The 60948-nt window shown below is 38.8% G+C and overlaps 1 protein-coding gene across 3 annotated transcripts; it reads left to right on the top strand.

Annotated features, from left to right (window-relative positions):
- The first annotated feature begins 3589 nt into the window (after nucleotides 1-3589).
- Nucleotides 3590-35308, top strand: GPBP1 (GC-rich promoter binding protein 1). 3 transcript variants are annotated; one of them, XM_070938869.1, is made up of 13 exons: nucleotides 3590-3687; nucleotides 5464-5733; nucleotides 6994-7056; nucleotides 20813-20929; nucleotides 21894-22017; nucleotides 22642-22865; nucleotides 23640-23706; nucleotides 24604-24791; nucleotides 28621-28758; nucleotides 28903-29061; nucleotides 30874-31040; nucleotides 32886-32988; nucleotides 34451-35308. In XM_070938869.1, exons 4-13 carry the CDS (start codon nucleotides 20867-20869, stop codon nucleotides 34604-34606), a joined length of 1389 nt encoding a protein of 462 aa, XP_070794970.1. In that variant the 5' UTR covers nucleotides 3590-3687; nucleotides 5464-5733; nucleotides 6994-7056; nucleotides 20813-20866; the 3' UTR covers nucleotides 34607-35308. The 3 variants fall into 3 exon arrangements, with proteins under 3 accessions (XP_070794970.1, XP_070794968.1, XP_070794969.1); XM_070938867.1 differs by having other exon boundaries at nucleotides 4824-5733; XM_070938868.1 differs by lacking the exon at nucleotides 3590-3687 and adding an exon at nucleotides 4032-4123 and having other exon boundaries at nucleotides 4824-5733.
- The last annotated feature ends 25640 nt before the right edge of the window (nucleotides 35309-60948 follow it).

Raw genomic sequence — 60948 nt, 5'->3', positions numbered from 1 at the left:
GGCTTACTGCAACAATGTATCCAGATTCAACATTCCCTGGGAATGTTTTGTCTTCCTGGGGCTTTTTAAAAGTATTCTTCACACTCCATTCCCACCTGTTCCAATTTACAGAGTGGGTTTATGCATCATGCTATGTTTTATTGGATTAATCACAACTGGTTAGGTATTCATATAGCATCATTTTCATTTCATTTTTTCATTTCATTTTATTAGATTTCTATACCGCTCTACTCCCGAAGGACTCAGGGCGGTGCACAGCCAAACAATAAAAACACATACAATACAAAATTTAAAAATAGAATAAAATCAAATTAAATAACTTTGGCCCCGACAAATTTAAAACCCCAAACTTTTAAAACCAATTTAAAATTGAATATATAAATACTAAAAGATATTTAAAATTTTAAAAATCTTTTATAAAAGAGGGGGAAATTTAGGCCAGTCCGGCTTGGTGAAATAGTAAGGTCTTTAAGACGCGGCGGAAGGTGCGCATCATATTTAGTGTTAGCACTGAATATTTTAAATATTTTTAGATACCATTTCTTACACTGAAATGTTATTTATATACTTAAAGCTTTTTTTTTGGGAAAGCAGTAAATTGCATGGTAAACAATATGTTAAAAATATAAAAAACAATACAGGTAGTCCTTGACCTACAACTATTTAGTAACAATATTTGTAACTTTGAAGTTACAACAGCATTAAAAAAAATGACTTACAACTGATCCGCATATTTATAACCATTGCAGTATTCCCTCCCCCACCCCTGCCCGTCATATAATCAAAATTCAGGTGCTTGGCAACTGGCAGGTTATTTATGATAGTTACAACATTCTGTGCAGTGGTGAAATCCAAATTTTTTTTACTACTGGTTCTGTGGGCGTGGCTTGGTGGGAGTGGCAGGGGAAGGATATTGCAAACTCTCCATTCCCACCCCACTCCAGGGGAAGGATACTGCAAAATCCCCATTCCCACCCCACTCTGGGGCTAGCCAGAGGTGGTATTTGCTGGTTCTCTGAACTATTCAAAATTTATGCTACCGGTTCTCCAGAACCTGTCAGAACCTGCTGGATTTCATCCCTGCTCCTGCGGTCATGTGATCACCGTTTGTAGCTTTTCAGCCAGTTACCAACAAAGTCAATCAGGGGAGCTGCAGTGATTCACATTAACAGCTGTGGCAAAAAAGGTGATAAAATCAGGCACAACTCATTTAACTGCTTTGTTAGCAATGGGATGTCTGGTTCCAGTTATGGTTATAAATAAAGAACTACCTGTATTAAATAAAACATTCATTAAAAGGGGGTAGAGAAAACATTTGACCAACATCCATACCGGAAAGGCCTGATGTACAGGTGAGTTTTCAGCTGGTGTCTACAGCAAGTGATGGTAGGTGCTTCCTGAGTTTAAGGTGTGGTTGAAAGAATTCCAGAGTTCCACTATCACTACAAAGGTGGCTGCTGATGTGCAGCTGTTAGAGGGCATTCAGTGGGTTGGTGGTGTTGATGTTTTTTTTGGATACACAGTTGGACTTCCTGCTTGTGTTCTTACAGGTGGATCTATTATGGCAAAAGCAAGTGCATAACTATGATCTATAATGTTAAAACACAACATGATTTAGATACCACAGCTGCTGGATTAACAATATGCAAAGTCCAAACTAAATATTCCACATTTTTCCTCTATATGCTCACATACTTTAAGTGCTTTTGCTTTTGTTTTTAAAATGCAATGTTTAACAGCTAGTCCTTGCTTATCAACTGATTATTCAACAACAGTTCAAAATTACACCCATGCAGAAAGAGGTGATTTATGACCGGTCCTAGTAACAGAGTTGCCAGTCCCAATTGTGGTTAATAAACGAGGACCACCTCTAGTGGTTAAGAGTAAGACTAAGATGAAGACAATACAGGCTTAAGTCCATCTTAACTTTGCAAAGCAACTCTGGGTGGCTTATACATTTAAAGTTAGAGGAAGAAATGCTATCTTGAACTCCTGGAAATAGGGATGCAAATATAGACAGTAGCTCCCAGTATCAAGAGCATCTACTGCAGTAGTGGAATTTGTATTTTTAAAATGCTGATTTGTTTTATTTTATTTTTTATTTATTTTATTTGGTCAAGCATGTATTTTATGATAGATACAAGTGTAAACATAATTATAAATACATGAAAAGGATACGAATAGAAGAAAACATTAGGACAGTGATGGTAGGCACGCTGGTGCGCTTATGCACGCCCCTTACAGACCTCTTAGGAATGGGGTGAGGTCTACAGTAGACAGTCTAAGGTTAAAGTTTTGGGGATTTGGGGAAGAAACCAGGAAGAAGTCAGGTAGTGCATCATTTGATGGCTGCTTAGCTTAAGTTTTGGAGTTCCTTGATTTTTTGGTCTTTGTCATGTACACCTCTTACAATTACACAAAATACAAATCCACGATTTACTAGAATAATCCAATTTATTTGTTACATTTATTTGCTACCTATCTTGCCATGGGGCTACTCTAGTGGCTTACAACAATAAAAAGAAATGAAAAGTGTGTGAACAAGTACATAGAACAATAAGCAATGAAAGATAAAACAAGAATACATTAATACGGTAACAAAGGTGGATGTTTGTAGAGCAGAGAGCACGGTAAGGGAGAGGTGGAGTCTGCCATCAATCCCAGAACTGGATGGTAGACAATTGATGAATTAAAACGAAGAAATAAAAATAAATCGGCACAATTTGCTGAGAAACAAACTAGCCAGCCACATTTAAGCTCGGCCTATTATTTGAACCCCACAAAGAATGCTTATGCTCAACGAATCAATCTCATCTGCACAGGATGCTGCGGACCAGGAGCGCCCGTCCAGGAATTTAACGCTACAGTATTTTTTTCCCCCTCTGCGTTGATATGCTCCAGCTAGATGCGCTTCTTAAGCTGCAGGTAGGTATCATTTTGGGAAAGGATGGGTCGTTTATCTTTGAGATCGCAGCGTTCTCGAGGCATCGGCCGATGACAAGTTGCTTTTGGCTGCTGTTTTCAGATCACAGCTGATCGCTGGTTCTCCGGAGAACAATTACGGTTGCGGGATTTAATATTAAGCAGAGCTATTGCGAGAAGCAATCCAGGACAAACGTATCCCGCGCAGGCAGAAGATGAGCGCATGGTTAAGGTTGGCTTCGTTGGTGGCATGGACTGGGGGGGGGGGAGGGGAAGCGGGGATTCCCTCTTCCAGCTGGAGTAGGCAGGAAAAGGGGATTCCCCCTTTCAGAATGCTCGGAAGTTCGGGATTGTTCCGAGTGACGTCACAGGAGGGTTGGAAGAATGAGGCGTTAGAAGCGCAGGGAAGGTCCGCGAAATTTCGTTCCGGGCCTTTTGAAGCCAGCGGGCATCCCTGCTTATCCCTCTCTGGGGCGACGCCCCCCGCCTCCCGCTAGGCCGCTCTCGGACGGGAACCCTCCAAAACGGTCCGCCTTCGCCCCTTCCCGTCGTCTCTCCGGCTCGTGGCGGCGGCGGCGGCGGCTGTAGTTACTGAACTCTCGCGAGGTTTCAGCGCAGACCATCGCTTGCTGCGGCTCGGAGCGGCGCCATTTTGGGCTGGACTGACTGGTGCGAGGAGAGCTGTGCGCGCGGCGGGCGAGAAGAGGCGGCGGCAAAAGGAGCTTTCAAATTCGGGGGTCCCGCTTTTGTCTGGGAACTTTGCCGGTAGGTGGGAGCCACGCGGCCACCTCTCTCTCTCCTTGCTCGGCAGGCCGAGGGAAAAAGTAGCGTTGAAATGATGTTTGCGTCGGGGAGATGGGGGGGGGGCGGCGGCGGCGGCGCTGGCGCTGGCAAGCGGGTGAGGGGAAGGAAGAAGGCAGGCAGGTCCCCAGGGAAGGCGGGGGCGGAGAGCTGGGTCAAAGTCCACCGTGGAGGCCCGAGCTTTCCTCCTGGGAGCTGTTGCCGTCCCGAAGGCTTCCTCTCCGCCCGCCCAAAGCCGGAGCGTGTGGCCTTTTTTCGCCCCTGTCCTCTTCCTTCCGGGGCCCTCTGAAACCCGAGGCGCGGCTCTCTTTGGCCTTTACTTTAGCCTCCTTCAACGTCCGAAAAGGGCTCGGAAAAGAAAGGGGCTAGAAACCCCTCTTCGTGAAATTGAGGGAGCCAGGTGAGGAAACGAGGACTTATTTGTGCCCTACTTTACCGGAGTCCAAATTTGGGGGGGTAGGGGTGGAAAGGCGAAGGGAAGAAGAGGAGGCAAACTGCGCGCTTTCCTGGGAGGGTTCAAGCAAACGAAAGCGGCGGGCCCTGGACGGTTTTTTTCCCCCGACCTTTCTTCCTCCTGTCCGGCATTTTAACTTTCTTTGGCTTCGTGAAGTTGCAAGACGAGCCTTTTGGACTTTTCTCACGAAAAGTAATCTGGCGGAGGAAGGGTCTCGGGCAAGCGTGCATCCTCCCCTCTCCAATCCCGAGATCTTGCTACTTATTGTTCGCTCCGGTTCTGTACTTTATTGGGTAAAAGAACTTGGATACAAAAGCCAAACACCCCCCCCCCCCAAAAAAAAGATCCCTTCCGGTTCTCCCGTGGCCTTCCTCCTCCCGTGGCGGTGCTGCGTCTGTAGCCACGACTCTCACCGTGTGGGGGAGATCCTCCCACCAAACCTCCTTGGCTGCTGAATCCAGCACGCATTGGATCCGTCGTCGCCTGCCTAGTAGAGCTATCTTGTTCGCGGGGTGGGGGTGGGGGAAAGGGAAATTGTTTGGATGTATTTTAATAACGCATCACTTCTCGATGTTATTTAGAGAGGAAAACTGACTGACGACGTGTTTTGTCTCTCTCTCTTTTTTTTGTGCCTCTTCCATTTTAGGTAATTCTCTAGTTTTGAACGTCGGGGTTATTTTTCATTGCTTCCGATTAAATGAGGAAAAGCTTTTTCAATTGAAAAGGACAATATTTTTTCCACCATGGAATCGATCTGTTCCGTCACTTTCTACTTCGTGTTTTTCTGAAAACTTCAGAACTTAAAGCTTACAAACTTTTGAAATTTTGTTCCCCTTTTCATTGAAGACGCCTTGGACTAATTTTTGTCCCTATGGAATGGATAATTATATAAACTTCTTAGGCTCTGCATATTTGTTTGAAAACTCTTATTTTTCAGTTCAGAGAATTCAGGAAAAATTGAGATTGACTTATTTTGCCAATTATATTTAGAAATTATATTAGCTGTGGCTTCTAATTCTTCTGTTTTGGTTATAGTTGATGGCAACTCCTATTTAAATTTTTAGGAGGATTAATACTGCTGCTTTCAGTGAACCCTGTTTCCTACATGAAGGCAATGGACTTTATTTTTCATTTGCATTTGCTTTTTATATAAAGGAGCATTATGGAAATATTGAGATAGCTGCTGTGTGCTCATGCCTGAATTAACTCTTAGAAATGCACCTCATTTTGGATGTGGAATTTGTTCTGTTCTTTATGTCTTAAAAAGGGTATTTATTTTTTTATAGAGCTGATGCTCATTATCGTGCAAAATACATGGAATAGGAAAGTGAAGAAAACTTTCTTTCAGAAAACAAGCTACTAAAATCAGACTTGTTTGCTTCAAGAAATAACTTGGCAGAGTCCTTATATGTGAACAATGGGTAGCTGATTTTGGAGAGTCAGCTGTTTGCTACAGATGTAGTATCATTAGGGAGCTCAGGATATTTCAAGGGAAGCAAAACTGGAAAACAAATTTTGGGAAGTCGATGCCAATCTCTGCAGTACTCTTGGATTTTGTAAGTATTCATCCAAATACTATTTCTGTAGAATTTGCTTGTGCTATTACAGCAACTTTTCTTTCTTAGAGGAATAACAATATTTGATATTAAATTGAATATTTAAATATGCAGCTTGATTAATGCATGAATGTTTGAAATCACACTGAATTCAGGCTGAATTTCTTATATTTTAAATTTAAATAATGTTCTGAAATAAGGTGTTCATATTCACATGTTCTGATCCTGATCCTTGTCAACTTTTTTCAAATAGGAAACAGTTTATTCTTTTTGTTCCCTGTTTCCAACTTTTCCTTACACATGCATTTATATTGTGGCATATTAAAGCATATTATAGTGTCCTATAATGTCTAACCTGAGAAACAGGTTTAATAAAGCAAGTTATTGACATTGAAACCGGATGTTTGAAAGAGTGCAGCTTTTTAAAAAACTCAATTAAGTGTGGCTGTTAAGGAAGTTATATTCCTAAACTTTGTGTGTGCCAAGACTGTCACTGAGATGTAATAGTAATATTAGCATAGAAACTATTTTTATTAATCTGAAAAATTGAAGCAATTGTTCGGAAGTTTTCTGTTGCTATAACAGCTTTTGCCATTGCACTTGATCCACTAGCCTTTTCTACACTAATCTAGATGTATGTCTGAATTGTAGAAAAGTTTGTAGAGATCTGGAATCTTGAGAAGATGTTCGTGACTATATATAAACGTGACTGAAATATGTGTTCAGGACATAGTTGCTTAACAACTGTAAACGCAGAGAAAAGAACCATCTTCTTGTTTATAGATTAGCTACTATTTGTTGCAATGCATTACAGTATTTTCTAGCATGTTGTGTGAGTGGTAAGACTTTACTCAACAAAGATTTGATATTAAAGCCTATTTTTGCTACCTATTTTAGACAGCATTGCTGATGCGGAAACTTGGTTGCCTCCATAATGTTAGTATTTCATAGTCTCTTCCCTATCTGGATTATATTAGTGATGGTTTCCAGAATCTGGCAATAAGGTTAATAATTGGTGTTGCAAAGGACCAAAGACAAGGTGTGGAATCTTGTACAAAATAGAATTAGAATTAGTTTTAATTAGAAATATAATTTTTTCTTAGATTTTAACTGGGCTTTCAAAACATCAGTAGATTAATTTGACGTCGCTGAGAACTGATTAATAGTGATGGATAAATTTGTATTTGGTTTATATTTCTATTTAACAAAAACTCAATTAGGACAGATTATTTAATGCTTCAATATTTTTAAATCTTGCAGGTTTATTTTCAACAGAATCCAGTGCTACCTCATATAAAATGGACAAAGCAATCTAATTCAGAAGTAAGTACCATTTATTGCAGTTTGTATGGTTTTTCCTGTTTCTCAGTTTAAATTACATATACTTAATAAATAAAACATACTTTGGGCTACTTAAACAGTAGTTTTAAATAATTTCTTATAGTTGCCAATTTAATTACTTTAAAGTCTTTAATCATATTAAATGTCTCTAGCAAATAACTTTGTTTAGTGAGTACATAACATTTTTACATTAAAAGATAAATGGAATTTAAATTGGAATTTCCTTTTTACAATTTTCTATTTTTATGTATCTGTGTTGCTCAAAGCATACTTTCCCCTATATTTCTACTTCCTGACAAATAGACAATCTAATTGTGAATTGGGGTATTATGTAGGCTTTATTAAAAGGTTAGAAGGAAGGACATGTATTCATAATACACTGCTCAAAAAAATAAAGGGAACACAAGCAGAAGATATCCGAGATCTGAATGAATGAAATAGCCTTATTAAATACTTTGTTCGTTACATACAGTAGTTTTGTGTTCCCTTTAGTTGTTTGAGCAGTGTATAAACTATGTAAAGAACAAAGTATTTAATAAGGCTATTTCATTCATTCAGATCTCGGATGTCTTCTGCTTGTGTTCCCTTTATTTTTTTGAGCAGTATAATTAAAATGACTATGCACTCAATGCTTTGGATTTGATTCCAAGGAAGCATTTCAGAGTATTCATGTAATGCTCTGAAACATTTAAAGCAGCTGTGTCTTTTCCCAGAGTCATGAAATAGCTTTGATGGGTAGCTGTGCAATCTAGAAAAAAGAGTAGTTGCTGGGTTGTTGGAGAAAGGTATATTCATGCTTCTGAAGCCTGTTTTTGAGATTGAATTTAAAGAACCAAGTGACCTTATTTTTAATTAGAAGAAAATGACATGCATTTAGTTTTATGTGCAACTTAATAAATTAACCAAGTATATTTGGGGCCATGATTCAAAGATATATGTATGTCATTTTACTCTCGATGCACATTTGAAAATGCATCTCAAAATTTGAAACTGCATATTACATTTAAAAAAAAAATCAGAAATTCTTAGTGGGGCATTCAGAGGAAAAATATTTGTGATAGCATTATGACAAATTGTGGTCGTATTTCCAAGTTCTGTTTTTCATTGTTCTAGAACCGCCACATTTGTATGTAAAATTTGTGGCATGCTATTATTAATTGCAGACAGTCTTTGCTTAACAATGTTAATTGGGACCAGAAACTGGCATTAAGCAATGCAGTCATAAATTGAAAATTCACATGATTGTGACTTGCAACTTCCTGCTAGCTTCCCCATTGACTTTGCTTGTGGGAAGCCAGCCGGGAAGGTTGCAAATCGTATTCACATGATTACATGCAACAACAATACAAGAAATGATTGTAACTATCATTGGTTCAGCGCTATTATAGGTTTGAATGGTTGCTGAGTGAGTGAGTGATAAATGAGGACCACCTGTATCTGTCTCACAATTTCAGCAAATGTAAACAAAAATGTATACAAATGTATATAAAATCTTATCAGGGTCTTTTTAGTTCAGTTCTGTTAGGATTCATGTTTATAAAGTTTTGTGGTAGCTGAAGCAAGAAGTTGAGGGTAAGACAGAACAGCAGAACATACGAGAACACTAGTTTTTCAGATATATATATGCAAATTCTTTCTAGCCAGGTTTTACCTACGTAAGCTAAGATGTTCTTCAGCCCTAGTTCTGTGAAATCTCATTCACAAGTTTCTGGGATGAAATGAGATTTCACAGAACTAGGGCTGAAGAACATCTTAGCTTATGTAGGTAAAACCTAGCTAGAAAGAATTTGCACATAAAAGCCTACGAAAAAGGAAAAAAGATATATATATATATATATATATATATATATATATATATATATATATATATGCATGCATGCATGCATGCATGCTGTTGCAATTAAGAGTAGAGAAATGACAGAAATGAGTTGCAGTTCTTGTCAGTTGCAAACACAGTAACTTTTAATTCCATTAAAAAGATTATGTACACATTTTCCAGACCAAATCCTTTCTTGTTCATGAATTCATTGTATAACCTTATGCAAACTATCCATTCTGCCATCCCATCTGCAGTACTAGGGATAAGTCTCATTATTTTTTCTAAAATGGCTGTGAGGATTATTAAGATAAATACTTTAAAAAGGCAGAAAAACTTCAAAAATCCAATATTTAACATTTTTATGACATTTGTATTCTATATTTTCTCCAGAATTCTCCAGAGTAACAGCTCTGTTGAGTAGGAAACATGTTTTATTTGAAGTTTTATATACTAAGCTTAATTGCTTAGTAAGGATTTCAACTTGAGCTGCTTGTCCCAAAGTGGATTGTTACTACTTTGTTGTTGGGTGTTTAGGTGACTTATGTCTCTATTGAAGTTTGTCTGTAGGCAATATAGCCACTTTTAAAGGAGGCTTGGTATGTGTAGGAGTGGGGATTGGATTGAGAAGGACTAATTAGACATCAAGAAAAGAAGATTCTTTTATTTTTTTTAACAGCAGTAAGAATAAACTGATTTCAACAGATGGAGTTTTTTGTACTTTTGAGTGACAATCTGCATTTATGAAACTATTCAAAAGCATGGGCATCTAAATTAATGAAGAGGAAAAATGGTCCCCTGATGTCCCAAGGCTCTGTGAAGCACATTTTTTGTAATTTACATTATCACAATTGCCAAAAATGGTTTTTTAAAATTATGAAGTGAAAAACATGAAAATATAGTCCCTAGATAGTCTTCATGTAGTTAGTTATAAGATTAACAAATCCTCCAGTTTAGGAAATGGATGGAGGAAATCTGCATTCAACCCTTTATTTTTTCAAGTTCTGTTAAGTGCAAGTCTTGGCTACCACAAAAAAATGTGTGCTTTTACTTAGGTGATAAAACACATGTTTTCAGTGTGTTATTTATTTATTTATTAAATTTATTTGCCACCTTGGGGGTTATTCTGTATATATGCAAACACAGCTGTAAACAGATAATATCAATAATAAAACCTTACCTAATCCTAAATGAGTTTAACATGAAATAAATATTACTTTGGTGCTGTTAATTGTGCAAAAAACAAAATATATTGACAATTAGGTTGCTCTGGACAACATCTGGGCAGTAATTGCACGATCCAATCTGGGTCGATCACTGGGACCAGAGGTTTAGTCTTCCAAACTTTTGGACTTATGTGGAGTCTATTGTCAGGGGAACTTCTACGTGCTTTGGGTTTGCATCATATTTATGTGTGGCTGTCCTATTGTGTTGATGTCTGGCTGTTTTTATTTATTATTATTTATTAATTCAATTTGTATGCCGTCCCTCTCCGAAGACTCAGGGCGGCATACAAATTCGTGCTTCCAAGTCATCAGGCTCCTAAATACCTGATAAGATGATAGGAAATCACTCCTGTTGTCTGGCAATTGGCCTGCTTCTCAGGTTTCAATCATTTCCCTGGCTGTTTTTTTATCTACATGACCAACAACTTTAGAAGCTGTGAAATTGAATACATGTCCTTATTCATTGCAATGAGAGGCTGAGTTTGGGTCTTCTCGTCTGACTGCTCCCTTGTATTCTTGCAATCTGGTGGTTAACTTCCTCCCTGTCTCCCTACATAGTGACGGGCAATCCATGCAAGGGATCAGGTAGATTACATTAGCAGTAACTTCCACCTCCAAGTGATCTTTGCAGTGCATGATTTGCCTCGTATGGTACCTCTGGACAGTGTGCAATGCCCATTTGCAGATGTCGGAAACTGTATTGCACTGCTTCCTAAATGTTTTTGATGTATGGCAGGACGTGTCATATAGTTGGTCTTATACCTTCTTCATTTCTCTTCCTTGCATGTTGCACAGGCATCTTGTAATAAATGCTTGTGGGTACCCATTTGGCCTGAATTATCTATGTAGATAGATACCTTCTCTCCAGTTATGTAGCTTGCTGGTTCTCACAGTGCCATATAATGTTCTGATGCAACTCTTTTTGTGTGACAATGGATGATTACTGTTAAAACTAAGAATGCATGGAGTGTTGGTAGCCTTGCGATAAACTGTGATTTCAATAATTTTGTAATTGGGTTTTGTTTCATTTCCCATTAAAAAGAAACAATGTATATAAAAATGTCATTTTAGGTTACATGTAAAGAACCTGATAGATTTGAATAGAATGACAGATCTTCAGTTTCAGCTTCATAGAGTCTTTAATTAAAATATTAAAATAGACACACAAAGAAGTCTATTGGGGTAAACTATGATATACATGAATGATATGAGGTTTTATAACTAATTTAAAGGGTATCGTTGAATTATTGGCATTCCTCACTGCCCTTTTTTCTCTGTTCTGCCCAATCTATTGCATTTAGGTTGTAAATGGTACCACACTATATTGTCGGTTCCCTAAGTTAGCAACTTATGATGTTTGAGACACGTATATATGTACTATATTTGTTTAAATGTGCTTCTAATGCTCAGCTTACTTTCTGGAGAATGTGTATTAAATAATACCTAGTAATGTATTATTTAACTGTGACGGCTACGCGGTTAAAGATGCTGAGCTTGTTAGCTGGAGAGCTGACAGCCTGTGTTCAAGACCCAAACTCTGCGCAACAGCATGAGCTCTGTTACTTGCCCCAGCTCCAGCCTACCTAACAGTTCCAAAACCTGCAAATGCAAGTACGTTAATAGGTACAACTTTGGTGGGAAGATAACCCATGCTAGCCACATGACCATGGAAATGGTCTTCAGATAACGCTGGCTCCCTCAGCCAAGAAATGGAGATGAGCACCATGCTCTGGAGTCAGTCACGACTGACCTTAGAAACCTTTACCTTAGCAATGTCCACATACTATTGTTCGAAGCACCAAAATGTTTGGATTATTTTTCTGGACTGTGCTGATTTGGCTATCTTTTGGAGGGTTGTTCAAATAATTAAATAATAAACATTCTAGGACAGGAAGCAGTGTACAGATAGTTCTTGGTTAACAATTCATTCAGTAACCATTTAAAGTTACAGTGGTGCTGAACAAACGGTAGCTATGCCTGGTCAGTGAAGTTATGATTGTTGCAACACTCCCACAGTCATACAATCAACATTTGGGTGCTCCCACTAGCATTTATGCAGAGGCACTTCAGCTCCTCTTACCCACCTATCTCTTCCCCTTGTGCTGCACAGCTGGCCTTGCTGCTCCCAGCTGACCTTTGTCACTTTCTTCCTCCCGTCTGAAAGTGTGCCCAGCCTGGCCCTTCCTGAGGCAAACTATTATGACATGACTGCAAGAATCTACTTACTTGCAAACATTAAGAAAATAATGTGTTGACTTAGGATTCAGAATGGATTTATCAAGAATAATTCATATATATGTGTGTGTGTGTGTGTACAGTTAATATCTCGGGTTTCTTCCCGTGTAATTGTAAACATATCCTTAAAAGGGTAGTAGCGACGTTTTGACGAAATCACATTTGTCATCTTCTGGCTGAAGTTCTCGGTTTGGTGCTTATGGGCAAACTGTGATCGTAACTGACGTATTTATTTATTTATTTATTTATTTATTTATTTATTTATTTATTTATTTATTTATTTATTTTATTTTATTATATTTTTATACTGCCCTTCTCCTGCGGGACTCAGGGCGGTGTACAGCCAGGATAAAACATAACATATAAAATTTAAAAACATTTTAAAAAACAATTAAATAATTTTAGCCCGAATTTAAAACAACCCAATTAAAACCGAAATTCGATTAAAAAACTAAGAGGATGGGATCAAGCCAGCTCAGCTAGATGGAACAGGGCCCGACGAAAAGTCCGGAGGTCTGATATTGTGTGTATCTCAGGGGGCAGGTCATTCCAGAGGGCAGGCCTTGCCACAGAGAAGGCTCTCCCCCGGGGGTCGCCAGCCGGCACTGCCTGGCCGACGGCACCCTGAGGAGGCCCTCTCTGTGTGAGCGAACTGGTAGGTGGGAGGCAGAAGGCGGTCTCGCAAATACCCTGGCCCTAAGCCATGGAGCACTTTAAAGGTGGTCACCAACACCTTGAAACGCACCCGGAAGACCACAGGAAGCCAGTGCAGCTCGCGCAGGAGAGGTGTTATATGTGAGCGCCCCGTCGCTCCCATAATCCCCCGCGCGGCCGCGTTCTGGACCAACTGCAGCCTCCGGGTGCACCCCAAGGGGAGCCCCATGTAGAGAACATTGCAGTAGTCCAGGCGGGAAGTGACGAGTGCTTGAGTGACCGTGTGTAGGGAGTCCCGATCCAGAAAGGGACGTAACTGGCGCATCAGGCGAACCTGATAAAAAGCCCCCCTGGCCACGGCCGTCATATGCTCTTCTAAAGACAGCCGTGCGTCCAGGAGGACGCCTAAGTTGCGAGCCCTCTCCGTGGGGGCCAGTGATTCGCCCCCAATAGCCAGCGATGGCACCAGCTTGGTTGTGGTAACCAAGCATCAGCGCTTCCATCCAATCAACATACAGCTACGTCATCAGCCAATCAGAATACAACAACACTGTCGACCAATCAGAATACACCTTTGCCTCTTTTCATAGAAAAACGTCAGTTACGATCACACAGTTTGCCCATAAGCACCAAACCGAGAACTTCAGCCAGAAGATGACGAATGTGATTTCGTCGAAATGTCGCTACTACCCTTTTAAGGATATGTTTACAATTACACGGGAAGAAACCTGAGATATTAACTGTACACACATATATACCCGTGAAAACTTACATAAACAAATATATATATGTATGTATGTATGTATGTATGTATGTATGTATGTATGTATATATGAGAAAGAGAGAGAGAGGGGGTGAGGGAGGGGGAGGGGGGAAGGATTGTACAAGGCATTGTACTTTTCTTCAATTTTATATCACAAGAATACTGTGATGTACAGTGGATAAGACATAATAACTTTCTTAAAGTGGTACAAAATGAGTTTTTGTGCTGAATTTGAACTTTAATGGGTCTTATTGGTCTTCTTTAGAAAGGTAGTTTGGTCTAGTGGTTAAGACAGCAGGCTAGAAAATAGGAGACGGTGAATTCTAGTCCTGCCTTAGTCATGAAAGCCAGGTGGGTGACTTTGGCTCAGTCACTCTCAGCTCAATCCACCTCACAGGTTTGTTGCGGGGAAAATAGGAGGAGAAAGCTGTGTTGGATATGTTTGCTGCCTTGAGTCATTTGTGAAAATGACAGGATGCAATAAATGAATAAATAAATAAATAAATAACCACCATAATTGCTGCATCAAATTGATAGTTTTTTTAATCCCAAAGGCTGGCAAACTGTATGAGAGGAGCAGCCACTCCTGCTGAGTGCTTTGCAGAAGTGGCTGTGAAACTAGTCTGTCCAATTATTATGCAAATATGCCATCTGTATCTGGGGGAGAGATGCCTTGGCTAGGAAGATTCTGACTCACTTGGGCAGGAAAGAGTGGGTAGTAACATCCTAGTAATAAATCAGAGAGGAAAATACATTGGAGGTGGGCCACTCTCAGGGAAGACAAGTTTTGGTGTCTTAAATTGATTTGTGTTCCAGCCTCCTGGATTCGAATACCCAATATCTGGTCATGAGACCACCTGTGGCCCAGCTTATGTCTTGCTATTTAATGCCTGGTTGGTTTGTATTAAAGTTTACCTCATGTAAGAGTTAATAATGGAACAGAGAGCTGCCCTGGTGTGTATAACTAAAGCGTGGCTGGATATGGAAAAGAGGTTCCCCCTTTGGACATAGCCCAGCCAGGTTTCAGGTGTGGCAGTATATTGGGGACTTTGATAAATAGTTTATCAAACAGTTGCTGTTTGGTATGTGAGGACAACTATAATCTTAGACCAGATTGCATCTTTGCAACCCCTTCCTGTATACACGTAGATTTCGATGTATGACCAAAATTGAGCACAAAATTTTTGTTGCTAAGCAAGGCCGTTAAGTGAGTTTTGCCCTTTTTTATGAATTTTTTTGCCACAGTTGCTAAATGAATTACACAGTTGTTAAGTAAATCCAGCTTCCTCCCATTGATTTTGCTTGTTGGAAGCCAGCTGGGAAAGTTACAAATGGTAATCACATGACCAAGAAACAGTGCAACTGTTATAAATACATGCCAGTTGCCCGGTGCCTGAATTTTGATCATGTGACCAGGGGGATGCTGCAACAGATTTAAGTGTGGAAAAATAAATTACTTTCTTCAATGCTGTTGTAACTTTAAATGCTTACTAAACAAATGGGGTAAGTTGGGGACTACCATTACTGACCCTGGAGCACCTCCTGATTTTTAAGAGGAGTCCGGAGATGGAGTGAGAGAAGAGGTGCCTTGAGTGCACCTGGTGGAAAACAAAGAGCAATTCCGACTGAATACAGGTAAAAGTGTTAATTAGGGATTACCTTGTGGTGTTAATAGTAGCAAAATGTTATTTTTCTGATCACTGCCAGCCAGTGGCATGCTTAGGTTGACCTAGATCTTCTTGGGCAGCGATCCCCAACCTCCAGTCCAAGGTCCAAGGCCCATTTGGAACCAGGCTGTGGAAGTGGTGGGCAAGCACAAGCGCGATGCTGCATTTGTAAAAGCGGTGTGTGTGCACCAAACTATCCCTTCTCCTCTCTCGCCCTTTGCTGCTGCCACTGCCTCTGCAAGTCTGCCGAGCTGGAAAGGTTGTGGAACACTGCTCTTGGGGAAGAAGAGTCCAGAAGACATTTGCAGGTCTATTGTGAGCAGTATTCTAACATCTAGCAAATAGGGTTGCTTGGATCTGCTCTGAATGGATTGGGTGTACAGATCCTACAGAATTGATTAAAGTACTGTCTGTCTGGAGAGATTTTGAGTGTGTCTGAAGTCTGTCTGAAGAAGTAGTCAGAGTCCTCAGAATTGTTTACTCTCAATGTTTGTTTCATCCATGTTCCTCTTAACTCATCAAGGCCATAATGAAAAGTGGAAATAAGTATAGTTGGACTGAGATAATGGTTAATTAATCCATATAAGAAGGGGCAGTCTTCTCAAAAAACCATTGCTTAACCAGGCAGTAACTCGACAATTTACATCCAGTTTCCAACCTTTGCTTTTTACAGAAGACTATAAAGATGTGGTCAGGCTGCAACTACCAAGGGGTCTGAACGATACAGATTGTGTGGACCCTTTTCATTCATGATTCAGGCATAGTCATAATATGGAGACAGCATTGATTTCTAAAGGCCTTGGGATGGCTGTATAGCTCAGTACTGGCCTTCTTGGTTTCTTGGTGGCATTTAATATGATGGTATCTGGCTTAAGTATGCTCATTTTCTTTTCATATTTTCTAGCAACATTATAAAACTCACCAACTCCATATTATAATGTAACAAAATTTTAATATTGAATTCTCAGTTCAATCTCCAATATTTTTATTACATTGTATTAAATTTTACTAAACCATATAGTCTTCAGAGTATAGAGAGTTAACTTTAGGCTTCTTACCAGAAAGGCGGATCAATTCCTTTCTTGGAAGACCATTTTACCAAATTGTGGGAATATGTTTTGATGTCCAGAATAACTGTACCTAAAAAGTTAATCTAATGCGTAATTTAGTTCTTATTAAAAACCATTTTCTGGACTTAATATAGACTTTCATTTTTTCTATATATGAGGTTTGAATTTTAACTACATAGGATATTTTAATTTGAATAGATTCCTAGTATTGAATTAATTTACTATAGCTTATAATTTTACTTTTAAAAGCATTTTTTCATCGGAAGAGGTTGTAGAAAAAATGCTTTTAAAAGTAAAAAAAAAAAAAAGCCTCTGATGATCGTGCGGCTCAGCTGGGCATGGGTGTGTGTGTGCAGGGATTTTTGCTACCAGCTCTCCGAACCACAACCCGCCATCACTACTGGATCGGGCGATATGGTCTGAACCGGGAGATTTCACCCCTGCTGTAACATCCTGGTCAAGTCTCAGGTGAGGTAATGGTGTACTGTCGGGGGCTTTAATTTGGAGGCCCCCCTGAGGAAGGCTTGTACCCTTGGGTGGTGAGCGAGGGAGCCTGAGTCCCCAAACCTCAAAACTGAGGCCAGGACTGCGACCTGACGTTGTAATGTGTTCGGGGATAGCCCCTTTTCCAGGCCCTCCTGGAAAAATTTCAGTACATCCGCTACTGGGAAAAAAATTAAATTCCAGGGAATTCCTGAAGAGCAAATGTAAGCTCAGTGCAAAGGCTCAATGGAGCTGAGAAAATAGGGTCCATAAGCTGAGACTGAGTTGAAAAACTGAGGAATGTTATCAGGGAGGCGTGTCCTCAGAAATTCAACTCAGTCCATAGAGCTACGAGCCTAGAACAACCCATCCTGGACTCTTCTGTTGATACTATGGAGAATATAGTATTTATATTCCAGTGGTAGTTAGAATGTATCCACATTCAATTCTAGCTTCTATATCTTTAGAAAAATAATTGTTTATTTTGCTCTTCATAACCATATAGATCAATTTTTTATAATTAGAGGGCCAGGGTTGGTCTTTGATTAATGCACTGGTAGCTATATTGCAATAAATTAATACAGTCATTGCAAATACAACATTTGATTTAATTAAATTTTAAATTAACTGCTGTTAATAGTCACTTATATGTGATAAAGTGTTTTTACCTCTGAGTCAAAATACATCTTGGTAGCATCTTTTGAAGGAACTCTTAAGAGAAGTGTGTGAGAAATTTGTACCAATATGTATGTTAAGATTGATAATAAATATGGGGAGAAACTAGAGTTGGCTTTATGGTGCATGGTTGAAAGAGTTTGGTGTGTTTAACCTGGTTAAGATAAATTTAATGGACTGTACAAGGTAATGCTTTTAAAAAGTCTTGGGCATAATATGGAAAATAACAAAAAAGCAAAAGCAAAATAATCAGTTATATAATTTTCTATATTCCCATATTTAACCTCAGAAACTTTTTGCTAGTCACAGGAAACCATATCAGAAAATATTGGAAGAAACTTATCTAAATTATCTTTAAAAAATGGGAAATAATAATGAAAATAATGTATGTTTTGCCAAAGACACAATATTATAAAAATTAAATTACTATTTGGCTCTGTTTTAAAACAAGTTGCCTCTGTAAGAAATATATGAGTTAGTAATGTTGGGAGTGTTGATTTAAATTCATCCACTGAAGCTAACGTATCTGATAGACTAGATAATACTACCTTTCTCCACTATGTGAGAATTTTTTAAAAAAACTTTCTCCAAGTCTTTTTAGAAGATGTTTTCTAGATATCCCACCAGCTAACAGAATAATAACAAGAAGGAGATCTCTTTTGTAAAACATTTTCATGGCACCAACATTATTACCTTTTTGGTTCCAAGTGAAGCTGTTTTGCTTGGCAGAATCCCCCCTCCTCCTTGCAAGTAAAGAAAAATAACTTATCTAATGCAAACATTTTTTATTAATTTATAATATAAAATATAAAAATACAAAAACAAATAATATGAAGAATAGGGGAAGGAAAAGTGTAGAAAAAGGGAAAAAGAAAGAAAAGGAGTGGACTTCCAAATGGCTAAATTGACTGCTTTGATAAACGAAAAAAACACAATTACTTTTGTTTGTACTTGGAAACTGCTTCTGGACTTTGTGCTTGAGGTGGAAAAAATGAAACTTTGATTTTGGGTTTTACTGATTAGATAGATTTATTGTTATAGAAATAGCTAGTTTATTCTATTATGTGAAAGTAAAAAGTTGAGGTTCAATGTTACTATCTTATTCTACTGCACCAAATGGAGTTGGAAGCCAACACATTATCTAAAACCTAAGCTAATTTATATGAAGACCCTGGATTCAGAAGTAATAGTTTACAGGGAGCCATTTTAAAAAATAAAATAAATGGATGTAAAACTTTTTGCCATATATGACTTCTTTAATAAATATGATTGTATTGCTGCTATGATGGGGGTGGGGATTATGGTTTTTATATTGTGAGTTTTTGATGTAAGCTACCCAAAGTGACCTGTGTGTGAGCTGGGCAGTCATATAAATTTGTTTAATATATAAAAATCAAATAAAATTTTCTTTTTCAATATGTGGAATCCAAATCAATCTGATGTAAGAAATCTGCGTATGCTAGTGGTAATGAACATTGAGCATTCCTGCAGTTTCTGTTCATTGTTCTTGGTAAACATTTGCTTCATTTTTTTCTTTTTTCAGAGCTTTTTAAAGCTTTGTGAGAAATCTCTTTTTTGCTAAGAGTTGCCCCTTCATGGATGGAGTCATGCCCCCTAGGGCTAACCAAACTATTCTGTGCATGGAGAAAAGAACATCTTTTTGTTCACACATAGAAAAGCAGAAGTGATCTGGCATTGAAGAGAATTCCTCTCTTTCACCATGCTCAGATCACTGAATCTTGAGGGGGAGTTTGCTTGGCAGAATCCCCCCTCCTCGTAAGGAAAAAAAAATCACTTAATTCCAAATCATTGCACCTTTAGATATTACAAAGGTTGCAAGAGAAGATGAAAACTGATTTGGTATTGGCCGCAAATTTTTATTTATTTCATGGTTATTTCTGAACATTGCTAAATTATTAACAAAGCTGGTTGTCAAAACATTGGCTCTTATGTTTTTGTGTGGAATTATGAATAGGATTGATGTATTTTGACAGCTTTGGAGATCATTCCATTAGTTTCCCCTAACCTAATGTTAGAAATTCAGCACATTGTTGGAAAGAAAGCTATTCTGTGTTCCCTAGCTTGGGAGCAACATATACCTAGTTGGGAGTTGGCATGTCAACCAATTAGGAAGTGCTAAGAAATTTGCTTAGGTCCCAATCAGAAAGGGAAAGAAGGAATAGGGCAAGCACACAGAAAAAACCAAACATGGCTCCAACTTTCTTCTAGTTCAGAAGTTGCAATTTGTTTTGCCTTTCTGTTTATGTTCAGCCAGCATAGAGCTGAAAGAAATAACATGCTTTTGCCAATTGTTAGAGCAAGGAGAAAATGTGTTCCCATTTTGCAGCTTGGTTGGCTTGTAAACAAAACTGTCAAGCTGGGGTTATGAAACAAATTATATACATTATCTTTAGTAGAATTTTATCTGTCTATCCAATATCCTGCTTTGCAATTTCTCTGTTCATTTTTTTAAAATTACTTAACAATATTTTATAAAAGCTGCAATATTCCAGCTTTGTTGGAAAATATTCTTGAGGAGGGGGAATCTCTTTCACGGTTGCCATAGGTGTGTGTCAAATGAAGAACCAGTGCTGAAACAATAAAACAATAAAAATAGATCTGTATTGCATCACTGCTTGATCTTTCATGTCACTTTTTTATGTCAGTGTTATTCTTGTGTATATTTCAATAAGCAGAAGAGGGCATTGTAATATAAATAATACTGGCAGTTTTCTATAGCAGAAAGAAGGGAAGGAATGAAGGAGGGAGGGAGGGAAGAAAAAAGAAGAAAAGAAGAAAAGTAGTTTGCTAAAAAGAGTGCTGTAGAAAAAAATATTGTGAATCTGATTGGATCTATTTTGTATTTGTTGTGTATGCCTATGAAACTATTCTTACAGAAAACCTGGATAAAATTCTGGGCAGAATAAGAGATACCGGTAAATGTTTTTTAGAAAAGCATTTGACTGAAGGCTTTTTTCTTCGACAAATATTTCTCTTCTTAAGTTTGCTAGACTAGTTTTCTTAAATTAGATCTGCATATTATGTATTTGTGTTATTTAGTTGTATTTCTAGTTTTTTTTTTAAGTTAAATTAATTGTCCCAGGATTAAAGTATGTCATACTTAAAAACGTATGACATTTGTTTGACAGGTATTGTCATGAGGTGTTGAAGCCTTATTTCACTGATTGGAAGACTGGACCTAAATGGCGCAGCATGACTTTGCTCCAGCCTGGCTTAATTTTCCTACTCCACCACCATCATCAAAGGTTATTTGTGCTATTTATTAAATTACTAATGTAGGAATTTTTTTCTTTCCCTTTCTTTTGTTTACCTTGTAATGGTAGGTGCTACAGCCATCCAGAATAGGTTTTCAAGGAAGTACTAAGGGGCTGGGTAAAGAAGGAATTTTTAACCCAGATGTTTTGTGCAATGTGGGAATTTTGCCCATTGTAATTTTTTTAAAAAGTTCCCTAAGGTAAACAGCATAAAAACTGCAATTAAAATGTTTTGGTGTTTTTTCAAATATTTATCCTTACTTTTTTCTATTAAATTTCACTGAGTATGAAGAAATACAAGAAACAAGATGGAAATAAGTTGAAAGACAATTTACATTGTACTTTGATTTTTAATTTTATGAATGCAGTTTATTTTTTGAAGTAAAATTCTGTCATGATTTTATTAACAAAATAGAATACATGTGTACTTCCATTCCAAGTATCAAGTTTTTCCCACCTCAAAATAGCCAGGAGATTTACAGCTTGAAATGTAATAAATCAATAAAACTAGCAGCAACTTTCTTTGATTGCAGTATCGAGATTAATAGAACGCTAGCTCCACCATGTGCTGAAAAGGTAGACTGTATGTAGTATCAACATTTTTAGAAAATTTGAATAATTTCACATCCTTGACTATCTAAACATCCTACAAAGGATTTAAGCAGAAAAATCTACGAAGAATAATGAATGAGTTAGTTTTCTGTATAGGTTTCGATGTGCATGCTCATAACACTAGAAGACGACCAAGTCCCTTTCAGCTTGGTTATTCTGTTATTCTGAACAGAATATTTGAATGGATGTAGTATATATAGTATAGCTTACCTTTCTTCTTTAATGTGAGAATATTTAAAGTAGTTGAGTACTGAAAGAAGATTATAGCAAATTTACATAATAGTGTGTTGATTAATTTGTGCTTGTGATACAAACAGAAAATAATGTTTGTTTTCATCTTTAGTCATCACTGAATTTTGAGAAACATTCCAGCACCTTTTCTTGGACAGAAAATCGTTATGAAGCTAATCGTAGACGGCATAACTCTTCTGATGGATTGGATCCTAGTTGTGGCCATTCAAATGGAGGTTTGTTTGTAATTTTTTTGTCTTTAAATAAGGCATTAAAGTGTTTAATTATTTATATAGAATCATGATTTAAATAGATTTACTTTGTAAATCATATATTTTCAATTACAGCGAGATTATGTAGGTTCTGAAAAATTTGGTATATAAGTTTTGTTGGGTTTTTTTGCTTTAATTTATATGCCGCCCTTCTCCGGAGATTCAGGGCGGTTTACAATGCGTTAAGCAATAGCCTTCATACTTTTGTATATTTATACAAAGTCAGCTTATTGCCCCCACAATCTGGGTCCTCATTTTACCTACCTTTGAAAGGATGGAAGGCTGAGTCAACCTTGAGCCTGGTGAGATTTGAACTTGCAGTTATTGCAAGCAGCAGATGTTAATAACAGTGCTTTAGTCCACTGTACTACAGGCTCTTAATTTATAAATAGAATGAATAAAAAATATTGTTAGCATAGTTCTGAGTCCTCTGCAACACCTTAAAACCAATAGATACATTTTGCTTATTATATTAAAGTTGTATAAACGTTTTTACTATTTCCTGCTCCTTTCTGGAAACTTACATGTCATTGGATATGTGCAACATGGCATGTAATTTTGATATTAATCTTTTAAATCTTATTCAAGGGCATTCAGGAAGAAAAGAAAGAAATGGTTGGCGTTCACAAGGCAGAAATGGAACAGAAAACTCAAACTATAGAGCAGGATATCATAATGGCGGTTCACGTGCTCGCACCAGGAGCTTTCAGTCTGGAAAAAGCCAAGGCTCACAGGAAAACAAAGCATCTGAATGTGAGACTCTGAAAAAGACACGCAAGGAAGAACCCAAACAATTTGAAGCTGAAGATTTTGTAAGTTTATCATAGTGCATTCAGGTACTTGCAGAAGGAAACTATTCAGAACATTTTATGAAATTACTTTTGGGTTTTGATATTGGGAAGATATTATAGGTATTTTGTCATTGACTTATGACAGGTTGCTCAGTGACCATTCAAATTTATGACAGACTCTCCAAAAGCTGCTTACAACCTGGTTCCAAAGTTAAGGTGCAGTAGCGCCTCCGTAGTCATTCACTCTTATGACTGACTGTAGGGATGCTACAGTGCTCAAACGTGCAAGTCCAGAAACACCCTACTTTCCTTCCTGGGTTGTTTTTTTTTTTTTTTTTTTTTTTTTTTTTGTGCAGAAAACTGTTCTTGATGTAGCTGCCTTTCCTTAAATACAAGGTGTCTTCATTTTAAGAGAATTCCAAAAATAGTCTTGGAAGTTGTGTCTTGTCATCCAACCTCATTCTATTTCAAGGAAATACTCTCTAATGGTAGCCATGTTATCACTATTGATACTAGACCAAATGTTATTAAGTTACTAAGTTTAGTGGGGTAAACCCATTCCATCTTCATGTTTGATGTTTATCTTGCAGGCCAATATAAACCATTTAGATTATAGCCTCACTATGATTACACTTTCCATCTGACTAGTATGGTTAGTTTACCAATTTCACTATCTCCTCTTACTGATTCAGAGTTCTTTGATAATGCTTCTTGCAATCCAGAAAATGAGATTTCAATTACAAGACAGTTTCTAATGGAACTTAAACTAATCAAGCTATGGATTTGTTGTTTTAGCCATCCCTGAATCCTGAACATGAGAGGGAACCAAACCAGAACAAATCATTAGCTGAAGGTGTTTGGGGTAAGAACATTAGGATTATTTTATATTATACAAACCGTATTAATTTGAATTTTCAGCAAGTGCCTCTGAAGTAATATTTGTAATTTTGGATTTTGGATTTTAGTGCTGCCTTATCTTTAAAGTAAACATTTCATTGTATTGGAGTATGTATGTATGTATGTATGTATGTATGTATGTATGTTGTATGTATGTATGTATGTATGTATGTGTCTATGTGTGTATGCATATTTACATTTTAGGATTTCCAGGCTTTTTTCTTAGTGCTTGGGAGACCTTGAGAATGTTCTTAGAGGTCCTTAAAGGTTAAACTATTTGGGGCTTATACTTTTTTTGTCTCAATAATTGGTAATTTATATTGCTGATTTTCCACAATAATGGTTTTGGCTTCGTGTTAAAAAAAAAAGGCAGTATCTATATATGTGGGTCACAAGTTGCCCCCTCCCCAGATTTTTGGTATATCTTGACTTTTCTAATAGTTTTTAATGTGCTATCTATCACTTAGTGTATAGATGCTATTCATACAGAATTAGGCTTATGTATGTTTGTCCTCCTTTGGCTATTCATGTATTTGCATGCTAAGAGACAAGACTGATACTGAAAATAAATATGTGAGATTTGCAACAAAATGCAGCATTATATCATCACTACCTAGATGTTCAATCTATTCTTCCCTATTTTATTTTGCATTGATTTCAGTTTGTGTTTCAGGGCTGCTCTCCATGCTAATTCTCATTAATGGTTTGGATATTATTATTTTTTCCTTTGAATATTTCTGCACACATTGGTTTCCAAGATTGTTGAGATCTTCCTCTTGTTTCTGAGTAATCATTTTGGTTCCTGATCTGTTGGGACTCAATAATTGGAGGAGAATGACGTATATTTTTTGTGTCTTTGTAGAATACCCTCTAAATCCTAAATCTAGATCTCCACGAATGCTGATTATTAAAAAAGGCAATACAAAAGATTTGCAGATATCTGGATTCCCTGTGGGAGGAAATATTCATTCATCACAATTGGTTGGGAATGGAACTGGCCTGAATGTCTATAAAGGTTTAGTTCCTAAACCTATTATTCCACCAGCAAAGGTAAGATTTGAAAATATCGTACTTACTGAAAATAAAAAGCAGATAAAACTACAGCTTTTCCACCTTTTTAAACTAGAGCTGCCAATTCTATTACAGAAAAGAGGGGGTCATTCTCATATCTGTGGAAATCATCTCACTTGCATGAACAGCAAAGAAGGGAAAGGGGCAGAATGGTAATGGAGTAGAGAAAAAATGATTTTGCTAGAAAGGAAAAGTGGAGAATAAATCTGGATGGAAAAAATAACAGATGGACAAGAGAAAATGAGAGAGAGAGAGAGAGAGAGGGAGAGGGAGAGGGAGAGGGAGAGGGAGGGAGGGAGGGAGGGAGGGAGAGAGGCCCTACTTAAATATTGCAAAATGCATTTAGTTCACCAGACAAATGTCCCCTGTGCTCCCATGCGATGGTTAATTGTGATGCTAAGCTTCAAAGGCATCTGTACTTTTCTATCTGTATGGTTAGTCCTTGGCTTATGACCATAATTGAGCCCACAATTTCGGTCATAAGTCTTTTTTTTTTTTTTTTAATATAATTCCATCTTCAATTAAACGGTGTTGTTCCGGTACAGATATCTTTGTAAAATGATAATCAAGATTTACAACAATATTCATTACATTAACATTAATTCTATAATATTAAAATGATATTAAACATAATAATCATAATACTTTCTTCTCTCTCTTAACATATCTTCTTTATTTCATTAATATTTTGTTTCCCTGTTTCTAACTTCCATTTTTATTATCTAACCATTGATAAAATAAGTCCCATATCATATAATATTCAGTTTGTTCTTTCTCCTTAATTGTTAGTATTAAGTCTATTCATTTCTGCACATTCTTATATTTTCCTGATCACATTCTCATCTGTGGAGATCTTTTCCAATTTTGTGCAAATACAATCCTAGTTGCAGTTAATATATGGATAATTAAATATGCATTCCCCTTACTATATTTTTTGGGTAAAATCCCCAACAAGAATATTTCTGGCTTTAAATCAATATGCTGCTTTATCATTTTTTCCAGCCATGTATGTATTTTTGTCCAATATTTTTTTGCTTTTGAGCATGTCCACCCTCTTCTTCTTCTTGTGCCATATCCGTCATTGGATATTGGTGATAAGTTGGCAATTCTATTTTTGTCAACAGCCGCATGAAAAAGTGCTGCTGAGTTTTGTCCAAACCAGTCCCTTAGGTTTTGAAGCCATGATCATCTTCTTCTGCCTGGACCTCGTTTGCCTTTAATCTTTCCCTAGTGGATTAAATGAAGGATGCCGTATTTTTCTGGGTGTCACATCACATGTCCAAAATATTCTAACTTTTGCTCTTTTATAGTTTTGATTATTTCCTTTTGCTTTCCCAGGCGGCTTATCACCACCTCATTTGTGATTTTGTTAACCCAGTTTATATGTAACAGCTGTCTATAAATCCACATTTCAAATGCTTCTAATTTCTTCAAGTGGTTTTCTGTCAGAGACCAACTTTCCAGTCCGTAGAGCAGGATAGAAAAGATGTAACATCTGACAAGCCTGATTTTCAGTCTTAGGCTTATGTCGTGACTGCAGAACACCTTTCATTTTGAAGAATGCTGTTTGAGCTTTCTCTGTCCTTGTTTTTACTTCACTGATCAATGTCCCAGCTTTCATGTAAATTAAAACCAACGTATGTGATCTTTTCAACTTTTTCTAGTGGTATTCCTTTGGAATTTATCAGTGGTAAATTAATGCTGATGACCATGATCTTGGTTTTTGAGGATGTCCACCATATATGATATTATGACCCAGGTATCTGGTGGCACTTCCAGCACTTAGCTGACTTACCTTTAAACATCTTTGCCAACCTCGCTGGTGCAAAATGCCATCTATAAAACATCTTATACAAATTTTCTGTGTATGCAGTTGACATTGTTAATTTATAGTTCCTATAAATTGTTCCTATAAATAGAGTTAGATAAATGGTTTCTGCCATTTATCTAACTATTGTATAGCCAAAGTTTTTTGCCCATACTATCATTGTCTCCTTCACTTGTTCACTTTCCAATTTAATACGCAATAAGTAGCTGTACGTTTTCTTCATCAATTTTCCTTCTGCCCCTGTTAATATCTTATCTAATTCTGTTAATTCTTTATAGAATTTGTTTAACATCTTTCTCATATCCAGAATGTATCTGCACTTGTGAGTACCATGCCATATCAATCCCTTGATCGCTCAGTTCTTGTTTAGTTTTGAGTTCCCCCTTTTCATTCAAGATACCTTTATATCTAACAATATTTTTCATGTTAATAACATTTGGGTGAATCAGTGCTTCCAGTGTTGAAAGCCAAATTGGTATCCTCAAATAATGTTGTTCTCTAGTTCTTCCCCACACTAACAATAATGCATTCCTAATGTAATGTTTTTGGAAGTAACCATGTATTTTATTTTTCCCATACTACAAGAAGCCCAATTACAAATCGTGCCCTCCAAAGTCAATAGTCTTGTATTCCTCAATAAAATCTATTCTTTCACCCATATAAGTACCAAGTTAGTCAATATTATATTTGAGATCCCCAGTTCGGTTTCCTAGTTTCCAAGTCTTTCACTCTTTTAAAAAGTTTTCTTAACTTTCTTTCTTCCGGTTTTAAAAATGGCTCTCAAGCTTGCTCGCCGCTTTTCTTGAGAGGTTGAAGGAAAACAATTCCACCTTCTCCTTTAGGGTCCCACTTTCACCCAGGCTAGTTTCCAGGGGGCTCGTTTCTCAGTAGAAGTCAGAAATTAAGTTGTCTCTCACCCAGGTCGTTCACACTGTTCCTCAGTCTTCCGCGCTTTATCGGTGGCTGTCAAGGCTTCGGTCAGGCACGCAATGGCTGTCCTTCCTGCCAGATTGAGAGCCTTCTCCGGATCAATCAGGGACATTGTGGGTTCCCTGAGATTGGCAGTGTGTGCTGTCTTACTTCATCACCCCTCCGAGGTGATTTAGGTCCATCAGAACCTCCTTGCAGTTCGAATTTCAGCGAGATCCCACGGAGGCCCATGGAGATGCGTTGTATCACTGCAATGTCATTCCCGCCCTCCTTGGTCATAAGTCTTGATAGTCATAAAGCAGGTCATGATGTGACACAGACCCAATTTTATGTTCTATTTTGAGGCAGTTGTTAAGCAAATGTGACAGTTGTTAAGTGAACCCACTTTTTTTGTGAGAAAATGGAAGTAAAGGCCAATTTGTGGGAACGATTTGTGGGAACAATTTGAATCGCAGTCCCATGTTTGTGGGGCATCGCAAATAGCTATAAATGTGGGTCAATAACTGAGTGCCCAAAATGCAGTCATGTGGGGGAAAGGTGAATGTTGTAACTTCAAATCTGGATCATAGATCCCATTTTCGGGGTCTGTTGTAACTTCAAACATTTGCTAGGCAGCTAGACATAAGTTGACAATCATCTGTAGCCATTTCTACTTTTGCCCATCCAGTGAATGTAAGAAGACATACATACTTCACAAGCAGTGGAGGTGGGCCTGGGGGATACCTTTCTATTGGAAAGTACAGTAAAGCCTGAAAAGTGGATATTTTAGGGACTTTTCTTGCATTTTTTATCTTCCTTTGTAACAGTACCATAATATGAAATTGTATGTATTTATCTTAATTTTACTCATTTGTGGACATTACGGGGATGTCTACAATTCATTGTTGGCTCTTCCTTTCAGTATAGGGACTTCTCTCGTCTTTACTATTTTAAAATACCAATATATTATGTTGTTAAGGAAAATAAATGTAAAGGACGAGTTATTGTTGGACACTTTAAGTTGTTTATCAACCTGAGTACAAAAATATTCTACTATTTTGATATGTTTAGATCACACAGTGGAAAAGCCAAACAAAAGAGAACAAAACTGGGCCTTCATTTCCTCATGACTCTGCATATGGTAGTGGAAATTTTAGTGCTTTAAAACCTACTGCCAAGCCTATTGGATCACAAAAGTCAGTGAAAGAGGTACTTTTTTTTGTCAAAATATGTCTCTATGACAATTTTGAAAAATTAAATGGAAGATCTGAAACAATCTATGCTACCTAAAATGCTGTTGATTAAACAAGAACAAGAACTTTTTCCACTCATTACATTTCTTCTTCTCTTTAGTGTAATCGTTCAAATTCCTTATCTCCAGTTGATAAACTTGGCCAACCTCGTTTAACCAAATTAACACGAACACGCACTGATAAGAAGAGTGAATTTTTGAAGATGTTAAAACGGGATCCAGTGGAAGAACATGATGAAAACTGTGTTGAGCAAGAGAAGGTACAGCAAGTTGTGCAGGGAATAATCTGCCTGTTTATCCATTACTTAATTTTCGGTCACCGCTAAGGAATTTAGGTGCCTAACAGTGTTTATTACGTGATAAGCATTTATTGCTTTTTCACATAATAAAATGATAAACCAGAATACAAACCAAAGAGAATAACATCTATAATAATTTAAAAAAAAAACAGTTAAATGTTAGGGAATAAAAAGATAATGTGTGCATAATATCAGTAATTAATATAAAACTTTATAGTTATAGTCCTTTGCATAACTTTGTGTAGTGAGCCCAGTTGAACTTGGAGAGACTTCTGAATAAATATGCGTAGCATGTTATTTAGGATTTGTATAATAATGGGTATGTTAAATAGCAGCATATATGTGATTTTACTAAGTCGGTTAATCTAGCTTTTAGCTCAGGAACCCTTGAATTTTTTAAGGTATAGTTTTGACAGCACATTGTGAGTATTCATAAGGGTTGGGAAAACAAGCAGCAGTACTGCTTAGTTTTGTCCTTTTTTCTGTGCTGATAAACATACTTCTAAGAAAGCTTATGTGTTCAGAGTTATTTTTGTACATAAAAAACAATGAAAAATGTAAAGAACTAAAGAGAAACAAATGGAAAAATAAAAGCAAATAGGTTAGCACATGTGCTTGCTATGTTGCTGATCCTACATCATACTTTTGCGATACTGTAGAGTTTTTTTTCTTTTAAGGAGGCTCCACTTGCTTATGCATTTTATGGAGTTTCCTTAAAAAATAGAAGGTCCTTAAAAAAAACTCTTCAGTATCACCAGAATTGAACCTGTTGCAAAATAGGAGGAGCTTGCCAGGAGGCTGACTGTAAGAAACTGATCCTTTCGAGGCCTAGTTGCTTCCCTTAGCAGCTGAAAAAACAGAAAAGTAAGTTGTGTATTGCTGTGCCCTAAGCACGCTTGAGTCCTTCAAGTCCTTGGATGGGATGTCCTCTTCCTTGCCAGAGTTTGCAAACTCTGTGTGCTCTGCTTTCCCCTTCCTTGCCAGAGTTTCCAAACTCTGTTTGCCCTGATCTCCCTTTGCTTGCTGGGTGGGAAAGGAAGCTGAAGGACTGTAGGGACCCCAGTGCGAAGCGGAGCACACAATGCCTTAGCGTGGGGGTAACATTGTGAGGACTGAGACAGGCAAGCATGGGCCTGTCCAGGCTTCTCAGGGCCTCCCCCACCACCGAATCACCCTGTGCTTCATGTAATGACTCCTGTTTGTTTAACGTTTGCAACAGGAAGAGCATGGAATGGGGTCATTATGTGCAGCTATTTCACTTAACTGTTGCGACATGCAACCATAATGGGCAGGCTCCCTTACATTCGTTTTATAAGGACTACTTGTAACCTAGTTTTTGGATATATGTGTAAAAACAGTTAAAACAATTAGGAACTACTTTGCTATACATTCAGTATTGGGATTATTGAGCAGAAAGCTCTTTGTAGAGAAAGGTTACATTCACCTGTAAAGTGGGGAAAGTGCTTTTGACCTGGTATGGGTCTGATTCATTAATGTTTATTGAACACATAAATCTTGGGACTGCAATTGTGCAAGACCACAAAAAGGCCCAGTTTATTTAAAATGATGCTGTTAGGCACAACAAGGACAAGTATGTTGGGTCTAAAGCACTTTCCCATGTCCATTTCAAATATCTGCACATTCCTGGGGACAAAGTTTAGCCTTTCCTAATTTTGGCATTTTCCAAATGTATTAACTTGTCTACAACTTACTGTTTGTAAATCTTTTTTTTTTCTTTTTGGAATTTACTCAGATATGTGACTTCTTTAACAGGATGATGATGATGATGATGATGAATTTAATTTACATAACAGCAACAGTGGCCACCAAGGGAGGGACGTAAACAGGAATTTTGAAAATGAGAGTCCTCAGCAAATGATCCAGTCTTCAGCATTTCCACAGACTGATGTCCTTTCGAGTTCACTTGAGGCAGAACATCGGTAAGTATTTTTTATTAAAATAATTTTATTCATTAACAGAAGAAAAAGCTATATGTGGACCATTTATTAGAACAATTTATCTTTAAGTTGTTATTTTAGTTGGTTATTTCATTTTTTAAAAACAATTCAAGATAAACAAATTATATGATCAAAATGGGAGCAGGAATCTGAGCATAATGTAATTCTTCATAAAATAATTTATGAAATATTTTAAAGAACTAAATCCCTGATGTGCAGTTCAATTTACTGATGGACTGCTCTGCTCTGTTCAGAGGTGCATTTTCAAGGGGCAACAGGTCTTTGTTTTTCTTTGAAAACATTTTGCCTTTCATCCAAGAAGCTTCTTCAGCTCTGACTGGATGATGGAGAATGGAAGGATTTAAATTCCTTGCAGACAGCTGGTCATTTGCATTCCTTTAGAGAGTTGAGGCCATTTGGAAGTTTATCTGTGTCCTCGGGGTCACCTGAGTAATGCAAATGGGTGTGGAACAGGGGTGAAATGCTCCCGGTTCAGACCAGATCACCCGATCCGGTAGCGATGGCAGAGGGTGGTTCGGAGAACCGATAGCAAAAATCCCTGCGCCGCCCCCCCCCCCCCACCATGCCCAGCTGAGCTGCACGATCATCAGAGGCTTTTTTTTTTTTTTACTTTTAAAAGCATTTTTTCTACAACTTTCTGCTGAAAAAATGCTTTTAAAAGTGAAAAAAAAAGCCTCTGATGATCGCGTGGCTCAGCTGGGATCGTCAGAGGCTTTTCAAAGCATTTTTTTCTGCAACCTCTTCCGCCAAAGAGGTGGTTAAAAAAATGCTTTAAAAGTCTCTGACGATCCCAGCTGAGTTGCCTGATCCGCAGAGAGACTTTTCAAAGCATTTTTTAAAAAGCCTATCTGACGATCAGGCAACTCAGTTGGGATCGTCAGAGAGGCTTTTAAAAAAAATGGTTTGAAAAGTCTCTCTGCCGATCAGGCAACTCAGCTGGGATCGTCAGAGAGACTTTTACAGCATTTTTTTCTGCAACCTCTTCAGAGGAAGAGGTGGTTTAAAAAATGCTTTGAAAAGGCTCTGACGATCCCAGCTGTGTTGCCTGATCGGCAGAGACTTTTCAAAGCATTTTTTTGCATTTGCAGAAAAAATGCTTTGAAAAGTAAAAAAAAAAAAAAAGTTGGCCACGCCCACCCAATCACATTACGCCCCCCCCAAGCCACACCCACAGAACCAGTAGTAACAAATTTTGCATTTCACCCCTGGTGTGGAGCCTTCTTGGAACTGCTGAAATTGTTGAAAACTGGAGATAGTTGATGTATCCCTTGCCCCTTCCATTTCCCACCATCCAGTCACTGCTGAAGAAGCTTCTTGGATGAGATATGAAACGTCTTCAAAGAAAAAACGAAGTCCAATTGCCTCTTGAAAAAGCACCTTTGGGGCAACCATGATCTGGATGACTGAGAATCTCCATAGATGGACAGCTCTGTAGAAATAGAGCAGGAGTAGGAGAGGTTTCCTGCCTTCTGTAATCTGACTTTGAAAAAAACTATGGTGAAATGGTTATAAAAGTGTAAATATTTCTGAACTTTGTATTTAATATGAGGGGGGAAATATCAAGCCAGAAAGGAAGATGCACTTTTTCTACAGGTTCATGAATTTCTGAGGATTTTTTCCAAGTAGAAAAGTCTTGCAAATAAAAGTTGTAAATGTCCCTCTTTCAGGTAACTAAATTGTTTCTGAGGATCATTGTGGAGTCTATATTGGCTTCATGTGCCTATGTATATGCCACCTTGAGCTTCTTACTAAAAGGCAGGATATAAATCTAATGAAAAATATTGACCCTTCTCCCTTTTTTAAAAGGTTGTTAAAAGAAATGGGTTGGCAGGAAGACAGTGAAAATGATGACACTTGTGCTCCACTAACTGAAGATGAAATGAGAGAATTTCAGATCATTAGTGAACAGGTAAGATAAATTAGCACAAAATGTGTTCAGAGTGAAATGTTTTATAGAGCAAAGTATAGATCAGGATACCTATTTAATATTTCCTAAACAAATTTCTGTATCCTATTGTTGGTGTAATATTTGAAGATTTCAAAAGCCAATGAAGTCTAATCTATTTAATTTTCCACATTTCATTGTGAAATTCTGGAAGAGTTTACCCACGTGCTGGATTATATTTTGGCAGCACATGCGCAAGCAGAAAACCCCCCTGAGAAAGCTGTTGACTTGCCCTTTCTTTGAAATAAACCAGGATTCTAGAACTCATTCTGCTTATGTCTTGGTATGTGGATCAGGATAACTAATTTTAAATAAATTCTAGTTAATTGCTAAATAAACCAATTTCAGACCATGAGGAGGAGAGATGGAAAAACAAAGTTTCGTATTACAGCAAATCAGTAATCGACAATATTTTAATTCCCTGAGGATTCCCCCTGAAATGCATAGAAGTCTTAATAGAAGAGTTAAATGGGTTTTCGAGATGCAAAATAATTTTTTAAGTGTTCACAATCCTTTTACAAGGAAATACAATCATTGTTTTGATATGCAAAATAGTAGTTGAGCCTCTCAACTATTCAATATGGTGGTTAATAATCCATTTTTTCTTACTGCAATTCTTCATTTTTTTTCAACTTTTGTAGCAGTTAACTGACCCACTAGGCTTTCTCTAGTACCTGTCACATGTTAATAATATCAATGGAGGTTATTGTGTTTGTGATGATAAACATAGAAATGAAAATGAAAATCCATCTAAGTTTTACTGCCACATTGCAGGTTCAAAACAAGCTTGCATAGCTGCCTGTCCTCCAACATAACCAAGTCTTTTTACCTATAGGTTGTTCATTTAATGATGATTCATTTATCAACCACAATAAAATGTTCATTAAATTGGGTCTGGTCCCATGTTTATGACTTCACTGACTTACAACAGAAAAATCAGTCCCAATTGTAGTCTTAAGTCGAGGACTACTTGTACTCTAATGGGAGTAGATTACCATCTACTCCCATTTTTCTCATATCTGGTCTGATTGGGATTCAGTCAGAACTTACATCTACTCTTGTGAGTTTTGGTTCATTAAACTTGAGGTTGCCCATATGTATTTCAACTCTTCTTCTTCCTATATGACTGGAAGAAGATTAGTGATTATCATTCCTTACTTGAAGGAGTTTTTTTTCCAATTTTATACACTAGAAGGTTATTTTAATTATTATTTTCAGCTCTTAAGTGAAAAAATTCTCCCTAAATCCTGGTTTACTGTGCAATAATCAACCAAAAGAGCCACAGATTAAATTAAAATCCAAAACTGTGTTCTGTACTATTAAAAATAAACAAAGCTATGTTTTGTTGACAAGTATAAAACCCAAAAAGTCAAGAAAGATCCTTTGTCATTTTAAGACTTCTAATTCTGTTTGTTTTCTATTTCAGTTGCAAAAAAATGGCCTCAGAAAAAATTGCATTCTAAAAAATGGTCTCATCTGTGACTTCAAATTCAATCCCTGGAAAAACAGCACTTTCAAAGCAATGCTTGAGAATGAAGATACAGAGACAAGCAGCAGTGACACATCAGATGATGATGCGTGAAGAGTTGAAGATTTGTACTGCATCTCATGAAATTTAAGAAATGTTGACAAAGGAGAACCATACTCTTATGGTAGTGATATGCATCAGTAGGAGGATCTTTGGGACTCCTCATGAAGGAACCTAAGATTGTTATGCTAATGAGCTGTGTTGAACCTGATTTTTAATTTCTTTGTAAATGGATGTTGTAGAAATGAGAACTTTTTTCCACATTGCCTTTCTTCATCACTGCAGCATTTCTCTGACTAGCAATGTGATAATGTAAGAGAATGAGATTTTCTCATTTAATAATAATAAAAAAGATTATGTAATATTTGGCAAAGTTTTGTCTTAAAACTGCAGGTGTAAGGGATAAAATGGCAGCTTGACTCAGTATGTTGCTCACTGAGGCAGATTTATTTTACAATGGAAATTTTGAGTGTTCACTTTGTGCACAGACAGTATACTGAGAAGCATGTCTGCTAACAAGAGTGCACTAAAACATCTTTTTCCTGAACTATTACAGTTCTACTTCTTGAAACAAAGCAGTAATTCTGTAGCAGTTTATTCTATATAGTAATTATGGAAAGACTTGCTTCAGTTCCCAATTTTATGGAAGTGGTGTAAATCAAAAGCTTTATTGGATGCTGCAAGACCCAGGAATCTGAATCCTACAAAATTGGTTCTGATCCTTGTGGGGAAAATAAATATTATTTTGATAAATTATTCAGATGCAGAAAGTTTATTTCGTGGGCTGGATCTACCCAACATGTACAAAATAAAAATTCTTAGAATCTTGAAACATTCCACTGAATATACTCATCTAAATTGTCCTTTATTCAAGATAATTTTCATTTCAGAATTAATCTTGACTGCTTTGTGTTGTGTACAACATATCAGTTTGTTCTGCATCTAAAATAGAACACTAGCTTCCAGATTAGTTATATTGAAGAGTAAAAATGGATATAGTATATGCTATAAATTATATGTAATACCTAGTTTATGGTTTGCTATCTAGTCTCTGCTTTAAAGTGGAAGACAGTCAGTTTGTAGAAACTATAAAAGTCAAGTTGCCTGTAAACCCATGCACCATTTAGATTTTTGATAAATGAATTCTCTGATTCAGCTATGCAAAGGAAAAGTTATGCATAAATCAACTTTTTTTCTTGAAAGAGCGGTTCTTTTAAGGCAGGGGTCCCCAACCTCCAGGCCGTGACCCACTACTGGGCCTTGGGCTGTTTGGAACCGAGCTGTGGAAGTGGTGGGGATGCATGCACACATACCCACTTGAGTGAGCAGCAAACAAATGTGTGGCTGGTGTGTGTGTGCCCACTGATTGCGCAAATGGAGCTGTGCGCACGTGTGCTTGCCTGCCTCTCATGCGGAACCTCCCCCCGCCCCCCCGGCCTGCCATTCCACAATTCTGGAAAGGTTGCTTTAAGGGATACGTGATGGAATGATGAAGTAGAAGAGACTCTGGATGAGAAATGCAGAATATAGGTAGTTTCGACATACAATTGGGACCAGAATTTCCATTGCTAAGCAAGTTAATTATTAAGTGAGCTGCATCCCATTTTATTACCTTTTTTGCCACAGTTGCTAAGCGATTCACTGAAGTTGTTAAGTGAAATACGTTAAGTATTTTTCGGACTATAAGATGCACCTTCCCCCCCCCCCCCCCAAAGTGTGTGAAAATTTAGGTGAGTCTTATAGACTCAATACGGGCGTTTTTGGCCTCCTGAACCTTTCGTGCATTATGTTTTCGCCCTCCCAGGCCCCCAGAAGCACTCTGCAGTACTCTGCATGGCCCGTTTTTGGGCTCCCAAGCCCTCCGTGTATCGTGTTTTCGCGTTCCCAGCCCCCAGAAACACTCTGCAGGCCAAGAACGGGGCCGCTTTTGACGAAAATGGGCCATACGGAGCACTGCAGAGTGCTTCTGGGGGCCTGGGAGGGCGAAAATCCGATGCATGGAGGCCAAAAACTATTTTTTTCTTGTTTTCCTCCAGTAAATTTAGATGTGTCTTATAGTCTGGTGCATCTTATAGCCCGAAAAATACGGTAGGTGGGTTAAGTCAGTTGCTTCCTTCATTGGCTTGTTTGTTGGAAGCCAGTTGGGAAGGTTGCAAACAATGATCACATGACCCTGGGGCACTGGAGCAGTCATAAATAACATGCTGGTTGCCCAACACCTTAATTTTGATCACATGACCTTGGCGATGCTGAATAAGTATGAGGATCAGTTGCAAGTCACTTTTTCAGTGCTATTGTGACTCACTAAATGAATGGTGGTAAGTCAAGGACTACCTGTAATGGCTGCAAAAAAATGAGGATGAGAGGATGATCGTGCAATATGGCGAGAAAGAAAAAGGTAGGTTCAAAGAATGCAGTCAAGGAGACCCAAGGAACAGTCAAGATTAAAATAGAGAAAATCCTGAGCAATTTTGAGGGAAATAAAACATCGTTAGGAAGTGAATGAAGAGGGGCCTCTAGTGAAAGTAATGGAAACAAAAAACTGAAATATTTTGGCATAAGTAAATGAAGGAATATTGGAAGAAATACTTTTAGAAATTTATATGAGGTCCAAATGATGTAAATGTTAGAATCCAAGAATCTTTTTTTGAAAAAGCAGCATAAATGCTAGTGAGAGAAGTCTGCAAGTGTAGATTGTGTAAATAGAATAATATAAAGTGGTTTGTTTATGGAATGGCTGTGTACGAGAGGCAACTGTATCCATGCCTTATCATTGAAAGAAGGCAGTGACAAGACAGGAAAAGATCGGGATTAAAAAAAACTACAGAGCGTTAGTCAATGGGCAGCTGTTTGGCAAAATCCTCCAAGAGATAATAAGTGACAATGAGCAAAATTACAAAAGGTAAGTGCAGTGTGGTTATATCAGATGTGTGAAGAATTCAACAGGATATTAACTCTTCTTCCGACATCCCTGCAGATTCTTGCACAATAACGTTTATTGTATTATTATAATAACTTTATTGTCATTGTACGTGTATACACAGTATATCCATATAATGAAATTCACTTAACGCTCAAAGACCAGGTCCAACACACATAACAATCCCCAAACACACTCCCCACCCACCACAATTCCCCACCCCTAAACCACCCAAACATCCACGCAACAGACTGAGTAATGCTCACTGATGGTGGCCCTTTAGTTCATTGTTGAGTGCAATTATAGCTCTGGAATAAAAACTATTCAGAAAAACGTGTGGTCCGAGTTTTAATTATTCTGTATCTTCTGTCAGAAGGCAACAGTCCAAAAAGATTGTAAGCAGGATCGGAAGAGTATATTTGTTAATGTAGAGAAAATATATATAAAAAGTCAATAGGCTTGAATTATGGAATAGATTGTGAGTAAGGACCTTGCTTACTGAATGACAACAGTGGTTTATAGAGTATAAAATAATAGGGCTGAAAGGGATTCTCGGGGCTTCTATATGAGCCAAGGTGGCGCAGTGGTTAGAGTGCAGTACTGCAGCTACTTCAGCTGACTGCTAGTTCAGCAGATCAGCGGATCAAATCTCACCGGCTCAAGGTTGACTCAGCCTTCCATCCTTCCGAGGTGGGTAAAATGAGGACCCAGATTGTTGGGGGCAATATGCTATTTAGTATGCTGTCTTTGGTGTAAGCCGCCCAGAGTCCTCGGAGAGTGGGCGGCTTAGAAATATGACAAATAAATAAATAAAATAAAATAGTCCAACCTTCTGCTCAAAGCAGGAGATCTTATACATCCCAGTCAAATGGTTGTCTTATTTAGTTTATTTTTGAAAGCCTCCACTGATGAACCATCCACAACTCTTGGAGGCAAGCTATTATGACAGATGTAAAGCATATTTGATAAATGAAATGCTTAAGAGAACGTTTAACGCTGAGAATGTCTTGGTGATTTAATGTATTAACAGACTAGTGCATAAGGAATGCTTTTGATAACAGAGGTAACTTGGTTGGGGACATGAGCATACAGATGATGGATGACCAGTTGGCTGAGAACCCAAATGATTTGCAGCAAATGTTAAATTGTATGATGTATTGTGGAATAGGCATCAGAAATATGATAAATAGCATAACATTTTGGCACAGCTTTGTGCAAAGCTTTAATAGAGGCCACTGAAACAATCAGTTTTGACAATTGGTGCAAAAATTGGGCACACCAGCTGTCACTTGTTGCTCTTCGCGTGGGGGGGAAGCTCCAGAAACTGGACAAGCAGTTTCCTGATGCACATGCATATGCTGGGAAGCTGAACTTCCAGTTTCTGGAGGATGCATGTGCGCTGGCCAGCTGATCTTCACGTGCACATGCATGCCAGAAATCGGAATACCAGGTAACTGGTGTGCATGCGCATGCTGGAAACCAGAAGCTCAGCTTCCTGGTGCACGCATGCATGCCGGGGAACTGCTCTTCCGGTTTCTGGTGCTGCCCCCCACGCGCACTCCCGTTTCGGCAATTGGTGCCGAAAAGGTTCGCCAACACAGGTATATGACCTCAAACCAGGAAAGAAAAGCTCCTTTATGCTTTATAATCCAAGTAATTGCCAAGATCTTAATGGAAATAAGTAATAATTTTCCAAGTCAGCCCTAATTCAGTTAGGTCATCCCACATAAATATAGATGATAATGTAATATTTTTAAAAGTCTGGTAAATGAAAACCATCTTTAACAATTTTTTCAGTTTAGAAAATTAAATTTTTGGTGGCCTATCTTCCCATATACATAGAATTATCATATCTATATTTGCTAGATTGATGTCTTTTGCTTTAGGAATTATTTTCTGGTGTTAATAAGAAAGTTTTTGAATTTTTTTTGAACTGATGCTCTTTGGCCTTTTGGCACTATTGCATTTTATTGGGGAATAAGATCCAGTTAGCCACCAGGTGGAGCTAAAGCTATGGTTTTGTAAAATATACAGTGCCTTATGCCTTATGCCTTTTATTTTACTCTGCAATTCCTGCCATCGTGATCAAAGTTTGGATCAGATCAGTTTAGTTAACCATTTGTGGTTTAGAATGAGTGACTATTTGTATGGCTAAGTGAGGGTTATGGAAACCTTTTTGTATGGTTTTAGGTTTAGGTTTAGGTTTTATTGAATTTGTATACCGCCCTACTCCCAAAGGACTCAGGGCGGTGAACAGACACAGGATAAAATACAGAAATACAAAAGTTAAAAACAATTTAAAACCAAATTAAATAATTTGGCCCACAACAATTTAAAATCCCAATAAATTTAAAACAAATTAAAATTCGAATTTAAAATTTAAATTTAATTCCCAGATCAATAAAAATCTGGTAAATAATGGTTTATCAACTTCAGAAAATGTTACAGCCCTGTTCGTGTTACCTAGACCTGTTCTTTGCATCTCAGAATAACATGTTATAACGGGCATTCATACTGATAGCTATGAAGTTGTTGGAAGAAAAATCCATCTGGTTCGATTCCAAGCCAGGAAAAAGGCACTGGAGATAAAATGGAGGCTGGAGGCTGATTGAAAAGAAAGGTTCTCTTTATTGATGAATAGAATCACCAACCGCATGTGATTCTGGGAAACTGACAAAATGGAGTTGAGGTGGGTGGGTTTTTATACCTTCTTTGGGCTTTGTATTTGAGCTTCCTGTTCCTGTGCAAGAACCTGTCTTTTAATATTCTATTGGTTGTTGTCAGATTCCTATGGGGTCATGGCTGGCTCTGTAGGCAAAAGGGGAAATGCAAATCCTAGGTGCTTGTCTGGGCTAATTTTGTCAACCTTTTGTTTGTTGCTTATCTGACTTTTTGTCTTGACCCAGTATTTCTGAATGGATTACCAAATCTGCATTTTTAAAAGTTGGCCTCCTCAGTTTCTGCTTGGGGCAAGGAAACTGAGGCTGGTTTCTGCCTCCTTTAAGATTATTTTTTTAAAATTTCATCTTTAGGGGAAATATTTTATCCTGCCTTTTTAATATTTCCCAAAATATTTCATTCTTCTAGGAGAGGGCTTCCCACAAAGTCTCCTTCCAAAGAATGATTAAATAACAGCACAACAGCCGATTCATAGCATTTTGGTCTGGTAATGCATACAACTGAGCTTTTGAAATGCATTATCAGCGTTACTGGAGCGAACCGATTCTTCTCTTATCTGGTATCTTGAGGGCAGTTCTGCAACCCTGCTGCATCACCACATTAACCATGATTGCTGACGACTAGCAGTATTACAATGGTTATTGGGGGAGGCACATTTTCTACTCCGCTTTTGTCTTTTAAGAAATATGGCATTTTCTTCTCACTTTGTGCATTTGACAGTGCAAAATATGATAGGCAGTACATAAATGCCAGGTTCAGAGGTGGTATTCAACTGGTTCGGACCAGTTCACTTGAACCGGTAGCTGAAATTGCAGATGGGCCCACCTACCTGCCCACCTGCCCCGGCTCTATGCTGTCCTATTTAGGCATGTTTTTGAGGCCAGGTGCATGCACGGAAGGTGCACATGCAAGCAAAACACATGCACGGAAGGCCAGCCACATGTGCAGAAGGTAGGCACGTGTGCATGAACCGGGCGCATGCGCACATGAAGTGAGAATGCGTGCGGCGAACCAGTAGTAACATAATGTGAAACTCACTGCTGGCCAGGTTGAATTGGAACCCTGGTTCTCAGCGGAGTTAATATACTTTGCAAAGAGGTGGGTCTTTTTTTCAACTTGTTTCGCAGTGGAAACATACATTCCAGAGATAATTTATTATCCTTGAATAATCTCCAATTGATTAGTGATTCTAAATGCTTTTTTCCCTAAAATTCCAAAAAAGCCATGCACACATTTCAACGGGTACAAAAAATATTCTGTTATTGTCAGCCCTTCAAGATAATCCAGGTCAGGAAACAGACTCCAGAAGTTTGAACTCGATTTAATGGAGATAAGCTGTAGTAACAGAATCCTAAAAGCTTGGCTGTGTTTTCTCTTTCCTTCCTCTTATACCTCAGGGAGTTAGACCAAAAACAGTTTGAGTTTCTTTCCTACATGTTCCTAGGTCCCTCGTCTTAAAACATGTTTTTGTTTTTGTAATTGTCGCTTCATTGATTCCCCAAGGTCGTATCTAATGGCTCTCTATAGTTATTCATCTTCTTTCATGCATACTCTGAACTGCAATGATGCATGGGCAGGTGATCATCAAAAGAAGAAAAATGGCTATGGCATATACTTAAAACATCATTAAAGGATTGTGGGTTAAAAGATCAGATTTAACATTAACTGGCATATGAATCTGGGGAAGGGATAAAAGACCTGGAAATTAAACTATAAATAAAGCAAGACAAGGACTATAATGGAGAAAGCTGGTCACCAAACCTACATAGAATGTTGACTTTAAGTTGGTTTTCTTGCAATATTCTTACTGAAGGAGCACATATAATATTAGAAAGGCTGTGCCTGAGATAACCCAATGCTATGCTGCAGAGGGTTTTGTAGGTGATAACTAGCACTTTCACCAGAATCAGTCTGTGCAACAAATTAGGAAAGAAATAGGTCTTCAGTTAGAAAATATATTTGCCCAGCATGTGATATGTGCTTCATTAAAACTAAAAAGTAGGGATTTATTTTAAACATTTGCCCTAAAAATCTAGGAAACAAAAATAAAATGTATTTTTTTATATCAAATCAACTGGAAAACCATTAGGGACAAGAGTTTTCCCCAATTTCATGGCTTTAATTGTAGTGACAATTTCTTGAAGTAAATGAGTAATCTGATCCAGGGACAAATCTGGTAAATCTACTTCTCTGTAAAATTAAGTATTCTGTGGATAAAAAAATGAATCACTTTAGAATGTGGTTGACTAATGAATTTAGAATCTGTGCAAATATTCCCATTTGTATCCTGAATAGATAGTACAATGCATTTCCTTTGCAATGATCTACCAGTTAATCTAGAAGTTTGGAAGCCAGATTTGGTCAAGATAAGGGCCACATTTTTATATGCATCCTTTGTGTGATAAATGTAAAAACTTTGCAAAGTTGTAGCTGCCATTTTTTTATCTTTCCCCCACCCATGAAGACCCTGGCCAGATAATCACTACTACTGGTATATTCAGACAACCATTACACAAGGTAGCCTTCATGTTCAGTGTCTCAAAGAATTGCAACAGAGAGTTGGATTTTGTTGACTGAAAGCTAATTGGAAGACAATTCTCTCTAGCATCCAAACATGGGATAAAATTGGAGCTTCAGAATCAAGAATCAGGGATGAAAACTCTGCTGCTATGAGCCAATGCATGAGTACTATAATTAGAATTATTGCTGCTGTCCAAGTTAACCTTAAAATACCGCTCAGTTTACTTGCATGCAAATTGATAAACAGTACTATAGTTGAAACAGCAATATCCTGTTTATATTTCAAATCAACATGATTCATAGATGTCATTTTACTGAGGTTTTTGGTTTGTACTCATTCATGTTTAGTTTAGGCAATTCAGTGTTGATGTAATTTTTGTGGGTAATTGTAAACTTTTCGGGAAATTAAGTCTTTGACGCAATCAAAATGCTTTCATTGGAAAAGAAGAAAAGAAACCTTTAATAGAAAGATAGCTCATGATTCGGCCAATACTCTATTACTCTGCTGAACCACCTTTTCCCCTTTAAGTTAGTCAAAGGTCAATTCTTAGGTGTGGTCATCATCGGGAGCGCACACCAAATGGAGATACTACCAGAAAAAGAAAACTTTGATAAACTTTAAAATTAAATTGAATTATATTAACCATAGAGTTTCCTCTGATCATATTACAATTTCAATTTGGGGCAACTTTTGAGGTCTGCACTCAAGACTCTAGGGCAGTGATGGTTAACCTTTTCTGGACCGAGTGCCCCCCGCATGTGCCCTGCCATGCCTCCCGCGTGCACATCTGCCCCCCACATGTGCCCTACCCCACGCATGTGTGTACGCCCCCTGCACACCCCCACCCCCATGCATGTACACACATCCTCCCCACACACACACCCCGTGCATGTGTGTCAGAGACCCGACGACCAGCTGTCCGGTGGGAGGCGTGCACACCTGCGCGGGGGAGCTGAACTGCGGCGATGGCTCGTGTGCCCAGAGAGAGGGCACCATAGGTTCACCATCAGAGCTCTAGGGAGCCATTTTTGGACTTTGTATTCTTCTACCTTGCTTTGAAGCCAAAGAGATGGATTGAAAATATGCCTAAAAGTTAGGTGTGTTGATCGATAGGTCATTTAGAAAAAAAAAGTGTCTAAAGACAATTTTTGTCTCTATATCATGGTTGTCCAAACTTTTGGTTTGTCTGGGCTGCATTGAGGGAAGAGGAATTGCGTTGGGCTGCATATAAAATATACAATATAGTTAATGTATATGAATCACATAATAATGTTAGAAGTTTACAATCTTGTGGGCCCACTTTACTAGCTGTCCAGGGCTGCATGCAGGCCATGGGTTGGATACACCTGTACTATATACTATTATGGGTAGAGTTGCTTGTTGATATGTACGGGTTGTATAAAGGTTACAACAGGAAACAAGGAAAAATTAGGCAGCTTTTGGAGAGACTGGGGAACTTTTCTAAGATGATTTAAATATTGGTAAATAGGTAGGACTGTTTCAACTTGGTGCCCTCCAGATGTGTTGCAGATGAGATTGATGTCCTACGCATCTGTGGGCCATCTGGTTGGGAAATGCTTCCTACAAAAATAGAAGCATTAACAAAATAGTTCAAAGTGGCTAATTTAGAAATAATGTATGTGTGTATAGAAATCAGCAAACAGGACAGGAATTAGAAATGCGTATTTGGAAGCTTCAAAAGAAACATGTGGAATTGGTCTATCTCAGGAAAGCCAGTCTTTACTTTTTAGTGTTTAGGAGGTTTCCCTACACCCAATTTCCCCTGCTCTAGAGACCTAAATATTCATATGTATTGTGATGGAATAGAAATACACATATTCATTACAGCCCATTACAGGCATCCTTTAAAAAAAACTGAGTCTGGTAACAAGCTGGGCTTCTAGAAAATTGTTCTTAACGCTCTCAACAACACCTTTTAATAATAACTTCGTAAGTTCATCAAAACATGGTGCTAATTAAGAAGTATCAACTCCTAGTAAAACACGATGTGCTAGACTTTGAAGGACAGGATTAATTTCTAATCTCATAAACCAAAAGGTATTTAGACTCTTAAAAAAGAGGTGGGGGGGGGGAGCTTAATGATACAAAACTGCCATGTCCCATTTAGCAGTTTGGTAAGTTACTGATGGAGATATAGAATGAAACATTGGAGTAGAGACTAGTGAGTGTATCTTTGCTTGCATGTTACTATGGCCTTCCTGAACTTGGCAACCCCTCAGATGAATTAAATAGAATTCTGAGAATTCCAGAATGGAATTAGTAGCTAACTGATTGGGGGAAGCTCCAGTTTCTCTTGTTTTACCCAGAAAATTGGAACTGGAGATCCAGAAAATATTTATCAATTTAGAATAGAATAGAATAGAATAGAATAGAATAGAATAGAATAGAATAGAATAGAATAGAATAGAATAGAATTCTTTAATGGCCAAGTGTGATTGGACACACAAGGAATTTGTCTTGGTGCGTACACTCTTGGTGTACAACAGTGAAAGCGAATTAGAATCTAAATTTTGTTTTATGGAAAATGAACTGAACTATATCTTATTATATTATATTTGTTTTACAGTGTCTCTGGCAGCGGTGAAATCCGGCCAGATCTATCTGGCTCGTGAGAACTGGTAGCACCGGCGGCGGGAGGTTCTACCCACCCACTGGGACGTCATTACATCCCATTTTTGACCCTCTGCGCATGCACAGAAAGCTCTGTGCATGTGCAGAAGAGGCACACACACTCACATTTCCAAACCGGTAGCGAAGGTAAGGGCATTTCACCACTGGTCTCTGGGAGTTTATTCCAGACTGGAAGAGCAGCCAGAAGGCATTCAGAAGGTTCCTAGGAAATCAGACTCCATTCTATTCTGAAAGGCCCCAAGGAATGGCAAAAATACACTGAGCTTTGGAAGATTTTTTTGGTGAGGGTTACAGTTGGTTTATAACTGGATTTTCCAAAATGCGCCACAGGATTGTTTTAGGGGATTCCAGGGTCTCAGAAATTGTTTCCAAGATCTGAATCAATCTTTCCCCATTCAATCTCTTGTTTTTAGAGCCCAGTTATTTTATTTTATTTTGTTTTATTGTTTTGTGATGCAAGCAGATATTTGGGAGCTGATCTCCTTCACACTACTATTGATGAAGGAAAATATCTATTGTCTTATGCCTTTGATTCCAGCCTACTTTTACTGCCTGAAAGTAAGGATGATATTCTAATAAGGAACATTTGGCCATAAAAGATGGCTCTCAATGTTTTGGAAGATTCAGCATATCCCATCCAAGTCTGTATTGGGAACCTAGAACATCTATAGACATTTTAGAAACTCTTGCAACATCAACTTGGATGGCTAAAGGTTTAAATGTTTATAGAAACCATGATCCTAGCTTAGGTAACAGGCAATCGTCTTTTTCACAATACTGAATAGTTTGTTTCTTATAACCCATTTTTTGTCATCATTGTTTCAGAAATTGAGATTGTACACACTATACCACGGGTGTCAAACTCACGCCGTCACATTGTTGTCACATGATGTATCATGACCTTTGCTAAACTGAGGGTGGGCATGACCAGAGTGTGATGCATCTGGCCCATGGGCTGTGAATTTGACACCCCCTACACTATACCCATTTTGATTATGGAGGTGTATTCATGGTTTAATAAATGAGTGAGCTTGGAGTAGCCAGATCTTATAGGCAAACTTGTGATTGTAAACATATATATATATATATATATATGTTTTCTGAGGTTTTTGCGGGTGTTTATATGTAGGTCTTTGGTTATTTGGGTTTTCTCCCGTGGGGGCTTGGTTGTGCTCGGGTTAGTCTGAGTAGCAGGGGGATTTGAGCTGGTGAGCTGCATTGCTGCGTTGCTGTGGTTTGGCTTCACGTGTGGCACGACCACGAACATTGTGTGGCATGACCACGAACGCGAAGCCAAACAACAGCAATGCAGCTCACCAGCTCAAATCCCCCTGCTACTCAGACTAACCCGAGCACAACCAAGCCCCCACCTAAACAGAACACACCCCCATCCAATCAGAGCACAGCCAACCCCCCCATCCAATCAGAGCACAGCCAAACCCCCAACCAATCAGAACACACCTCCACCCAATTAGAACACAGCCAAGCTCCCACCCACTCAGTTCATATCCCCACTGGAAGTTAAAAGGAAGAAACAGCTGCGATCAGACACATTGCTCCTAGAAGCACAAAGCCGAAAACACCAGCCTGAAGATGATGAATGAGACTTCGTCGAAATGTCGCCAAGATACTTCCAATTTTATGCGGGAGAAAACCCGAATAACCAAAGACCTACATATATATGTGGGGGCACCCGCCCTCTGGAATGAGCTACCCCCAGGGATACGACTGATCCCGGACCTCCGGATCTTCTGCCGGACCCGTAAGACTTTTTTATTTCAGCAAGCCAGGCTGGGTTAAAAATCTTTTAATTGGGGAATTTTATGGGTAAGGGGTTTTAAATTGGGGAAGCCAAAGATAAATTTAATTTTGTTTTATAGTATTTTAATGTTTGTATTGTGTGTTTTTTAATTTTGGCTGTTCACCGCTCCGAGTCCTTCGGGAGAGGGGGCGGTATAAAAATTTAAAAAATAAAATAAATAAATAAATATGTATGTATGTATGTATGTATGTATGTATGTATGTATGTATGTATAACTCAAGGCACTGAACATACCAATACTTCTTCCTCTTTCTATTTTCCCCACAACAACTCTGTGGGGTAGGTTGGCTTGAGAGAGAATGACTGGCTCAGAGTCACTCAGATGGTTTTTCATGTCTAAGCCAGGACTAGAACTCACAATTTCCTGGTTTCTTGACCAGCAGCTGAACCATGACACAAAACTTGCTTTCTTTGTGTACTCTTCATTCCATCTGGGAAAAAATTTTGAAACTTTGTCCTGACAATCAAACTATCTTACATTTGCTACATGCCAAAACTTTAATTACCAAGCCAACTGGGATATTATATCCTTTCTCCTCTCCAAAGTACTCTTGAAATATTGTCTTTTTGGATTTTATTACCTTGTTTCCCCAAAATAAGACATCCCCTGATAATAAGCCCAATCGGGCTTTTGAGCGCATGACAATAAGGCCAAGCGCTTATTTCAGGGTTCAAAAAAATATAAGACAGGGTCTTATTTTTGGGAAAACATGGTACTTCCCAAGTGATGGAAGCCTGACTACTATTTTGGTAGTCATAGACCCGTTAACAAAAATATCTAAATTCATTCCTTGAAATAGCATTCCATCTTATATCAGAAATTGTCAGGTTGTTTATTGATCATGCATTCTGATATGGAGGCATGGCTAATCAACTCACTTCAGAAAGGGGTGCATTGCACAGCATTGTTTTTTTAAGTAAGCTTTGATCTTCAGATCCCTTTATTCATCATCTGCAGTTCAGTGGCAAATTAAAATGAACTAATGCTACTCCAGAGTAATATCTTTCCTGCTACGGTATATTGACTGCCAGCAGTTCAATTTGCCTGACTGCTTAGTTTGGGCAGAATTTGATTGTAACAGTTCATTCATATACAGGCAGGATACCTTTTCAAGCTTCTTATTGACATTAATCTCTGCTGTTTAATTATGCCTCCCTCTTTTCTTCTTGAGCTTCTAAATTTTTAAAAGAGCTGCAAACATTGCAATTACTTATTAGGAACAATAATTTAATTTTGTTGCTGTTTTAACTGTAGTGGTTATTTTGTTTTTTGTTTTTTGTGTGTGTTATTTTTCTGATTTTGTTTCTTTCTTTGTTTAGTTTTAACTATTTGTAAACCACCCAGAGTCTCCGGGAGTCAGCTGACAAATACATTTAATAAATTGATATCATTGTTTGCACACTGCCTAGAGTTGTAGTTGGTCCAGTTGGGCAGCCATATGAATTTCATCCTAAACAAATAAATAACAAATTTCTTTCACTGGTCTCTCACTCCTGGGAACCACCGAATATGAAAAAGTTAAGAAATGCAGCTAGATGTGGTGAAGGGACACCACCAACCTTCATTTGAGTAATCCACAGCAGCAGAGTATAGTATCTTCAAACTCAATTCTAGATGAACGTTAAGGCTGCTCTTGTGAAGGAGCATGTATAGGGTTCAGAACAGTGGTGGGTTCCTCCCAGTTCGGCCCGGATCTGCTCATATGACATCACCAAACCGTTCTCTTCAGGAGCTGGGGCCCCCTGACCCGCCCTGCGTTATTCTTACCTTTTATTTGGCTCTGCCCCTGATCTATTTGCTGCCTCCTGAGTCCCAGCTGATCGGCTAGAAGAAAAAAAAAACTGTTTAAACTCTTGCCGCAGGCGTCAAAGGGCCACCCTACAGCTGATCAGTGTTACAAGGCAGTGTGGTGGTAGACCAGTGCGCTCGAAAAACAAATGGGTAGACCGGTACCTCCAAAAACAAATGGGTAGAACGGTACCTCCAAAAACAAATGGGTAGACCGGTACCTCCAAAAACAAATGGGTAGACCGGTACCTCCAAAAACAAATGGGTAGATCGGTACCTCCAAGAACAAATGGGTAGACCGATACAGCTCTGCAAGCAGTTAAAAGCCTGGTAGACCAGTACCTCTGCTAAATCCTAAAGAATTGTCACATGACCATTAAACCATGCCCACAAAATAAGCCACGCCCACAGAACTGGTAGTAAAAAATTTTAGAACCCACCCCTGGTTCAGAAGCATACTTAAAAGCAGAGACATCACCCTGCCAACAAAAGTGCGTATAGTCAAGGCTATGGTTTTCCCAGTTGCAATGTATGGCTGTGAAAGTTGGACCATAAAAAAAGGCTGAGTGCCAAAGAATTGAGACCTTTGAACTACGGTGCTGGAGAAGACTCCTGCCAGTCCCTTGGACTGCGAGGCGATCAACCTATCAGTCCTAGAGGAGATCAACCCTGACTGATCTTTAGAAGGCCAGATCCTGAAGATGAAACTCAAATATTTTGGCCACGTAATGAGAAGGAAGGACTCACTGGAGAAGAGCCTAATGCTGGGAAAGATTGAGGGCAAAAGAAGAAGGGGATGACAGAGAAGGCGTGAGCTTAAATGGACTCCTGAGGATGGTAGAGGACAGGAAGGCCTGGAGGAATGTTGTCCATGAGGTCGTGATGGGTTGGACATGACTTCGGAACTAACAACAACAACAGGTTTCATAGGGTTCAGAAGAAGGTTGATGCCAAAGAAAAACAATCAGAAAGCACCTGTTGGATTATCCTTATTAGGTCTGTACAAACAAGCTTCCCTACCCTTCTTCATTGTCTGGCTTTGACTCATTTCATTGTCCGAGCAGAGAAGTGAGCTGGTTCCTCAAGCAGCAAAGTCTTTCTTGGAGGAATGAAGAGGCCAGAGACCACCAAAGTAAAGAGTTGCTTATATGCCAATAGCTAAGACTGGAAGGCTCAATAGCAGGAGAACAAACCTGAAACTGCTGCTGTTCTGTTTACTTCCTTGGCTAAACATTTTATTTTGAACATTATTTTGAGTTCTTGGTCTAGGTTGCTGAGTCTCCAAAGAGTATATTTTTGTTTTTAACACCTGCCCCTAAATGCTCAAGGGATTGGGAAGAATAAACTTCAGCAGGGTGTCTACATCTTTGGAGAGTCCAAGGTTAGATTTTTTTTTTTACTCACTGCTCAGCTTCTCATCTGTCTGTCTACAAGGGTCTTGGCCACATTAGGTTTATATCAATGAAAACATTATGAAAAGTCACAGGTTTAATTAATAAAGGTTTAATTAAAATAGCTCCTCTGAGTCAGGGGTGGGATTCAAAAATTTTAGCAACCGGTTCTCTGCCCAGTTGCTGGGTGGGTGTGGCCATAGTTGGCCTCCTGCACCAAGGTGGGGGGGGCGGGGCGGGGGAGGGCGTTTTCACCCTCCCCAGGCTTTGGAGGCTTTTCTTGAGCCTCTGGGAGGGCGAAAACAGCCTCCCCTGGACTCCGGAGGCCCTCCATAGGCCGGAAACGGGTCCATTTCCAGACTTCTTGGTAGGCTCGTTTTTCTCCCTCCCCAGGCTCCGGAGCTTTTCTTGACCTAAATTTTCTTGACCTACATTAATTGACCTAAACAGGACAATTTCCACATACGTAATGTAAACAAGAAGTCTTTCAAAGCTAAATGTTTTGAAGTCAGGTTGGTAATTAAGCACTAATAAGAAATTAGCAATGCCCAGGATGGATGCTTGTTACTTTCACTAATGGATGCTTATATTTTATCATGCTGATTTAGATATCCTGCTAATGAAGTCCTTGCTGAGTCTTCTTAATATACTCATTGCTTAATGGTTTCTTGATAATGAGGACTATCAACAATATACTGCAGAATGGTTTGCGCTATTATTATATGGATTCTTAATCAGGTTCTGTATTAAATGGTAATGATTTGGAATATTTATAGCTTGTAAATGTCCCAATTGCTAATCCACTATAGCAAAGGTTGCCCATTATTACCAAGACTATGAATGTCTCAAGTCATTAGTGTCTGAAGACACTAAGGAAGGCAATGAAAATGTTCAATCAGCTGTAAGGAACGGTTGGAAACAGTGTAGCTACAGAATTATTCTCTACAGTCCACCTCAATCCACCATAGATTTCATAAACTCATGAATGCCACAAAAATATCTATCTATCTATCTATCTATCTATCTATCTATCTATCTATCTATCTATCTGCCAAGCTAGGATTTTTGATTTACATATACTGTTTATCTAGCTGCCATCTCACATGTGACTCTAGGCAACCTGTGAGAAAATAGATGAAACTGATAAAATAGTCTACATAGAAGCAAAAACACAGAGAGGCTGAGCATTATAAAAACAGCCATCACCAAAGTCAAGAGACTAGGACCCTAGACTCAGGCACATAACCACATTTCCAGAGTTTTACTAAAGGCCTTCAGAGTTGGAACTAGTCTAATCTCAGGTTCCATTGGATGGTGAGGGAAAAGTCTTTCTTTCTGGGCCAGCCAACATTTCTTAGCTGATGGGATCCAGACCATGCCCCTCCTGCTAGACTGGGTTGGATGGGTAGAAACAGTTGGGGAAAGATAGTCCCATAAGTAATGCAGGATGTCAAAATGGAAAGGAAATATCTTGAGACCACAAAATTATTCTATGGAGCAGAAATCTATCATGATGTTTGAAGTGGTGAGAAAATGAAACAACCCAGGGAGTAGAGATTCCCTTTGTCATATTGATTTGTTTTGCTGGCGATGTTAAAGTTTTAAAGTTCTACCAGCTTTTATAATCGAGGAAATGACCATTAAAATTCAGAAAGCAACAAGAGAATCAAAACTTGTCTGATTCATTTTTGATGTCAGATGTTATCAAGGTTGTATCAGATTAACAGATGGATCCCTCTGAAATGGAAATGTTGTCTTATGCTGGGAAATTCAAGGTTTTCCGAATTAACCCCAGCCTTTTACATCAAGCTAATATTAAGCTTCATATTTTGAATCCTGACTTTGCTAGTTATTTTGACTAGTGAGTCTCATTTCCTGTATTTTTCGGGAAAAGTCAAGTAATCCCTGCAGGCCTCCCTTCCCACCCCCCCAGGAGGAAGACATTGATTCTTTCCTGCACATGTGTCTGAGGTCAACATAGGAAGGTTTGGTTGCAAGCTTATTTTACATCAGACTTCACCAAATGAAAGCCTCCCAGAAATGCTTTTTTCAATACATCTGGACGGCATCTTGTTTATTTTAAGTTTTGGTTTGCAGAAAATAGCTTCACATAATTCAGCTCCAATCCTGTGCTGTTTGAAAAAGTCCACTCACTTCCTTTTGGGATTTCTGAATTAGAGGCAACTTCAGTGGCATTACCGGGGCAATTACAGTGCAATAGTTGCTCACAGCACCCATGGTTTCTTCTGTTCCATGTGCAAATTGACCTTGAGATAATCCTGTACTGGCGCCTGCCTGATTAATCATACCGTATAACTGATCCGATTTTATAATCTTTTTAACAGCAGTTGTTAAGTGAACATGGGGGCTGTTAATGGAACCCATTGTTTGCAAGGGCACAATTTTGCCAAAAACTAGAAGTAACTTGCAGGCAAAATTGTTGTAAAACTTGGGCATGTGACGGTGGGATGCTGCAAATAGCCATAAATGCAGCTGTGTTGCCAAGTGCCCAAAGTATGGTCAAATGACCATGGAGTGGAGGGGAGACAACCATCAGAACTTCAGTTGAAGCTCCCTTTTTTTGCAGGTAGGTTGTAACTTTGAATGGTTGCTAGGCAACTGTCCTCAGTTGAGGACTACTTTTAAGTTTATGTGAATATGTCTTTTTCAAGAAGATCCACATGAAATGCTTTGTTAAAACATTTTCCTCTGAAGAACTTAGATTGTGTCAAGCAGCCTCATGCTAGCATATTCTTTTTTCCTATTTTTATTGCCTCCCAGAAGTTTGGTGTTCCCTTTAATTTGGGTAACAATCATATTTCAACTCCCAGAATTCCTTAGCTGGCTGAGGAATTCTGGGAGTTGAAGTCCACATATCTTAAAGATACCATGGTTGAGAAATACTGATAGAAGAAGGATGGCGCCACTGAAAATTAGATAGAGAGTTGCTTTGAAAGTTCTTCACAAGTGTAGAAATGGTATTCCGTTGATCCAGATTTCTGTCTACATCTAGTTTGAGGGAAATGTCAGTGATCTGAAATATCTTACATTATTTGGAGTAGATAGGAGTAGGCCATTATCAGCTGTGTGTCAGTCCTGGAAGACATCTTTTACTTTGGATCTTCAGGGCTGCCATATTTACTGCTATGGGAAACTGGGAGGGGGGATTGTATGGAGTGGAGAGATATATAGCCATAATAACATTCTTTTCTTTGAGAGTTAAGAACATCCTGTCCTGCACCTGGATTGGGATGACTGGGAGGCATCTCCAGTTGGGACATGCCTTGATTGGACCATGTGATGGACATGTGAGTGCTGGGGCAGGAACTTGGATTTTCTTCTGGGTGGGGAAAACCTGGGAAGCTTTCAGATTCGGGTTTTCCCAGATGTGCCAATATGACATCTCTAATAAAATGGAACTTTGAGGAACTTCTAGCCTCTGAGTCTTCTTTCGTTGGGGGGGGGGTGTTACTTGACACCCTGACACTCTGTTTATCTTGCAATAATGTGCAAAGGAACTTCAACCAGAAACGCCAAAAGCTTGAAAAATCAGCGTATAAAACAGTAAGCAGTTACTGTATTTCTGGTAACAGCTGCAAAAATTCTAGTCTTGTTTACAGCTGTTTTTCTGTATTATAAAGTTCTCACCGCCATTTGAGATCAACCCTGAGTTTGGTTATGTGTCACTCATTTTTGGCACTGTGAACAATTGCCTGGCAGAACAAGTCTTATATCCTGACAAAAATGGGATTTTCCTACTTCCTTCACTATGTCTTTGCTCTTGAAATCAGGTAGCCCTCAACTTACAGCCATTTCTTTAGTGACCATTCAAAGTTACAGCAGCACTGAAAAAAGTTTTCACATTTACAGCGTCCTCATGGTCACATGATCAAAATTTGGGTGCTTGGCAACTGACATGTATTTATGACAGTTGTAGAGTCTCGGGATCATGTGATCAATATTTGTAACCTTCCCAGCTGGCTTCCAACAAGCCAAATCAATGGGAGAAGCCAGATTTACTTAAGAGCCGCATGATTTACTTAACAGCTGTAGAGATTAAGAACTGCAGCAAAAAAGGTTGTAAAATGGGGTGCAACTCATTTAACAGCTGTCTTGCTTTTGGACTCAGCTGTGGTTGTAAGTCAAGAATTGTGTAGCATTTAGGATATGAGCCTTTTTTTTTTTTTTACAATTGATGGCAGAGAATGAGTGCATTAGAAATGTAAATGAACGGAGGTATTGTGATAAGGACAAAATAGTCTTTATCTGATCAAAGAGCAAGAGAGTCAGCTAAGAGCTCCTAGGTTGTATAAAGTTTCCTGTTAATGATTTGAGTCAAATTTTACATGGCTGCATTGTTATTTTTTGTAATAATTTACCCGTAACAGAGCTGCATCTGGGGGAAACTTCCACTCCTATTGTGCCTCAATGCTTTTTTTTTTTTTAGTGTAACAATTAAGCAAAGTTTTCTCAATGTGTCTGGAACCACAAGACAATGTCAGACAGTTAGAATGCACGTTAAATGCAAATGATGAATTAACATTCACTCAGCTTTCTAGGTTTCTGCCTTTGGATCCTGGTTTGACATGGGTTATACTAGCAGGCTTGGCTGATTACTCCCATCTGGAGATCTGTAAGGGTTCCATACCTACTGGAGAATCTACATGAAGGATAGATTAGTAATGGGCTGAAGTAAGTGGTGGGATTCAAATAATTTAACAACCGGTTCTCTGCCCTAATGACTGGGTGGGTGGGTATGGCCATGGTGGGTGTGGCCAGGGGGTGTGACAGGCAGCACTTGCCTCCTGCACCCCCCTGGGAGCAAAAATGGGCTGCAGCGGGAGGTGCGCCGCCCCCCGGTGCCCCATTTTGGACCTAGTAGGCCTCCCTGCAGCCTCCTGGGAGCCAAAACAGGGCATGGGGGGAGGGGCGGAGGCTTTTCCACCCCCATCCCCCATTTTGGGTCTAGGAGGCCTCCCTGCAGTCTCCTGGGAGCAAAAATGGGTCGCAGGAGGGGCGCGCCGTGCCTGCATGCCCCATTTTGGGCCTATTAGGCTTCCCTGCACTTACTTGGGAGCCAAAATGGGGCACGTGGGGACTCCTGGAAGGGGCGGGGTGGGAAGGGGCAGGACTAGCCAACAATTTAACTACCAGTTTGCCCGAACCAGCCTGAACTGGCTGAATCCCACCACTGGCTGAAGTAGCTAAAGTTTCCAAGATCATGCTAAAGTAGTCCTTGCTTACTTATGTTAATTGGACTGGGAACTCCATCTCTAAGCAACATATAAAAGGCACAAAGTCATATGACTGCACCAACTTAACAATGGCAGTCCCAGCAGTCCCAGTTGTTGTCATTAACACATGTGGTTGCATGGTGATGTGATCACCATCTGCAGCCTCCTGTAGCCTGTTGTTGGAAGCTGAAGAAAATGAAATTTTAGAATTCATTAGAAATAATACTTTACGATTTTGAAATACGGGATGAGAATCAATACATGGGTATGTTGATCATCTTGTAAGTTTTATATAGAAACCCACCCCCCAATGATGCTTTGATTTTGAAAATAACTCTACTGATCTTCTTCCCATGTATTATAACAACCTGGCAAATAGAAATATATCCAGTTTCTATTCAGTTCCATAACAAGTTGTGAGAGCTTGCCTCTTTTTTTCCTGTGGTATATTTTTTTTAGTGAAATTAAACATCTGTTATCTGTACAGCAGAGGAAGTGGAAAGAAAAGAATGTGAGTTTTTTTGTATAGTTTTATCATGTTGATTCATTTGGAATCCATTGTTCAGGGCTAATGGCAATTGAAATAGGAGACATCACAGTATGGTCAGCAGTACATAAACAGTTCGTTTTGGGTAATGTATTCATTTTTATTGTCACAATGAATCCTAGCCAAAAAAGTTAAAAACTTTTCCAATTTTCAAGATATTGTTTTATTTCTTCCCGTAATTTGTTATATCTGTTTTGAAATATATCTTTATTGCATCCTGTCAAACAGTCCTTGATATCACTGGTTGCCTTGTTATCTCACAGTCTAGTTTTTTATAAAGTGGGGAGGTTTTTTTTGAAGGGAAATGCCTTGTTATTATCTTAGTTTTCTTTCCATTGATTTTGTATCCAGAAAGGCAGCCAAATTCTTTGGTTACTTTTATCAAGTGTTGAGTGAAGTTTCTGGTTGCATACTTGTTAGTAGTACATCATCTGCATGGGATTTCATCTTGTATACCTCTCCTTGAATTTCTTGGTTATTTCCTTATCTTTTTGGAATTCGTCTACCAGGACTTCTAACCAACTACTAAATAATAAAAGGGAAATTGGACAGCCTTATGTCATGCCCTCGCATTTTGAGAAAGATGCAGAAAGTGCTCCATTCATTTACTTTTTGCCATTGATATACAGATAGTCCTTCACTTACAACTGTCCAGTTAGTGATTGCTCAAAGTTACAACAGCACTGAGAAAAGTGATTTATGACCTTTTTTCACACTTATGACCATTATAGCATCCCCATGGTCATGTGTTCAAAATTCAAACACTTGGCAACTGACTCATATTTATGACACTTGCAGTGTCCCGGTGTCATGTAATCAGCTTTGTGACCTTCTGACATGCAAAGTCAATGGAAAAGCCAGATTCTCTTAACAACCGTGTTACTAACTTAACAACCGCAGTGATTCACTTAACAAATGTGGCAAGAAAGGTCATAAAATGGGGCAAAACTCACTTAACAAGTGTCTCACTTAGCAACATGAAGTTTGGACTCAATTGTGGTAGTAAGTCAAGAACTACCTATATATTCCCCACTCAAGTTTTGATTTTTTCTCTAGGATTTTAGAATGTCTAGCAGAGAAATCTCACATTTCCTAACTGTATCCTGTATCATAAGGAAAATTGTCTATTATGGACAATAGAATGCATGAAATTTCAGCAAAGTAGGAGATCAATTATAGAAGGAGCAAGCCTAGCTAAGGTAGGGTCTAGAACTTTTTGTCGTCGCGTGCCAAAAGCAGGGGGAGCACAGGGGGGAGTGGGGGGTCGCGCGCATGCGTGCCCACACCCACAATTCAATGTGCCCCACCCCCCGCACATGCACGAGCGATCCCCCCCATGCTCCCCCCGTTTTTGGCACGTGACGACAAAAAGTTCTAGACCCTACCTTTGGCACAATGGGCCTGGTAGGCTCGTTTTTCAACTTCCCCAGGCTCCAGAGGCTTTCTAGGAGCCTGGGGAGGGCGAAAATGGCCTTCCCCACCCCCCTGGAGGCTCTCTGGAGGCCGGCAATGGTCCATTTGCCAACTTATAGTGCACACACATGTGTGCTGCAGCTGACCTAGGGCAATGTTTGCGTGTGTGGCTTGCCATAGGTTCTCCATCACGGGTCTAGGACAATTTGGCACAGCCAACTCTCCATGGCCAAAACACCACAGGACAACTCACTGTGGGACAAGAGTTACACAAATAGCAAAGAAAAGGTATAGAATCATTAAAGAAAGGAGGCAGAAGGAGGGACAGAATGAAATGTGAATGGCAAATTTATTTTTTAAAATTTATTTTAAATAATTAAATAGAATTGTTAAATTGTCCCGCAGCAAGTTGTCCTGTGGTGAATTGGCCATGGCAAGTGGTCCAGTGGCAAGTTGGCTGTGGTGAGTTGGCCACAATGAATGGGCTATGGTAAATTGTCCCATTCTGAGCTAAGGTACCTATGTACAACGGAAGAAAAGAAGAAAAGAATAAGAAGGGACATATTAAAAGAGAAGTTTGTTAAAAACCTTCAATCTTTTAAAATAAATGATAAATCCTGCAGTCTCATCATACAGATCACCATCACATGGGGACATTGTAGGGTCCCTGGCACAGGAAGGAATGTTGCAAATCCCCACCTTGTTGGTATGTTACCATTCCATTATTTTTTGGTTCAGATGGGATTGCAGGAGGCTTTGTCTGGAGCTGGGAGGCTATTTGGGTCCAATCGGATTAAGCAAAAGGAACATTCAAATCTTTTTATATTATGTTTTTGTAAAAATAAAACTGATCAAATGCTTTGAAAAACAGAAAAATCATATGTTTTCTTATGGTTTGCAATACAGATTGGGATTGATTTATAAAAAGCACAATCCAAAATCCATATTGATTTTTTAAAAAAATTATTTCCTGCTTTCTTTACCACTGTTACAACAGCAGGCCAAATCTGTGGCGTGACAGCATGGGTTTCTGAATGAATAAAGCCACAAAAAAGCATACCAAATCCTATTCCTTTTCCTTTTGTTAATATTCCAGATGTGAAAGTGGAAATAACCTAAACATGTTGACTCATTCCATCCTGTCAACATATGGAATTTGCATGAAATTTCCGGTGCTTCTGGAGGAAGCAAAACCATGTTCTATTAAGGATGATGATAAATAGCTGGTTGCTTTTTTCTAGCTAATAGGAATATGTTTATGGATGCAATATTCTATGTGACAATCTCTTGCTAGTGAAAGATCATTGCATGCAAGTAGCTTGTGATAATGTCTGTCTGTCTGTCTCACTCATCTGTCTATGTATCTATCAGGAGTGGGTTTTACTTAACTTTACTACCGGTTCGCAATGGGATTGTGTGCGCACGTGAGAGCAAAGCATGTGCGCTTTGCTTCTGCGCATGGCAGAAGCTTCTGCGCATGCACAGATCACCAATGACGACATCCAGGGCAGTGGTGGAGCCTTCTGCCAGTTTTACTACCGGTTCTTGCGAACCGTCCAAAACCGGGGGCAACCCACCACTGGTATCTGTGTATCTATAGAATAGAATAGAATAGAATAGAATAGAATAGAATAGAATAGAATAGAATAGAATAGAATAGAATAGAATAGAATAACAGAATTGGAAGGGACCTTGGCGGTCTTCTAGTCCAACCCCCTGCCCAGGCAGGAAACCCTACACCACTTCAGACAAATGGTTATCCAACATCTTCTTAAAAATTTCCAGTGTTGGGGCATTCACAACTTCTGCAGGCAAGTTGTTCCACTTATTAATTGTTCTAACTGTCAGGAAATTTCTCCTTAGTTCTAAGTTGCTTTTCTCCTTAATTAGTTTCCACCCATTGCTTCTTGTTCTACTCTCAGGTGCTTTGAAGAATAGTTCAACTCTTTGTGGCAACCCCTGAGATATTGGAACACTGCTATCGTGTCTCCCCTAGTCCTTCTCTTCATTAAACTAGACATACCCAGTTCCTGCAACCGTTCTTCATATGTTTTAGCCTCCAGTCCCCTAATCATCTTTGTTGCTCTTCTCTGCACGCTTTCTAGAGTCTCAACATCTTTTTTACATCATGGCAACCAAAACTGAATGCAATATTCCAAGGGTGGCCTTACCAAGGCATTATAAAGTGGTATTAACACTTCATGTGATCTTGATTCTATCCCTCTGTTTATGCAGCCCAGAACTGTGTTGGTTTTTTTGGCAGCTGCTGCACACTACTGGCTCATATCTAAATGGTTGTCCACTAGGACTCCAAGATCCGTCTCACAGTTACTACTATTGAGCAAGGTACCACATATACGGTACCTGTGCATTTTGTTTTTCTTCCCTAAATGTAGAACCTTGCTTTTTTCACTGTTGAATTTCATTTTGTTAGATAGCGCCCAATGTTCAGGTCTGTCAAGATCCTTCTGTATCTTGAGAGCCTGAAACTCAACCTTCAAGACAGGAAATAAAGACGAATACAACGAGGCCAGGGCAAACTGGAGGAGAGGCATTAAGGTGGCTAAACAGGAATACAAACAAAAAGTAGAGAAGCATCTGGCAGATAATAACCCAAGACAGGTGTGGCAGGGGTTGCAACATCTCACCAATTATAAGTGAAATATGATAAAAATAGCCAACACTGATGCCCTGCTGTGGAGGAGCTGAATAGCTTCTTCGCCCGCTTTGAGGTTAAAAGACCTGTCTCTGTGGCACTAGCTCAAAGGCTCTCTAATCTCCAGCCACTCATCCTTCATGAACATCAAGTGAGAGCTGTGCTGAAGGCCGTAAATCCCAACAAAGCTGCAGGTCCAGATGGGGTGCTGGGGAAAGTGGTAAAAACCTGCGCTGACCAATTAACAGGGGTCCTGACAAGGATTTTTAACGGCTCCCTGTAATTGGCTAGAGTTCCATCTTGCTTGAAAGGAGCCACAATCATTCCAGTTCTGAAGAAAGCAGCCATAAACAGCCTGAATGACTATAGACCTGTTGCACTGACGTCTTTAGTGACGAAGTGCTTTGAGAGACTGGTTCTACCACACAAAGTAAAAGCAAAGCAAAGTAAAATCCACCACTTTGCAAGACAATCTGTTCTATTGTTGAAAAGCTTTTACCATTAGAAAATTCTTGATTTCCAACCAAAATCTATTTCTTTGTTTTTAAACTCACTCATTCATTCTAACCTCTCTTCTCCATGACAGCCCTTCAGAAACCTGAAGACTAACTGATTATGTGCCATCTAATTCTTTTCAACTCCACATAGCTAGATGTTCTCCATGACAATCTATCACTAATCCATCTTCCAATAATGCACTCATTGCCACTGTAAGTGAGTCCATTCACCTTGCTGCAGGTCATCCTCTTCTCTTTCCTTCTACCTTTCCATG

The sequence above is a fragment of the Pituophis catenifer genome, unplaced genomic scaffold, assembly GCF_029215685.1.
Source record: "Pituophis catenifer annectens isolate HBS135680 unplaced genomic scaffold, rPitCat1.0.hap2 SCAF_2, whole genome shotgun sequence".
Lineage (NCBI taxonomy): Eukaryota > Metazoa > Chordata > Lepidosauria > Squamata > Colubridae > Pituophis > Pituophis catenifer.
This window is presented reverse-complemented; position numbering and strand designations above follow the sequence as displayed.

Bases quoted from the DNA above. Each gene is read 5' to 3' on its own strand.
- GPBP1 (XM_070938869.1), top strand. From the start codon at position 20,867: ATGGCGCAGCATGACTTTGCTCCAGCCTGGCTTAATTTTCCTACTCCA. The intron at 22,018-22,641 runs GTTTGTTTGTAA...ATCTTATTCAAG, and splicing joins TTGTGGCCATTCAAATGGAG to GGCATTCAGGAAGAAAAGAA. The intron at 31,041-32,885 runs GTAAGTATTTTT...CTTTTTTAAAAG, and splicing joins TCACTTGAGGCAGAACATCG to GTTGTTAAAAGAAATGGGTT.